This window comes from Pristiophorus japonicus, chromosome 2 (assembly GCF_044704955.1).
Source record: "Pristiophorus japonicus isolate sPriJap1 chromosome 2, sPriJap1.hap1, whole genome shotgun sequence".
Taxonomy (NCBI): Eukaryota; Metazoa; Chordata; class Chondrichthyes; family Pristiophoridae; genus Pristiophorus; species Pristiophorus japonicus.
The window spans coordinates 118,304,368-118,376,456 of NC_091978.1; positions in this window are offsets into that span (position 1 = coordinate 118,304,368).

A 72,089-nucleotide genomic window follows, 5' to 3' on the forward strand; every position below is an offset into this window, starting at 1 on the left:
AGTGAAGAGATTTGTTTTTAATTAGTGTGTCCTGTGATTCAGTTCCAGGAAAGGACACACTTGTAACACAAATCAATGTGGAATAGTGCCACACCACACGATGGAAGATGGTGATAAAGGATTTGGTTTCTACGTAAAACATTTAAATTTATTGCTTGCCAAGTGGAAAATGTTCTTATTTAATGGTGTCAAAAATGGGCATTGAGCAAAATTCTGTGAACAAAATATTTAGCTCACAAAGAAATAAGGAAAAAAGGAAGGAACTTGCATATTTAAAGATGTGGATAGGAACACTCATTTGGCTAATAGATGCAGAAGATTCTTATCACTGCCTCAAAGTAACACAATTTACTAACAGCTGATGGGTAGAACTATGTTTTCTGAATTTCATGAGGTTATGAAGCATTCAGTCTATTTTTTTTATCGTTCCTGGGATATGACCGTCACCAGCAAGGCCAGCATTTATTGCCCATCCCTATTTGCCCTCGAGAAGATGGTGGTGAGTTAAGAGTCAAGCACATTGCTGTGGGTCTGGAGTCACATATCGGCCAGACTGGGTAAGGATGGCAGATTTCCTTCCCTAAAGGACATTAGTCAATCAGATGGGTTTTTATGACAATCCGGTAGTTTTATGGTTACCATTGTTGACACTAGCTTTTTATTTCAGATTTTTTTAATAACTGAATTTCAATTCCCCAGCTGCCATGGTGGGATTTGAACTCTAGTCTCGGGATTACTAGTCCAGTAACATTACCACTATGCTACAGTACCCAATAAAATACAATATTTCCAAGCTACGCGTGCAACACTGAGCAAGTAGATGATCATTATGAGGTACAGCTAGAATCATCACCTCAGCATTGCATCAACATACTCCTCCTATCCATTCTGATTTCATCCATTGAGCTCATATCGTTCACATTTCCTTCAGCAGTACGAAGAATGGGACATCCCGGGGTAGAAATTGGACTTTGTTGCACCTGTTTTTAGGTGAGCAAAGTACCCCAAGGTCACCTGAAAAATGTCTGACACATAATTGGGTCCATCCGGGGTGGCTGCCTACTATCTTGCATGTGCTAACCAGAGGCCTAATGTCTGTTTTAGGACCCCTCTTAGAAATTGGGCAGCCCCATTGTCAGACCTGCTCCCCTCAGGTTTTATTAACGTGGACAGCAGCCTAGCCAACTCCTCCTAGTTCCACAGCAGTTCTGACAACAGTCCCACTGCTATCAGACCGCCCCCCTCCCTCCCCCCGTCCCACTATCTTCCCTCCTTCAGGACTTACCTAAGCGCTGCCGCCGGTGAAGCAGGCTGCTCGAAATTTGCTTTTGTCAGGCAAGTTACCTGTCGAGACATGACAGGCGATGGTAGCTCACTGCGAATACTTAGCTGAGGGCCATGGACCAATTTCTTGCGATCCTTGGAACTCCGTCTTTGGGTGCAGGGATCATTCCTGATACCATTTAGCGTTTGACACTTTCCCAAACTAAACTCTAGGTCCCAGTATTGGAAATCATCAATCATTAACCAGTAAATTAAACTGAGATAAGCTGACTGTGTCCTTGTTACACTTCGGTAAATATTGGCTTAAACATACGGACTCAGAATTTCTCACACAGTATTTATAACTAGATTGGCATTGTGCTTGCATCTAGCTCAAGCAAGAGTGACTAAGAATTGGGGCTAAGCTAGAAGAGAATTTCAAAGAGCTAACATAGTTGTCATTGGAAAAATTATTAAAAGGGAACATGATTCAGGTTGTTGAAATGATGGGAGGCATCAATAAAGTGAACAAATCATTTCACTTGGACAGTAAGTGCAAATTAGAGGACTTTATTTTTTCCGTTCCTGGATTGTGGGCATCACTGGCAAGGCCAACATTTATTGTCCATCCCCAATTGCCCTTGAGAAGGAGGTGGCGAACCACCCTCTTGAACCCGCTGCAGTCCGTGTAGTGAAAGTACTCCCACGGTGCTGTTAAGGAGGGAGTTCCAGGATTTTGGCCCAGCAACAATGAAGCAAAGGAGATATATTTCCAAGTCAGGATGGTGTGTAACTTGGAGGGGAACTTAGAGGGGATGATTTTCCCATGCGCCTGCTGCCCTTGTCCTTCCAGAGGTCGAGGGCTTGGGATGAGTTGTCTGCAGTAACATCTCCCTGCCCCTGTACTCAAATCCCCTCACTATGAAGGCCAACATGTCATTTGCTTTCTTAACCGCCTGCTGTACTTGCATGCCTACCCTCAGTGACTGATGTACCATGACACCCAGGTCTCGTTGCACCTCCCCTTTTCCTAATCTGTCACTATTCAGATAATAATCTGCCTTCTTGTTTTTGCCATCAAAGTGGATAACCTCACATTTATCTACATTACACCGCATCTGCCATACATTTGCCCATTCACCTAACCTGTCCAAGTCTCCCTGCAGCCTCTTAGCATCCTCCTCACAGCTCACACTGCCGCCCAGCTTAGTGTCATCTGCAAACTTGGAGGGTTTTATTTCCACTTCCCTGCCCGCAACCCATAACCCTTTACTCCCTTATCACTCAAAGCACAGAAGGAGGCTATTCGGCCCATCGTGTTCGTGCCAGCTGACAAAGAGCTATCCAGCCTAAACCCACTTTCCAGCTCTTAGTTTGTAGCCTTGTAGGTTACGGCACATCAAGTCCTTATCCAAGTATTTGTTTAATGTGGTGAGGGTTTCTGCCTCTACCACCCTTTTAGGCAATGAGTTCCAGATACTCACCACCATCTGGGTGAAAACATTTCCCCTCAAAGCCCCTCTAAACCTCCTACCAATTACTTTAAATCTATGCCCCCTGGTTGTTGATCCCTCTGCTTATGGAAATAGGTCCTTTCTATCCACTCTATCCAGGCCCCTCATAATTTTACACACCTCAATCAGATCTCCCCTTAGCCTCCTCTGTTCCAAAGAAAACAGACCCAGCATCTCCAATCTTTCCTCATAGGTAAAATTCTTCAGTCAAACAACATCCTCGTAAATCTCCTCTGTTCCCTCTCTAGTGCCATCACATCTTTCCTGTAATGTTGTGACCAGAACTGAATTAGTAGTAGTACTCTAACTAGTGTTTTATACAGTTCAAGCATAACCTCCCTGATCTTATATTCGATGGCTTGGCTAATAAAGGCAAGTATCCCGTTTGCCTTCTTAACCACCTTATCTACCTGGCCTGCTACCTTCAGGGATCTGTGAACATGCACTCCAAGGTTCCTCTGTTCCTCTACACTTCTCAGTGTCCTACCATTTATTCTATATTCCCTTGCCTTGTTATCCCTCCCCAAATGCATTACCTCACATTTCTCTGGATTGAATTCCATTTGCCATTATTCTGCCCACCTGACCAGTCTATTGATATCTCCCTGCAGTCTACAGCTTTCTTCTTCATTATCAACCACATTGATGAAGCAGCTGAAGATGGTTGGGCCTAGAACACTGCCCTAAGAAACTCCTGCAGCGATGTCTTGGATCTGAGATAACTGGTCTCCAACAGCCACAACCATCTTCCTTTCTTCTAGTTATGATCGAGCCAGTGGAGAGTTCCCTCCCTGATTCCTATTGACTTCAATTTAATAGGTTTAAAGGTTGAGCAGGTTGGGCCGGTACTCATTGGAGTTTAGAAGAATGTGAGGTGATCTTATTGAAACTTTTAAGATTCTGAGGGGGCTTGACAGGATAGATGCTTAGAGGATGTTTCCCCTCATGGGGGAATCTAGAACTAGGGAGTATAGTTTCAGAATAAGGGGTAGCCCATTTAAGATGAAATGGGGGGGTATTTCTTCTCTCAGAGGGTGATGAATCTTTGGAATTCTCTGCCCCAGAGAACTGTGGAGGCTGAATCATTGAATATATTCAAGACTGAGGTAGACAGATTCTTGAACTACAGGGGAGTCAAGGGTTATGGAGAACAGGCAGGAAAGTGAAGTTCAGGCCAAGATCAGATCAGCCATGATCTTATTGAACGATGGAGCATGATCAAGGGGCCGTATGGCCTACTCCTGCTCCTAGTTCTTATGTTCTTATGTTCTTAGTGCTGGGTCCTCAACTATTTACAATCTATATAAATAACTTGGATGAAGGGACCGAGTGTAATGTAACCAAGTTTGCTGATGATACAAAGATGGGTGGGAAAGCAAATTGTGAGGAGGACACAAAAAATCTGCAAAACGATATAGACAGGCTAAGTGAGTGGGCAAAAATTTGGCAGATGGAGTATAATGTGGGAAAATGTGAAGTTATCCACTTTGCCAGAAAAAATAGAAAAGCAAATTATAATTTAAATGCAGAAAAATTGCAAAGTGCTGCAGTACAGAGGGATCTGGGGGTCCTTGTGCATGAAACACAAAACGTTAGTATGCAGCTATAGCAAGTAATCAGGAAGGCCAATGGAATGTTGGCCTTTATTGCAAGGGGAATGGAGTATAAAAGCAGATAAGTCCTGCTACAACTGTATAGGGTATTGGTAAGGCCACATCTAGAGTACTGCGTACAGTTTTGGTCTCCATATTTTAGGAAGGATATACTTACATTGGAGGCTGTTCAGAGAAGGTTCACTAGGTTGATTCCAGAGATGAGAGGGTTGACTTATGAAGATAGGTTGAGTATGTTGGGCCTATACGCATTGGAGTTCAGAAGAATGAGAGGTGATCTTATCGGAACATATAAGATAATGAGGGGACTCGACAAGGTAAATGCAAAGAGGATATTTCCATTCATAAGGGAAACTAAATCTTGGGGACATAATCTCAGAATAAGGGGCCGCCCATTTAAAACTGAGATGAGGAGAAATTTCTTCTCTCAAAGGGTTGTAAATCTATGGAATTCTCTGCCCCAGAGAGCTGTAGAGCGTGGGTCATTGAAGATATTTAAAGTGGAAACAGACAGATTTTTGAGCAATAAGGGAATAAAGGGTTATGGGGAGCGGGCAGGGCAGTGGAGCTGAGTCCATGATCAGATCAGCCATGATCTTATTAAATGGCGGAGCAGGCTTAAGAGGCCAACTGGCCTACTCCTGCTCCCATTTCTTATGTTCTTATGTTCTAACAGAAAACAGGGAGTCGGGATAACTGGGTCATTTTCCGGTTATAATCTATATTAATGACTTGGATGAAGGGGCCGAGTGTAATATAGCCAAGTTTGCTGATGATTCAAAGATGGGTGGAAAGCAAGTTGTGAGGAGGACACAACAAATCTGCAAAGGGATATAGACAGGTTAAGTGAGTGGGCAAAAATTTGGCAGATGGAGTATAATGTGGGAAAGTGTGAGGTTATCCACTTTGGCAGGAAGAATAAAAAAGAAAATTATTATTTAAATGGAGAAAGATTACAAAATGCTGCAGTACAGAGGGACCTGGGGGTCCTTGTGCAATTTCTTACAGGGCTTGACAGGGTAGATGCAGGGAGGATGTTTCCCCCGGCTGGGGAGTCTAGAACCAGGAGTCACAGTCTCAGATTAAGGGGTCGCCCATTTAGAACTGAGATGAGGAAGAATTTCGCCTCTGAGGGTCAAGAATCTGTGGAATTCTCTGTCCCAGAGAGCTGTGGAGGCCGGGTCTTTGAATATATTCAAGGCTGAGATATATAGATTATTGAGCTATAGGGGATTGAAGGGTTATGGGGAACAGGCAGGAAAGTGGAGTTGAGGCCAAGATCAGATCAGCTGTGATCTTATTGAATGGCGGAGCATGCTCGAGGGGCCGTAAGGCCTACTCCTGCTCCTATTTCTTATGTTCTTATGTTCTTATCGGGCTCCATGATGCCACACACTGTCAAATGCTACCTTGATGTCAAGGGCAGGACTCTCATCTCACTTCTAGAATTCAGCTCTTTTGGCCATGCTTAGACCAAGGCCGTACTGAGTTCTAGAGCCGAGTGGACAGGGCATATTTGGGAATTATTCCACATTGTCAGGTGGATGCCAGTTTTGCAGCTGAATTGGAACAGCTTAGCTGGAAGAGTGGCTAGTTTTAGAGCACAAGTCTTCAGCACTACAGTTGGGTTGTTGTCGGGACCCATAGCTTTTGCTGTATCTTGTGTGCTCAGCCATTTCTTGATATCACATGGAGTGCATTGAACTGGCTGAATACTGGCTTCTGTGATGGTGGGGACCTCAGGAGAAGGACAAGTTGACACTTCTGGCTGAGGATGGTTGTGAACGCTTCAGCCTTCTCTTTTGCACCCAAAGGCTGGGCTCTGCCATCATTGAGGATGGGGATGAAGTGGAAATTGCTGTGGGTCATCAATCTGATGGGATGAGGGAGTTCCAGCCAAATTTCCTTGCATGGTTGTTCCTGCCTATACTTTAAGATTAGCTTATGTTTTTGTACTTTTGGTGAGTTCCCTTTTTCACACTGGGCTGTGTGCGAGATCTGAACAGGAATTTTAAAGTGCTGTGGCACCTATTTGGTGGGTTGCAACATCCATTTTACGTGTTTCCTTCTGACATGAACAGAAGGAAGGAAGTTAAAGCTGAAAGTTCCAGTTCACAGATAGCGACTCTGACATATTGCAGTGACTCAAAAGAAAATTGTTCTGGACCACCCTCTCCAAAAAAAAGAGTTATTCAAAGTATCTGCCAGGAGGTAGTTGACAGGGCTGGCAGGTGTCTGAAATACCTATATGACCTGCAAAAATTGAAGAAAATGGCAGACCTGAGATTAGGTGCCATGCTAATGCTACCCAGCCAATTCTTAAAGCACATATCTGTCCCTGGTATACATGCCACATAATGTTTTCTCAGAGCCTGTTACATATATCCTGCAAACCTTGAATGCTTAGCCTGCATGGCCAGAAGCAATATGACACACCTGTGTCTAAATCTTTTGTCACACTGAAATCTTAAAGGGGCTTCCCACAGCAACTCCTCCAAACACACGAGAGCTGCATGATTGATGTATGTTCAGCTACAGACACACAGGCATTGATTTTGAGTGGCCTCGCCAGGTGATAATGAATCGGTAATGGCCTCAAAATGGGGTTAGTAGCCTTACCACTCTGTTAGCACTAGCAAAGCAGACAGTGCCACTTTAATGTATTGGGGTAATGTATTGAAGTGGATAGAGAACTGGTTGGCAGACAGGAAGTAAAGAGTAGGAATAAACAGGTCCTTTTCAGAATGACAGGCAGTGACTAGTGGGGTACCGCAAGGTTCAGTGCTGGGACCTCAGCTATTTACAATATACATTAATGATTTAGACAAAGGAATTGAATGTAATATCTTCAAGTTTGCAGATGACATTAAGCTGGGTGGCAGTGTGAGCTGTGAGGAGGATGCTAAGAGGTTGCAGGGTGACTTGGACAGGTTAGGTGAGTGGGCAAATGCATGGCAGATGCAGTATAATGTGGATAAATGTGAGGTTATCCACTTTGGTGGCAAAAATAGAAAGGCAGAATATTATCTGAATGGTGACTGATTAGGAAAAGGGGAGGTGCAACGAGACCTGGGTGTCATGGTACATCAATCATTGAAAGTTGGCATGCAGGTACAGCAGGCGGTGAAGAAGGCAAATGGCATGTTGGCCTTCATAGCGAGTGGATTTGAGTATAGGAGCAGGGAAGTCTTACTACAGCTGTACAGGGCCTTGGTGAGGCCACACCTTGAATATTATGTTCAGTTTTGGTCTAATCTGAGGAAGGACATTCTTGCTATTGAGGGAGCGCAGCGAAGGTTCACCAGGCTGATTTCGGGGATGGCAGGACTGACATATGAAGAAAGACTGGATCGACTAGGCTTATATTCACTGGAATTTAGAAGAATGAGAGGGGATCTCATAGAAACATATAAAATTCTGACGGGATTGGACAGGTTAGATGCAGGAAGAATGTTCCCGACATTGGGGAAGTCCAGAACCAGGGGTCACAGTCTAAGGATAAGGGGTAAGCCATTTAGGACCGAGTTGAGGAGAAACTTCTTCACTCAGAGAATTGTGAACCTGTGGAATTCTCTACCGCAGAAAGTTGTTGAGGCTAGTTCGTTAGATATATTCAAAAGGAAGTTAGATGTGGCCCTTACGGCTAAAGTGATCAAGAGGTATGGAGAGAAAGCAGGAATGGGGTACTGAAGTTGCATGATCAGCCATGATCTTATTGAATGGTGATGCAGGCTCGAAGGGCCGAATGGCCTACTCCTGCACCTATTTTCTATGTTTCTATGTTTCTATGTCACTTTTAACATGGAAATTGGTGTCCTGTGATAGAACTCTGATGCCATTTTAGGCAGGAACTGGGCAGAGCCTGCGCAGTTCCATTTAAGTTGTTATATTCAGAATAACTCCACAAGACTGTATTGTAAGCTCAAACTGTTGTGACCTTTGTCTCTTTATTCAAACTCCAGAGTGAGGAAGCAGCATGGTAGATTACTTTTTATACCTGCTTGCCCCAGGTTGGACAGGTGACCCTTAGTCTCCCACAGGTGTTCCCCCTCGTGACAAGTCTTACATATTACATGTTGGGGAAGTTTACATACATACATAACATCACCCCCCCTGCCCCGCCAAAGTCTTATGTACAAGTTATTTACAAGTTGAGGCGATCTGGCGCTCTGCATTCCCGGGTCAATCGCCTGAGTTGAAGTCCTGGCATGGGTGAGTTGGTCGGCTCATTGCTGAACGGCCGCGCGGCTATCCTGATTGGACTGTTGGACATGGTGGGTTCATCCTCGTGGTTGACAGCGAGGTCGATTGTGTTAGTGGGTTGCCAGGGGGGCCAGGTCCTTTCACAGTGGTTCCTGGTTATCTGTAGTTCACAGTTTGCTCTGGTCCAAATGCTTTCTGCAGTTGCCCATTACATGGTTTAACAACAAACACTCCATTTTCATCACAAACACTCCATTCCTCTCTTTGGCTAATACAGTGCTAGCAGCACATCTGCGGCCCTGAACATGGTCTACATCATTTATTCTGATGTCGCGTGGAGGAGCCGTGCGAGCATGGTACATTCTCTGCTGATAACATACGGAAGGCTCAATTCTGAGTGATTCTGTCTGGTGACTGCGTAGCACCCGGGATAGCCGGGTCTGTAGGGAGTCTACCGTGACACGTGTGGTGCTCAGCTTTATGATTTGGGCTGCCCGCTCTGGACTATTGTCACTGACCCTAAGGTCTGGCAAGCCAAGGATGGCCAATATGGCCTTGAGACTTTCAGTAGTGGCGGGAGGCTGCGTGGTCCCCGTGGATCCTGGGCCATGGTATGAAGGCCCAGGACCACCGACTGTGTGTTGACTCCCTGCCTTTCTTTGCAACATTGCAGGGTTGCCCCATAGGGGGCAATCTGATGGGATGAGCATTTTGTCTTTGCGACAGATAAGCTGCAACACCTGTCTAGCGGTTCGCCGTTAGCAGGCGGTGATGTGGCTGGTCCAGGTCCTAAACTGGGGAGCCATTCCGGTTGACCCCTTGCACTTCCATAACAACGAGCAGGTCTGCGGGCTGCGCCATTTCCACCTTGGTGGTGGGCAACGGTAGCCAACTGAGGGCATCAGCGCGTTCTCAGTCCCTGGCCCGTAGCGGATCATGTTACAGTGCAGACAGTGTTAGACATATTCGAAACAAAGCATTGATAATATTGTCTCTGCTCTCCAAAAACTGTGAGATTGACAGCTTTTCTGACTCGAGCAAGTATTGGGACACACTTTGGTACGTCTCTTTTGTCCCGTGGACACAGGCTACTGCCTTGGGTAACTTATTAGTTACATGTACAACCGGTTGGGACTCGCCCGCTACTTTGGCTTGCTGTACAACACATCCGACCCTGTGTGATAACACATCACTTGCTACAAGTACTTTGTTAGATACATATATGACCGGTTGGTGTTCGCCCGCTACTTTGGCATGTTGTAAGGTACCCCCAATCCCATATGATAATACATCATTGGCCGCAAAAGAGCACTCACATGGGTTACACAGTACAAACAACTTATTGAAATGTAGTGGGTTCCTGGCCTTCTCAGCGGCCGCCCCTTTACATTTGCCCCAAGCCCAGTCGTCTTCCTTGCTGGGCAGCACATGCCTCTGTTTCGTTGCGGCGACATCCCGTGGTCTGGATGCTCTCTCGTTCCATGGTCTGGACGCTCTCTCGTCCCGTGGTCTGGACGCTCTATCGTCCCGTGGTCTGGATGCACTCTCATCCCGTGGTCTGGATGCACTCTCGTCCGTGTCCGTGATGCCGACTGCCGCGATCTTCCTCTCCAGGTATTTTGCCTCTGGCGTTGGGAAGACACATTCGGATCATTTCGGCCAGAGTCCCACTCTACTTGGTCGACCTGGAGCCTCTTCCATCATCGCGAAGAGGTCGTCGGCTTTGGGTGGTGGGTACCGCGTCTATACCGCTGCTCGGTTGATCTTTACCTCCTCGTGGTCGTGAAGAGCAGTCTGTGCCTCGGGGATCTGCACTTCGATGCCTGGTTCACTGAAGGTGGGGGCTTGCTCAGCCTTTGAGCAAGGGAGATGTCGTTCGCCGGAGAAGGTACACAGAGGTCTTCCCAGTTCCATCGAATCTTCCCCATCCACCTTCTATCAAGCAGCGTTGGCCCATCACCTGAAACAATCCACAGTGGTTAATTGTGCACTGCTTCCTCATGGGATACTCTTATGTCCGCACTACCAACAACTGGTATCAGTTCCTTGGTGTAGGTGCGCAGCTTTGCCTGAATCGGGATCAGCTTGGGTTGTTGTGCTCTGTCGCTCCACAGCCTCTCGAATGTCTTCTGGCTCATTATTGATTGACTCGCCCCCGTGCCCAATTCCATGGAGATTGGAGTGTCGTTGAGTTTAACTTTTAACATTTTCGGAGGGCTTTTGGTGGTGAAGGTGTGTATCCCATATACTTCTTCTTCATCCTCAGGTTGAGTTGCCTCTCCTGCTCGTTCAGCGTGATCCTCGCTGGATCGGTCGTCCTCTCCTGACTCTGACACGTGGTAAGTCACAGGTCGTTTGCACATTCGCTGGAGGTGCCCCATTGTTCCACAGCCCTTACACACATAGTGCTTGAATCAACTTTGATGGGCTCTATGACTGCCCCCGTAGCGCCAACATGGTGTTAATGGCTACGCATTCACGCCCCACAGCGGACTCTGAGTCACCCTAGGTCTGGCCTCTGCGGTCGTGTAGGCCTTGCCTGTAAAGTCCTTACACAATACCACAAATCCACGAGGCACATTCTATGGACAAGGGCACTCCTTGATCTGAACCTTTATTCACAGGACCAAGAAGTGATGACGCTGCGTGGGACCTCCCTTTATATACCTGGGTGACCAAGTGAGAAGTGTCTCCCACAAGTTCACCCCCTGTGGTCAAGGTGTGCATTTCTTACATATATACAGTATTGCAATATTGTTACATAAAGGTTACACACATGACATCACCTCCCCCTCAACATCTTATTGGGATCATAGGTTAAGTCTCTCAGGTGGTCTGCACTCTCTCGTGGAGCGCTGCAGTTGAGGCTCTGGTTTTTGAGCCTTGGTATGCGTGTCTGTCACCTGTGGTGATTCCGGCCTGTCCAGGCTGACCGCAGGGACTGTGCATGCTGTTGAATGTTCTTGTTGCTCGTTCACTGGCGATGATCTTCCTCAGGTACCTCAGTGTCCATGCTGAACCATTTTTTCACTTGGTCCAAATGCTAGCGGCATATCTGCCCATTGTTAAGTTTAACCACTATGAACCTATTCCCCTCTTTGTCTATTACAGTACCCTCAAGCCATTTGGGCCCCAAAGCGTGATTGAGAACAAATACGGGATCATCAATCTCTTTACATCTCCCCCTTGAATTTCGGTCATGGTACTCGTTTTGGGACTGGCGCTTTCCCTCAACAATGTTGGACAGGACTGGATGAATGAGGGACAGCTGAGTTTTGAGTGTTCGTTTCATGAGTAGCTCCGCGGCCGGGACCCCCGTGAGCGAGTGCAGTCGAGACCTATAGGCCAGCAGAAGGCGCGATAGGCAGCATTGAAGGGAGGGTCCTTGAATCCGGAGCACGCCTCGCTTTATGATTTCGACCACACGTTCCGCCTGGCTATTGGAGGCCGTCTTGAACGGTGCTGTCCTGACATGGTTAATGCCATTACTTGACATGAACTCACGGAATTTGTAGCTTGTGAAACATAGGCCATTATCGCTAACAAGGATGTCCGGCAAACCGTGGGTCGCAAAGACCGCGCGCAGACTCTCCACGGTGGTGGATGTCGTGCACGAATTCAAAATGATGCACTCGATCCATTTCGAGTATGCATCAACCACAACGAGAAACATTTTTCCCATGACCGGGCCCACGCAGTCGACGTGAATACATGACCATGGCCTGGTGGGCCAGGGCCACGGGCTGAGCGGGGCCTCCCTGGGGGAATTACCTAGCTGGGCACACATCGTGCACCTGCGAACCCAGTGTTCCAGGTCTGAATCAGTTCCCGGCCACCAAACGTGTGACCGGGCAATGGCCTTCATCAGCACGATGCCTGGGTGCTCGCTGTGCGGTTCCCTGATGAATACTTCCCTGCCCCTCTGGGGCATGACTACCCGGCTGCCCCATAGTAGGCAGTCGGCTTGGATGGAGAGTTCATCCATCCATCTGTGAAACGGTCTGACCTCCTCAGGGCAGGCTCCGTGTGCGGGCGCCCAATCCCCAGTCAGGACACATTTCTTAATCGAGGATAGGAGGGGATCTCTGTTGGCCCAGATTTTGATCTGGTGGGCTGTGATGGGGGAGCCTGCGCTGTCAAAGGCATCGACAGCCATGACCATCTCAGCGCTTTGCTCCGCTGCCCACTCGGTGGTGGCCAGTGGAAGCCTGCTGAGCGCGTCAGCGCACTTTCCGGTGCCGGGCCGGTGCCGGATGGTGTAGTATACACAGCGAGCGTGAGAGCTCATCGCTGTATGCGAGCTGACGCATTGGAATTGACAGCCTTGCTGTCTGACAGCAGGGATGTTAACGGCTTGTGGTCCGTTTCTAATTTGAACCTCCTGCCAAAAAGGTACTGATGCATCTTTTTCACCCCATAGACACATGCGAGTGCTTCCTTCTCAACCATCCAATAACCCCGTTCAGCTTGAGAGAGCGACCTGGAGGCATAAGCCACAGGTTGTAGTTGGCCCTCAGTGTTACCCTGCTGCAACACGCACCCAACCCCATAGGATGATGCATCACATGTCGGAACCAATTTCTTACGGGGATCGTACAGGGTCAACAACTTATTTGAACAAAGTAGGTTCCGCGCCCGATTGAAAGCCCGTTCCTGATAGTCCCCCCAAAACCAATCACAACCCTTACGCAGGAGCACGAGTAGCGGCTCCAACAATGTGCTTAAGTTCGGCAGAAAGTTCCTGAAATAGTTCAAGAGTCCCAGAAATGAACGCAACTCCGATGTGTTGCAAGTCTTGGGCGCTCATCGAAGCACCTCAGATTTGGATTCGGTGGGCCGAATCCCATCTGCAGCAACCCTCCTGCCCAGAAACTCAACCTCGGGAGCCAAAAACACACATTTAGACTTCTTGAGTCGCAGGCCTACCCGGTCCAGTCGGCGTAGCACCTCCTCCAGGTTTTGGAGGTGTTCCTCAGTGTCCCGACCCGTGATGAGGATGTCGTCCTGAAATACGATTGTTCCGGGAATGGATTTGAGCAGGATTTCCATGTTTCTTTGAAAAATCGCAGCCGCTGATCGAATGCCAAACGAACACCTGTTGTAAACAAACAGTCCCTTGTGCGTGGTGATGGTGGTCAGTAGTTTAGATTCGTCGGCCAGTTTTTGGGTCATGTAGGCTGTAGTGAGGTCCAACTTGGTGAACAGCTTGCCGCCTGCCAGCGTGGCAAAAAGGTCCTCTGCTCTTGGGAACGGGTATTGGTCTTGTAGGGACACCCAGTTGATAGTGGCCTTGTAGTTGCCACAGATCCTGACTGAACCATCTGCTTTTAGGACTGGAACGATGGAGCTTGCCCAGTCGCTGAATTCAAGTGGCGAGATGATGCTCTCTCTCAGCAACCGGTCCAACTCGCTCTCAATTTTCTCCCGCATCACATAAGTTACAGCTCTGGCTTTGTGGTGCACTGGTCTGGCGTCCAGGGTGATGCGTATCACTACTTTGGTACCTTTGAACGTCCTGACACCAGGTTGAAATAGTGACTCAAATTGCTGTAGGACCTGTGAGCATGAACTTCACTCCACAGATGACATGGCGTGCACATCCCCCCATTTCTAGTTCATCTCAGCTAACCAGCTCCTCCCCAACAGTGCGGGACCATTGCCTGGGACAATCCAGAGTGGCAGCCGGTTCACCGATCCAGTGTGTGTGACCGCCAACATTGCACTGCCTCACACTGGAATGATTTCTTTGGTGTACGTCCGTAATTGCGTCTCAATGCGTTTTAGTTTGGGTCTGCTGGCTTTGAGTGGCCACAGCTTTTCGAATTGTTGAACACTCATGAGTGACTGGCTGGCCCCCGTGTCCAGCTCCATGCATACATGGATGCCGTTTAATAGGACTTTCATCAGCATAGATGGCGTTTTGGTATATGAGCTGTGAATGTTTGCCACATGAACCCGCTGAACTTCAGCGTCCATTGATTTGCCCCAAGCGTCATCCTGCCTCGCAGACCCCTCATCTGGTTCATCCGCCTTGTATATTAGCCTGATTACAGGCTTTCTGCACATTCTGGCTAAATGGCCAGTGAGGTTACAATTTCTGCAGACGAACTGTTGAAACCTGCAAGTCCTGGCAGAATGTTTGCCCCCACACCTCCAGCATGAACTGAGATTCCCATTGTTGTGAACAAAAGAGCTGTTACAAGGCATTCCTCACTGATTTTCCCTTTGACTGCTCTTGAGCACCCTGTTAGTGGGTGTCAATGGCCCCATCCTGGGCCGTATTGTCCACTGGGGGTGGGTGTGAATGTCCGTTCAGCCTGCCATTGTCTCTGTTGGAGACTTACTCTTGGGTCTATTGCTGCCTGGGATGTCTCGAACTGCCCTTTCCTGCCTGCGGGGCTCTGTGTCGCATTTATGATATTGACTCCCTGATCCATCGCCATGTTGGAGGCAGAATTGCGCGCATATATTATCTTGGTTTCCTCCTCCGCCGCCATAAAAGTCTGAGCCAGCAATGCTGCCGCTTCCAAGGTCAAGTCCTTGGTCTCAATTGACTTTCTGAAAATCCCAGCATGACCGATGCCCTCAATGAAGAAATCCCTTAGCATCTCCCCCTTGCAGGCGCTGTGAACTTACTGAGGCTGGCCAAGCGCCGGAGGTTCGCAACGAAATCCGGTATGCTCTGTCCTTCCCGACGTCGGTGGGTATAGAATCTCTGTCGGGCCATGTGTACGCTGCTCGCCGGTTTGAGGTGCTCACCGATTAGTTTGCTCAGCTCTTCGAAGGTTTTGTCCGCCGGCTTCTCGGGTACTAGCAGGTCTTTCATGAGCGCGTAAGTCTTAGATCCACAGCTGGTCAGCAGATGAGCCCTTCGCTTGTTGGCCGCTGCATCTCCCAGCCAGTCCTTCGTGACAAAACTTTGCTGGAGCCTCTCAATGAAATCGTCCCAGTCCTCACCAACCCAGTACCGTTCATCTGTGCTGCCGGTGGCCATTCTCGTGGGTCGTTGATTCCTGTTTCTCGTCGCCAATGTAAAGTCCTTACACAATACCACAAATCCACATGAGGTACATTCTATGGACAAGGTCACTCCATGACCTGAACCTTTATTCACAGGACCAAGAAGTGATGACCCTGCATGGGACCTCCCTTTATATACCTGGATGACCAGATGAGGAGTGTCTCCCACAAGTTCACCCCTTGTGATCAAGGTTTGCATTTCTTACATATATACAGTATTGCAGTGTTGTTACATAAAGGTTACATACATGACACTGCCATGTACAGTTCTGCCTGCTGAAAGCATTATTTTATGCACAGTAATTGCCAGTGGGCTTCGATTCTGTGAAGATATCTGTTTTGTGTTGTCGCTCTTGGATATGACAGCCTAGGCTATCGTGATGGCCTTGCTCAGATCTAGGGATTCAGCAGACAGCAATTTGCGAAGAATGACCTTGTGGCCAATTCCAAGCATGAAAAAGTCCCGCAACATTTCCCCCAAAAATCCGGCAAATTCGCATCGTCCCGCAATGCGTCTTAAGTCGGCAACAAAGCTTGCCACGTTCTGGCCCAAGTTTCCCCAGGAGTTGCTCAGTTTTATTTTGAGCAACTAGATATTTTTGGAGTAACTTAAAAATCGCAATTCTCCCCATTTAAGTTGCTCCAGTGTAAGTGAGTTAGTTAAGTTTTTTTTAGTGCAGTTTTTTTTTTCAAAAGAGGGCATTACCAGCCACTTACACCTGTTTTGGCCATTTAAGCAAGTTTAGCCAGCTAAAACTTACTCCAAACTAAGTTAGGCCAGAGTAAGTGGCCACTTTTGTACGTTCTGAAAAACCCTGCGGTGAACTAAGAGATCAGCGCAGGCAGCCTCCAAATAACAGTGTTATGATAGGAATGCCAGTTTTGTTTTAAATCCCAAGAGCGAGACTGGACAGGGTGTAGATGCTATCAGCCTGATTAAACTGAGTATATTTTTAGTAAAGATAGCTAGATATTAAAGTACTGGAAAATCTTTTCTTCAACTCTTTTCTCCCCCGCACCCCCCCTCCCGCCACCCCCATTACCGCCGGATCAAAACTCTTCCCCCGGCACCCCCCTCGCCGGATCAAAACTCTTCCTCTCCCCACCCAAACTCTTCCCCTCCCCCCCCAAAGACTCTTTCCCTCACCCCCCCCAAAACTCTTCCCCCCACCAACCTGTCTCTTGTAGCCTTCAGCACGGGAAGGCAGCGGCCAGCCTGTGCGGCAGGGACGGCATGCATCGGCCCCTCCACCTTCTCACAATCTGGGGGCTAGGAGCTAATGCACATGCGCGCACACTCTAGCGCGCATGTGCAGAGGTCCTGGCACTGTTTTCAGCGCCAGGACCTGGCTCCGCTCCCGAAACCAGTTGCCACGCTACGCCACCATGGAAGAGTGGCTAGGGAGTGGCCAAACTCGGCCTGAAGGTTTTTGCCGCCCTTGGAGTTCTACAAAAGTAGCGCACCTCTGGTGAGTGCGCCAGAAATCTGTACTGGCCAAATTTGGGCCCACTGAAACATAGAGAATAGGAGCAGTAATAGGCCATTCGGCCCTTCGAGTCTGCATCGTCATTCAATATGATCATGGCTGATCCTCTATCTCAACACCATATTCCTCCTTTTTTCCCATATCCTTTGATGCATTTTGTTTCTAGAAATCTATCTATCTCTCTCTTAAATATATTCAGTGACTTGGCCTCCACAGCCTTCTGTGGTAGAGAATTCCACAGGTTCACCACCCTCTGAGTGAAATAATTTCTCCTCATCTCAGTCCTAAATTTCCGACCCTGTACGCTGTACCCTGAGACTGTGACCCTTGTGACCCCTTGTTCTAGACTTCCCAGCCAGGGGAAATTTCCTCCCCACATTAAGTCTATCCAACCCAGTCAGAATTTTATACGTTTCAATGAGATCCCCTCTCATTCTTCTAAACTCTAGTGAATACAGGACTAGTCGACCCAATCTTTCCTCATACGACAGTCCTGCCATCCCAGGAATCAGTCTGGTGAACCTTCGCTGCACTCCCAATGGCAAGTATATCCTTTCTTAGGTAAGGAGACCAAAACAGCACACAATACTCTAATCCAGTTCCCGCTGGTGCAAACACTTCCCTCATGAGTCCAAAGTCTCTAGCAAGATTAGAGATTAAAAACATCCCAGAGTATTGAATATATTGAGTAGACTGCCAGAAAAGACATTTACTTCTATGTTGATAGTTTATATTCATCCTGACAGGAGGATTCCACCCAGGTCCTCAACACAGCAATAATGTTTTCACTGTTTTCACACAAAACATCTGTTTATAAAATTGAACAAAAGTAATGATTAACTATTCCAGCCAGAAGCCAATGCTTCAACTAAAATCTGCAACAACTATTTGCTGTTTCCACATTTGCGGTTTGTCTGAGCAAACAGGATACAGAGTGTCCACAGATTCGGTTGCTGAAAAACAAGAGCTCACAAAACTTTGTAAAACTCGTTAGGAATAAAACCGCCAGCCATTGAAGCACGTTTCCCAAAGGAACTTCAATATTGCTTCACCCCATTATTTATGTCTGTGCCATTTCTCTCAGAATAATCTTGATCAAATTCATGTCAAAAACATTGTAAATTATACAACGTTGTAGAACAGAAATAGTTTGGCCAATCAAGTCTGCACCAGCGATTTCTCTATTTTCTCTTTCAATTTGTTCTCAGGATATGGGCATCACTGGTAAAGCTACCATTTATTGCCCATTTCTAGCTGCCCTTGAGAAGGTGATGGTGAACCTTCTTGAATCGTTTTAATCCTACTTCCACCTCTGTAACATCGCCCGTCTCTGCCTGTGCCTCAGCTCATCTGCTACTGAACCCTCATCCATGCCTTGTTACCTGTAGACTTGACTATTCCAGTGCTCTCCTGGCCGGCCTCCCATCATCTCCCCATGTAAACTTGTGCTCATCCAAATCTCTTCTGCCCGTATCTTAACTCACTCCAAGTCTTGTTCACCCATCACCTCTGTGCTTGCTGACTTACACTGGCTCCCAGTCCAACAACGCCTCAATCCAAAAATCTTCATCCTTGTTTTCAAATCCCTCTATGGCCTCACCCCTCCCTATCAGTGTAACCTCCTCCAGTCCTACAAGTCTTCGAGATCTCTGCACTCCTCCAATTCTGATCACTTAAGATTCCTCATTTTAATCGTTCAACCAATGGTGGCCGTGCTTTCAGCTGCCTTGGCCTTAAACTCTGGAATTCCTTCCCTAAACCTCTCCACCTCTTTACCTCTCTCTCCTCCTTTAAAATGCTTCTTAAAACTTACCTCTTTGACCTGTCCTGATATCTCGTTCTGTGGCTCGGTGTCAAAATTGGCCTAGAAATTGCAGTGGAGGCGTAACTCTGGAGGATGCCTCTGACCCACGAAACAATTCCAAAAGTATCTCCTGGGGTCCAGGCTGCAAAGAGTTGTGGTCTCGGACCTCCAGGTGGATGGCAGCGTAAAAGCCCACAGATCCCAGGAACACAGGAGGTTTGGAAGCGTCCCTGGGATCACGTGGGCCTGATCCTCCAATGACAAAGGAGGATTCCATTGCAATGATTTGTGAAGGGAATCCCCTAATAATATGCAATGAAATCACCAAATAATTATTCATGTTCCTTCATTGCACCAACCTCAATAAAAATTACATTTTTTGATAGATCATTTTAAACATCTTAATCTGGGTCAATATTTGCATAAACTCATTTAAAGTGCATGTGGATAATTTTGGATTTTTAAATGTTTTATTTAAGCCCCTTTTGTCGAACCTTACTCTGATGAAAGCAGGTCGTATGCCTGCTTTTACCATCCGTAAGAGTTGAGTGGGCAATTGCTGGGTAGTCGTTGGGCAAATAGCCCAACTCTGCGCCAGCAATACTAATTTTTCAGTTGGTTCGGATGACCTGTCAGGGCATACCTTGACAGATCGCAAGTTCTGGAGTTTGCGCATATGGAAATTGAGGAGTTGCAGGGCCTTTCAAATGGATTGTGGTGTCATACTCTGAGAGTACACCATCACGGAGACCGCCATTTGAGGGCCAATGTTTTTATTGATATCGCTCTTGTTAAGCGCCTGGGGACGTTTTGCTACGTTAAATGCACTATGTAAATGTAAGTTGTTGTTGTGATGAAGGTGCTCCTACAACGCTGTTAGGTAGGGAGTTCCAGGATTTTGATCCAGAGACAATGAAGGCTATAGCCCATTTATTCGAATTCCACTCTCTACTCATTCCCCAAACCCTTAATATTCCTCTTTCTCAAGCAACTAATTCACTTTTAATAGAATTTATGGACTCAACAAGGTTGTGGCAGAGAATTCCACATTCTAACTGTTATATATGTGAACTTGTATTAACTCTGTACAGCCAACAGACGGCTCATCCCCTTGAGTCCCAAGGGTTCCCATAATCCCTTGGGAGCACAAATATTTAAGGAGGCTTCACAGGTTGGAGAGGCACTCTGGAGACCTGCAATAAAAGACTAAGGTCACACTTTACTTTGAACTCACAGTGTTCAGTCTGACTCTTTCTCCATAAACAACAACTGGCGATGAGATACAGATAGCGAACCCAAAGATGCAGAGAACAATGGGCATCCTGGAGAAATTTTCAGAGGGAGATGATTGGGAAACTTTTGTGGAGCGACTCGACCAATACTTCATGGCCAATGAGCTAGATGAGGAAGAGAGCACTGCCAAACGAAGGGCGATCCTCCTCACCATGAATGGCCTCATGAAGAATCTGCTCACTCCAATGAAACACACGGAGAAATCCTGCGACGATTCGTGCACACTGGTCCGAGAGCATTTGAACCCGAAGAAAAGTGTTCTGATGGTGAGGCACCGGTTCTACGCCTACAAAAGGTCTGAAGGCCAGGAAGTGCCGAGTTATGTCGCTGAGCTGAGACGCCTTGTAGGATATTGCAAATTTCAAGGACATTTGGAGCACATGCTCAGAGACTTTTTCGTACTTGGCATTGGCCACGAAACCATACTTCGCAAACTTTTGACTGTAGAGACCCCAACCTTGAGTAAGGCCACAGTGATAGCCCAGACGTTCATTGCCACCAGTGACAATACGAAGCAAATCTCTCAGCGCACAAGTGCTGCTATAAGTACTGTGAACAAAGTGATGTTGTTTTTGAATCGTAACGTACAGGGAAGGTCAAACATAACTGCAGCAGCACGTCCGCAGAAGACTCAGAGTCCACCATCAAAGATGATGAAAGCAAGGCCATTAACACCTTGTTGGCACTGCAGGGGTGATCATCATTTCCATTCATGCCGATTCAAAGAGTATGCTTGCAACGGCTGTGGAACATTGGGACACCTCCAACGAGTGTGCAGGCAAGCTGCTAAGCCAGTTAAACCTGCAAACCACCATGTTGCAGAGGAGGACAGATCCACGGAGGATCACGACGAAGTAGAGCCTCAGATAGGGGAGGCAGAGGTACATGGGGTGCACACATTCACCACGAATTGTCCCCCGATAATGGTGAATGTTGAACTAAATGGACACCTGGTGTCAATAGAGCTGGACACGGGTGCGAGCCAGTCCATCATGGGCAAAAAGACTTTTGAAAGGTTGTGGTGCAACAAGGCCTCAAGGCCAAACTTAATTCCAGTTTTCATGAAACTAAGAACTTACATGAAAGGACTGATTCCTGTAATCGGCAATGCTACCGTAAAGGTCTCCAATGTTGGAGTGGTGCACAAGCTACCACTCTGGGTGGTACCGGGCGATGGTCCCAAGCTGCTCGGCAGGAGCTGGCTGGGAAAGATACGCTGGAACTGGGACGACGTCCGAGCGCTATATCCCGCTGATGACAATTCGTGTGCCCAGGTCTTAAACAAATTTCCTTCGCTGTTCAAACCAGGCATCGGGAAATTCCAAGGAGCAAAAGTGCAGATCCACCTAATTCCGGGGGCACGACCCATCCATCACAAGGCGAGAGCAGTACCGTACATGATGAGAGAAATGGTAGAGATCGAGCTAGACCGGCTGCAAAGAGAGGGCATCATTTCACCAATCAAATTCAGCGAGTGGGCCAGTCCTATTGTCCCAGTCCTCAAGGGAGATGGCACCGTCAGAATCTGTGGCGATTACAAAGTAACTTTCAATCATTTCTCCCTGCAGGACCAATACCCACTACCAAAGGCCGACGACCTCTTTGCAATGCTGGCGGGAGGAAAGACGTTCACGAAGCTGGATCTGAGTTCAGCCTTCATGACGCAGGAACTGGAGGAATCATCGAAGGCTCTCACCTGCATCAACACGCACAAGGGCCTTTTTGTTTATAACAGATGTCTGTTTGGAATCCGATCAGCGGCGGCGATATTCCAGAGAAACATGGAAAGTTTACTGAAGTCGATCCCAGGATGACATCTTGGTCACAGGTCAGAACACAGTCGAGCACCTGCAGAACCTGGAGGAGGTTCTTAGTCGACTCAGCCGCGTGGGGCTCAGGTTAAAACGCTCAAAGTGTGTTTTCCTGGCACCTGAAGTGGAGTTCCTGGGAAGGAGGATTGCGGCGGACGGCATCAGGCCCACCACTGCGAAGACGGAGGCAATCGAGAATGCACCAAGGCCACAGAACGTGACGGAACTGCGGTCGTTTCTGGGACTCTTGAACTACTTTGGTAACTTCTTACCGGGTCTCAGCACACTGTTAGAACCACTGCATGTCTTACTATGAAAAGGGGGCAAATGAGTTTGGGGCAAAAGCCAAGAAAATGCCTTTGTAAAAGCAAGAAAATTGTTATGCTCAAACAAATTGCTTGTGTTGTATGATCCATGTAAGCGTTTGGTACCAGCATGTGATGTGTCGTCATATGGCATCGGGTGTGTATTGCAACAATGATTTTGGGAAACTGCAACCGGTTGCTTATGCATCCAGGAGTCTGTCTAAGGCTGAGAGAGCCTACAGTATGATTGAAAAAGAAGCGTTAGTGTGTGTCTATGAGGTAAAGTAAATGCATCAATAGCTGTTTGGGCTAAAATTCGAATTGGAAACTGACCATAAGCCACTTATATCCCTGTTTTCCGAGAGTAAAGGGATAAGTACCAACACATCGGCCCGCATCCAGAGATAGGTGCTCATGTTGTCCGCATACAACTACACCATCCGCCACAGGCTAGGCACAGAAAACAGCGCCGATGCTCTCAGTAGGCTGCCATTGCCCACCACGGGGGTGGAAATGGCACAGCCCGCAGATCTAACCATGGTTATGGAAGCATTTGAGAGTGAGCAATCACCTGTCACTGCCTGGCAGATCAAAACCTGGACAAGCCAGGACCCCTTACTATCTCTAGTCAAAAGCTGTGTGCTTCACAGGAGCTGGTCCAGTGTCCCAGTGGAAATGCAGGAAGAGATAAAGCCGTTCCAGCGGCGCAAAGGTGAAATGTCTATACAGGCAGACTGCCTTCTGTGGGGCAATCGAGAAGTGGTCCCCAAGAAGGGCAGAGACACCTTCATCAATGACCTCCACAGTACCCCCCAGGCATCGTAATGATGAAAGCGATAGTCAGATCCCACGTGTGGTGGCCCGGTATCAATGCAGACTTAGAGTCCTGCGTTCACAGATGCAATACATGCTCGCAGTTAAGCAATGTACCTAGGGAGGCACCGCTAAGTTTATGGTCTTGGCCCTCCAAACCGTGTTCTCGGGTACATGGCGACAATGCAGGCCCGTTCTTGGATAAAATGTTCCTTGTCGTTGTAGACGCGTACTCCAAGTGGATTGAATGTGAGATAATGTCGGTTAGCACGTCCGCTGCCACTACTGAAAGCCTGCGGGCCATGTTTGCCACACACGGCTTACCCGATGTCCTGGTGAGCGACAACGGGCCATGTTTTACCAGTGCTGAGTTCAAAGAATTCATGACCCGTAACGGGATCAAACATGTCACATCTGCACCGTTTAAACCAGCGTCCAATGGTCAGGCAGAGAGAGCAGTGCAAACCATCAAGAAAGGCTTGAAGAGGGTAACTGAAGGCTCACTGCAGACTCGCCTATCCCGAATCCTGCTTAACTACTGCACGAGACCCCACTCACTCACTGAGATCCCACCTGCTGAACTGCTCATGAAAAGAGCACTTAAGACAAGACTCTCATTACTTCACCCTGAACTACATGAACAGGTAGAGAGCAGGCGGCTTCAACAAAGTGCATACCATGATAGCGCAAATGTGTCACGCGAGATTGAAGTCAATGATCCTGTATTTGTATTAAATTATGGACAAGGTCCCAAGTGGCTTCCCGGTACTGTTGTGGCTAAAGAGGGGAGCAGGGTGTTTTGGGTCAAACATTCAAATGGACTCATTCACCAGAAACACTTGGACCAAATCAAACTCAGATTCACGGGCTATCCTGATCAACCCACCTTGGATTCTACCTTTTTTGATCCCCCAACATACACACCAGTGGCAACCGACACCACGGTTGACCACAAAGCAGAACCCATCATCCACAGCAGCCCTGCAGGGCCCAACATACCAGGCAGCCTAGCAAGGCCAGCTGCACAGCAGCCCAGCGAGGGCCCAACAAATGATTCAACAACACCAGCTTTCACACCAAGACGATCAACAAGGACAAGGGCCCCAGATCGACTCACATTGTAAATAGTTATACTATTGACTTTGGGGGGGGGAGTGTTGTTATATATGTGGACTTGTATTTACTCTGTACAGCCACCAGAGGGCTCATCCCCTGGAGTCCCAAAGGATCCCATAATCCCTTGGGAGCACAGGTATTTAAGGAGGCTTCACAGGTTCGAGAGGCACTCTGGAGACCTGCAATAAAAGACTCAGGTCACACTTTACTTTGAGCTCACAGTGTTCAGTCTGATTCTTTCTCCATACACATTAACCACCCTCTATGTAAATCAAAAAAAAAACTAACTTAACCTTTTTGTGATTATTTTAATTTAAATAGAAGGGAAATCATACAATTTCCTTTAGCTGCCATAAACCACAAGTTGCTATTGGACAAGTGTACAGCCATCATGTATTACTCTCCCAGGATTCCATCTCATTGGTTTCAGTCACCTGCCACAGGTACAGGGGTAGCTCCTTTTCCAATTGCTTTCAATTTCTACCCATCCCTCATCTCCAATTCCCTCTTCCCATTTCTCTTTCTCTATTGCCACAGGTGGACTTTCCATTGACATCTATTACAAGCCCATCAACTACCACAACTATCTGTTGTATGCTTCTTTCCACCACACATCCTGCAAAGAATTCATCCGTTTTCCCAGTATTTCCATCTCCACTAAATCTACCTTCCACACTAGAGCTTCTGAAATACCCTCCCATTTCCACATCCAAGGATACCTCTGCAGTATTTAACAGGACCCTTGTGACTGGGTATCTCCCATGTACCATGCTTCTGCCATGACCCACTCCACCTCCTCTCATAATCATAGAATCATAGAATAGTACAGCACAGAAGGAGGCCAACATGTCAGAGTCTTTCTGGTCCGCACCTTCTGTCCCACCAGCCTTTGTATTCGCCAGATCATCTTCTGCCATTTCTGCTACCTACAACACAAAAAGTAACACAAATTCAATCCGGGCCATTATTGCCTACTTTCAATCAAATTGGAAGAAATCATCAACAATGCTATTAAATAGCACTTACTCCCTAATAACCTGCTCACCGATACTCAGTTTGGGTTCTACCAGGATTGCTTGGCTCCAAAGCTCATCACAGCCTTGATCCAAATATATATACAAGAGCTGAATTATTCCAGAGGTGAGGTGACAGTGACTGGCTTTGGCATCAAGGCAGCATTCTCAAGGCTACGGGGGATGGGCAATAAATGCTGGCCTTGCCAGCAACACCCACATCCCGGGAATGAAGAAAAAAAAATTGAGTGTGACACCAAGATGCCCCAGTAAAATTGAAGTCAGTGGGGATCAGGGGATAAAATCTCCAGTAGTTGGGTCATACCTGGAACAAAGGAAGATAGTTGTAGCTATTGGAGGCCAATCATCTCAGCCCCAGGATATTGCTGCAGGAGTTCCTCAGGACAGCATCCTAGGATCATCTATATTCAACTGCTTCGTTAATGTCCTTCCCTCCAACGTAAGGTCAGAAGTGGGGATGTTCGCTGATGATTGCAGTATCCAATCCATTCATAGTTCCTCAGATAATGAAGCAGTCCATGCTTACTTGCAGCAAGTCCTGAAAAATATCCAGATTTGGGCTGATGAGTGGCAAGTAACATTCACACCACACAAGTGACAGGCAATGACCACCTGCAACAAGACAAGACATTCATTGGCATTACCATGGCCACGTCCACCTCCATCATAATTCTGCAGTCACCTTCACCAGAAACACAGCTAGACTAGCCACATAAATGGCATAGCCTCTAGAGCAGGTCAAACATGGATATTTTGCAGTCAGCAGCTCACCTCCTGACTCCACAAAGCCTCTACTACCTGCAAGGCCCAAGTCAGGAGTGTGATGGAATACTCTTCACTTGTCTGGATGGGTACAGCTACAACAACACTCAAGAAGCTTGACAATATAGAGGACAAAGCAGTCCACTTGATCAGCACTCCATCCACTAGTCTAAACCTCCACTCCTTCCACCACCAGTGTATTGTGGCTGCAGTGTGTACTAGCTACACATTGTACTGCAGCAGCTCACCAAGGCCTCTTCAATAGCTCCTCCCAAACCCACAGCCTCTACTACCTAGAAGGACAAGAGCAGCAGGTGTATGGGAACACCATCACCTCCAAGTTCCCCTCGAAGTTAAACATTATCTTGCCTTGAGCATATATCACTTTTCCTTGATTGCCGCAGGGTCAAAGCCTGGAACTCGCTACCCAACAGCATTGTGGGAGTACTTTCACTACATGGACTGCAGTGGTTGAAGAAAAGTTTCACCACCGTCTTCTGAAGGGCATTAAGGTGTAGTCAATAAATGTCAGCTTTGCCAATAATGGCCACATCCGAAGAATGATTAAAAAAACATGTTCCCATCACCAAACATGCCTTCCCCTCCTCTGTTTACGGGAGCAACATTTCCCTCCATGACACATTGGTTTCCTCTTCTACTGCCCCTAGATCCAGCTGCCCTTCCTCTTCAAACTCAGCTTCCATTACAAATGCAGGAGAGGCAAAACCTGCCCATTCACCTGCACCCACATCATAGACCTGGGCCCCAAACACTTTTTCTGTGTAAACTACAAATTTACATGTACTTCCTGTAATCTGGTCTCCAAGATCCACTGCTCAAATTGCAGTGGCTTCTACATTGGAGATACCAAATGCAGAGTAGGTGATCTCACCTCTGTTCTCTTTCAAGTTACCTGTGGCTTGCTCACACATTCCCACTCTGACCCCTCCATCACTGACCTTGCACACTGTTTAATGAAGTTCATCGCAAGCTTTAAGAACAATGGGGTAGAAATGCGTTTGTTTTACCAAGTTTTGGGGCATGAAATTGACGTTCCAATTACCAATTTTGCATTGGGATGTCTTGCGCACAAAAAGCAGCCATTGCCATATTGGTTAAGGCTTCATTAAAGTATTTAAATAGGGGTCCACGCATGAATTAGGATCCTTTCAGGAAATTGGAGTCTGGGTGCTTTTGATTCATTCAGTCATATGCCTGCCCAGAAAAACATGGCACAGACACTCAGGAAGCAGGCTGAAACAACAATATTTAAAAAGATCGCCAACTTCATTCGGGTATGTCTCTGGATAATTGTTTTTGGCTGCAGAGGATTTTTGGTGCTATTTTGTAGCTGCTTTGGCAGAGTTTTAGCAGTTTATGATACTACAGAGCTGTAGAAGAGCTGACTTTTTGCTGCAGCTGCACTTGTTTACTTCATTGACTACCGAAGAAAATGGGAATAATGCCACCACACAGCACTGCCCCCCAGTCATCAAGATCGACAGTGCAGCCCTGGATAACCTGGACCACTTTCCATACCTCGGGAGCCTATTATCAGCAAAGGCAGACATCAACGACGAGGTTCAACACCGCCTCCAGTGCGCCAGCGCAGCCTTCAACCGCCTGAGGAAGAGAGTGTTTGAAGATCAGGCCCTCAAAGCTGCCACCAACCTCATGGTCTACAGGGCTGTGGTGATACACACCCTCCTGTATGGCTCAGAGACGTGGACCACATACAGTAGACATTCAAATCACTGGAGAAATACCACCAACGATGTCTCCGCAAGATCTTGCAAATCCCCTGGGAGGACAGACGCACCAACGTTACCGTCCTTGATCAGGCCAACATCACCAGCATCGAAGCACTGACCACACTTGACTAGCTCCATTGGGCGGGCCACAATATTCGCATGCCTAACCCAAGACTCTCAAAGCAAGCGCTCCACTCGGAACTCCTACACGGCAAGCGAGCCCCAGGTGGGCAGAAGAAATGTTTCAAGGACACCCTCAAAGTCTCCTTGATAAAATGCAACATCCCCACCGACACCTGGGAGTCCCTGGCCAAAGACTGCCCTAAGTGGAGGAAGATCACCCAGGAGGGCGCTGAGCACCTTGAGTCTCGTCGCCGAGAGCATGCAGAAAACAAGTGCAGGCAGCGGCGAACCAGTCCCACCCACCCTTTCCCTCAACGACTGTCTGTCCCACCTGTGACAGAGACTGTAATTCCTGTATTGGACTGTACAGTCACCTAAGAACTCACTTTCAGAGTGGAAGCAAGTCTTCCTCGATTTCGAGGGACTGCCTATGATGATGACCATTGAGGCTACCACAAGAGTGGCAACAGCAGCAGCAGCAAGCACGACAGCACAGACCTGTGGAGGCTCAAAGAAAACGATGAAGGAGGCAAAGTTCAAGTAGGTCTTATAGCGTGTGAGTGTTTCGCCACAGGATGTTGTACTTCAACATGACAGAGGAGCAGTGTATGAGAATGCAGCAGGCAGATGGTCACTGACCTATGTCTCTTGTTGCAGCAGGAATAGGAGACAAACACCAGAGCACACACAGAGCTGCCTGTGGCTGTGAAAGTTGCAACATTTGACATAAGCTGTGGTTTGCAGTCCATACAGCTATTATGGTGATGGATGCCCTCTTTGCAATAAGACAACAATATATCACCGTCCTAGCTGCTGATCAGGGGCAGGGAGCTCTCAGATTTGTCTGCATCGCTGGACTTTCCCATTGACTGCACACACATTGCCCTGCGTTTTACCCTGCCATGTTTTATAACAGAGCAGAGGAATTCTCGACATAAAGCCAGGGTCTGACATATGCTGGGCTCGGCCTAATTGACAGCCCTGCCAGCATTCTTGTGCCACAGATTTTCAACCCGCTGTTCTTCAAATTTTCTCTAATTTGGAATTTTTCACTGTTTATACACTGATCAAACATTGGACAGGGTAAATAAATTACAATTTACTTTTCTAGTCTTTGCTTTTTATTTGGCTTCACAAATAGTGGAAAAGCAAAGACTGATATGGAAAACCGAGGCCAATACCCTCAGCTACTGGGAAAGGGGTGCAATATTGAAGTACAGGTGGCCTTCACCAATTACATCAACATGCCAAATATTAATGGCCAAAACAAAGTAAGCACGGTATTTTTAAGGTACCGCTACCATTTTTTATAATGATCTGCTTTGTCCTATTACTATTGTAAGATTAAAGTGCTCTTCAGTAATTTCTCCTTACGTTGTCTCATCTTATACTCACCTACCAATGTGCCATCTCCAGAGAAATCTCTAATATTTCTTGCATATTTAAGGCATTTTAACATGATGATATTATTCAGCTTTGTGCTCACATTTCCCACCACTTCTTGTTCAAGTCCCTTGGCTCCCATCACACCACCGAGACGGTCCTTGTGGAAGTTATCAACAACGGCCTTTGTAACTATGACCATAGTATTGTTGTGTATCTGTAAAGCATGCACTCCCATGTTCCGCCACCAGGGAGCTCATCCCCTGAAGTCCCAAGGGATCCCAGCATCCCTTGGGAGGACTGTATATAAGCCGGCCCCTGAGGCCTGTTCCGCACTCTGGAGTGTCTTCTTAAACACTGAGGTCACTGTTACTTTAGCCTCCCTGTGTGCAGCCTTATCTGTGTTAGGAACACAATAACTGGTGACGAGAATACGAATCCAACGCCAAGATGCAGCAAACTGTGGGCATCCTGGAGAAGTTCTCGGAGGGTGAGGACTGGGAAGCCTATGTCGAATGGCTAGACCAGTACTTTGTAGCCAACGAGCTGGACGGAGAAGGAAGCGCTGCAAAAAGGAGAGCAGTCCTCCTCACAGTCTGCGGGGTACCGACCTACAGCCTCATGAAGAATCTTCTGGCTCCAGTGAAACCCACAGATAAGTCGTATGAGAAGCTGTGTACACTAGTTCGGGAGCATCTTAACCCGAGGGAGAGTGTGCTGATGGTGGGGTATCGGTTCGGCACGTGCCAGCGATCTGAAGGTCAGGAAGTGGCGAGCTACGTCGCCGAGCTAAGGCGACTTGCAGGACAATGTGAGTTTGATAGCTATCTGGAGAAAATGCTCAGAGACTTTTTTGTACTGGGCATTGGCCACGAGACTATCCTACGAAAACTTTTGACTGGAGAGACACCGACCCTCAGTAAGGCCATTACGAACGCATCGGCATTTATGTCCACCAGTGATAACACCAAACAAATCTCTCAGCACACAAGTGCAAGCAATGTTCATAAATTAACTGGAACTGTGTTAGCGAGCAGAAATGTACAGGGCAGAACCCACGAGTCTGCAACTGCCAGCAAGCCTCAGGTGACCCAGATGACTTAGAGTCCCCAACAAAGGATGAATGCAAAGCAATTCACACATTGTTGGTGTTGTGGAGGCTTCCATTCAGCCTATTCCTGTCGCTTCAAAGGGTATGTGTGCAAGAGCTGTGGAACAATGGGGCATCTCCAACGAGCTTGCAAACAAGCTGCAAGCTCTGTAAAACCTGCAAACCACCACGTGGCAGAGAAAGATCGGTCCATGGTGGATCAAAGCAATTTCGAGTCTCAGAGAGAGGAGGCAGATGCTGAAGTACGCGGGTGCACACATTTTCGACAAAATGTCCACCTATAATGCTAAACGTAAAATTGAATGGCTTACCCGTAACCAATTGAACTGGACACTGGCTGGGCAAAATCCGCTGAAACTGGGATGACTGGGAGCATTATCACATGTCGATGAGGCCTCATGTACCCAGGTTCTTAACAAATTTCCTTCCCTTTTTGAGCCAGGCATTGGAAACTTTTCTGGGGCGAAGGTACGGGTCCACTTGGTCCCAGAGGCATGACCCATTCACCACAAGGCGCGAGCAGTACCTCACATGATGAGGGAGAGAGTGGAAATCGAGCTGGACAGGCTGCAACGCGAGGGCATCATTTCCCCAGTGGAATTCAGCGAGTGGGCCAGCCCGATTGTTCCAGTACTCAAAAGTGATGGCACGGTCAGGATTTGCGGCGATTATAAAGTAACTATTAATCGTTTCTCGCTACAGGACCAATACCCATGACCTAAGGCAGACGACCTATTTGCAACGCTGGCAGGAGGCAAGATGTTCACCAACTTCGACCTGACTTCGGCCTACATGACGCAGGAGCTGGAGGAGTGTTCGAAGGGCCACACCTGCATCAACATGCACAAGGGACTGATCACCTACAACAGGTGCCCGTTTGGAATTCGGTCGGCTGCAGCGATCTTCTAGAGAAACATGGAGAGCCTACTCAAGTCGGTACCACGCACAGTGGTTTTTCAGGACGACATATTAGTCATGGGTCGGGACACCGCCAAGCACCTACAAAACCTGGAGGAGGTCCTCCAGTGACTGGATCGCGTAGGGTTGCGGCTGAAGAGGTCGAAATGCGTCTTCATGGCAACAGAAGTGGAGTTTTTGGGGAGAAAGATCGTGGCGGACGGCATTCAGCCCACAGACGCCAAGACAGAGGCTATCAGGAATGCGCCCAGGCCACAGAACGTCACAGAGCTGCGGTCGTTCCTGGGACTCCTCAACTATTTTGGTAACTTCCTACCAGGAACTTTTAGAGCCCCTACATGTGTTATTGCGCAAAGGTGAGAACTGGGTATGGGGAAAAAAAACAAGTAATTGCTTTTGAGAAAGCCAGAAACATTTTATGCTCCAACAAGCTGCTTGTATTATATAATCCGTGGAAAAGACTTGTGCTAGCATGTAATGCATTGTCTGTACGGAGTTGGGTGTGTATTACAACAAGCTAACTTTGTGGGGAAGTTGCAACCTGTCGCCTATGCTTCCAGGAGCTTGTCTAAGGCCGAGAGGGCGTACAGCATGATTGAGAAAGAGGCATTAGCGTGTGTGTTCGGGGTAAAGAAAATCCATCAGTATCTGTTTGGCCTCAAATTTGAGCTGGAAACCGATCACCAGCCCCTCATATTCCTGTTCGCTGAAAACACGGGGATATATACTAATGCCTCAGCCTGCATACAAAGGTGGGCACTCATGCTATCAGCGTATAACTATACCATCCGCCACAGGCCAGACACCGAGAACTGTGCAGATGCTCTCAGTCGGCTACCATTGCCCAACACGGGGGTGGAAATAGCGCAGCCTGCAAACTTGTTGATGGTGGCGCAGCCCGCAGACTTGTTGATGGTCATGGAAGCGTTTGAAAATTATAAATCACTTGTCACGAACCACCAGATTAGGACTTGGACCAGCCAAGATCCTCTGCTGTCCCTAGTAAAAAACTGTGTACTGCATGGGAGCTGGGCCAGCATCCCCATTGAAATGCAAGAGCTAATCAAGCCGTTCCAGCGGTGAAAGGACGAGCTGTCCATTCAGGCAGACTGCCTGTTGTGGGGTAACCGCGTAGTGCTACTCAAAAAGGGCATAGAGATGTTTATCTCGATCTCCACAGCACACACCCGGGTATAGTAATGATGAAAGCGATAGCCAGATCCCACATGTGGTGGCCCGGTATCGACTCTGACTTAGTCCTGTGCACGGCAATGCAGCGTATGTGTTCAGTTGAGCAACTTGCCCAGAGAGGCACCCCTAAGTCTGTGGTCCTGGCCCTCCTGTGGTCGAGGATCCATGTCGACTATGCGGGCCCGTTTCTCGGTAAAATGTTCCTGGTGGTGGTGGATGCTTTTTCAAAATGGATTGAATGTGAAATAATGTCGGGAAGCACCGCCCCCGCCACCATTAAAAACCTGAGGGCCATATTTGTTACCCACGGCCTGCCTGACATACTGGTCAGTGACAACGGGCCATGTTTCACCAGTGCCGAATTTAAAGAATGCATGACCCGTAATGGGATCAAACATGTCACCTCGGCCCCGTTTAAACCAGCCTCTAATGGGCAGGCAGAGCGGGCAGTACAAACCATCAAACGGAGCCTTAAACGAGTCACAGAAGGCTCACTCCAAACCCGCCTGTCCCGAGTACTGCTCAGCTACCGCATGAGACCCCACTCACTCACAGGGGTGCCCCCAGCTGAGCTACTCATGAAAAGGACACTTAAAACCAGACCCTCGCTAGTTCACTCCAACCTGCATGATCAGGTAGAGAGCAGGCGGCAGCAACAAAATGTAAACGATGGTCGCGCCACTGTGTCATGGGAAATTGATCTGAATGAACCTGTGTATGTGCTAAACTATGGACACGGTCCCAAGTGGATCGCGGGCATGGTGATAGCTAAAGAAGGGAATAGGGTGTTTGTAGTCAAACTAGACAATGGACAAATTGGCAGAAAGCACCTGGACCAAACGAGGCTGTGGTTCACAGACTGCCCTGAACAACCCACAGCAGACACAACCCTTTTCGAGCCCATAACACACACCCAAAGGATCAACGACACCATGCTGGACCAGGAAATTGAACCCATCACGCCCAACAGCCCAGCAAGGCCAGTCTCACCCAGCAGCCCTGCAGGGCCAACAACACGCCAGCCCAGCGAGGGCACAGCCAACACACCAGAACAGACATTTGTACCGAGGTGGTCCACCGGGGAAAGAAAGACTCCCGACCGCCTCACCTGGTAAGTAGTTTTCACTTTGACTTTGCAGGGGGGAGTGATGTTGTGTATCTGTAAAGCATGCGCTCCCGTGTTCCGCCACCAGGGAGCTTATCCCCTGAAGTCCCAAGGGATCCCAGCATCCCTTGGGGGCACTGTATATAAGCCAGCTCCTAAGGCCTGTTCCTCATTCTGGAGTATCTTAATAAAGACTGAGGTCACTGTTACTTTAACCTCCCTGTGTGCAGCTTCATCTGTGTAAGGAACACAATAACCCCCACCCCAGTGTTTGGACTCATTGGAAAGGAAATTTAATTTCAAAATATCTACCAGAAAGTTTGAAATCCTAAAGTACACATGGAAGAAACTAAGAACTTTAATCAAATTTGGGATTTTACGAGACAAATTTAGTCTGTGTGGGCAGGGCTAGAGAACTAAAGGACGGCTATCCTACAAAGAAACCAGTTTGAGTATTGAAGCTGTCTGGAGCATTGAAACTAATATGTCCTTACTATACAGTACAAATGCACACGAGGCCCATACTAGAGAGAAGGTCACTCTGTGACCAGTAACCTTTATTAGCCAGCACTGAAGTGGAGAAGATGGGTGGAGCTTTCCCTTTTATACCTGAAAGTCCAGGTTAGGATTGTCTCCCACAAGTTCACCACCTAGTGGTCAGTGTTCTCATGGTGTACAACTTAGGTCAGTTTATATATGGATTACAATGACAGTTGAATACATGACAGAAACTAAAGTAAATTGCCTGGAGAATTGTGGATATTCAAAAACCTTTCTCCACAGGAGACATTAACATAGCAACAATTAACCCAGAGATAGCTAACCATCCCTGAATCTGGAAAGCCATTTCAGCACTAGCATAACAAACAAAGGCCCATCCAGCCCGCATGAAAAAACCCAAGCACAGACAGACCTTGCAAATACCAAGCTAATATTTCCATCAAGAAATAGATTTAGAAGATCGACACACCCGAGACAGGTTAACATTTTAATGAGCCCGCCAAAATATGACAAAGAAATATCAAGCCCACCAAAAATTAAATAAAAATCCAAGCTGATTTGGCTCAAAGATTAGAACAGCTCCAACAGTATAACTGGGCCTTGTTTTAACAAAGGGTATGCTACTGCCTCAGAAGACACTGCTAGAGACGCTTAGCATCAAGAAGGGAGAGAGACCACCGCAGCAGTTGTAACTAACTTCTCCAGCCTCGACATCCTGAAATTGGAAAAGGAAGGAAGAACATCACCATCGCGGCAGCAACCGACCACAGCCAACGTGGTACCACCAAAACCACCGCGATCGACCAACTTCGAAGCAAGGCTCCACAAGGAAGAAACGGAAGAATCGAAAGTTTCCACGCTACAATCTAAGTCCTGACTACCAACAGGTGAAAACATTACCTAAAGAGACTTTAAACCTATTTCTAACGAAAGAAAACAGGTACTTACCCCATAAGTCCAAAATGCACCCTATCGCATCAGCAGACACCACCCAACTGAAGATTGCGTCGTAAGAAGTCTTCTCTGATGTTCGGGGTACGCCAAGCAGAACCTACAGAATCCAGCGAACCCTAAAATCGCAAACTACCGCCAACTAACCATAAAGGATTGGTAAGCATAGTCCCTGTTTGCCCTGGAGTCTAATCTAGTCAGTGTTAGGTATGGGGAGGTGGGAGGTGTATTATTCACTGTCACCCCTTTGAATGTGTGATGTACTGTTCTTTATTAGAGTAATTATAAGTTTGACATTGTATTTCCTTGTCTGTAATGAAACCAAAGTTCTTTTGCACCAAACCAGTTGTCTCTTGCACTTTATCACATCCCCCAAATAAATCCAGAGTCCAGAACCCAAGGGAGTGGGAGCGATTCGAACCGCTCAGAAGGTCAGAGGTGAACCTGACCCCCGAGACCACCCCTCACAGGGTGTATAGTGCAGCCGTCACCTGCCGAATACAGATATGTGTTGCATGTTAAGAAATGGTGCACACATCCCCAGTTGTGGCCTGGCATGATCCAGATGCATAAAATGAAAGTGCAGCTGTAACCTTCACTTCAACTGACAAAACAGTCCTCCTGATGCTTCTAGGTTGCAGGTTCGCTTTTACTAACTCACAAATCTTGGTTACAACTTCTTTGCCTTCTCACACAGTCTGCATCACCCAGGGGCAGGTAGAACGCCTGTCTCGATATACCCGATGTGGGTAAGGCCTCCTGCCCATCATCCTACATGCTCTGAAGTTCCTCATGCGATGACGTCGAATCAATCTCCTCCACAGCACCATCATGCGAAAGGCTTGCACGAGTCATGGCATTGTCAGTATTGCCCCCATAATTAAATTGTAGTTTTACAAGAAGCTCAAAACAGCAGGACAAGAACTTAAAGCTTCTTTCTTCTCTCTCTCCCCATGGTCGATGCCCTAGTATGGACCACACCCTGGTCTGTGCATGCGCAATAAGCTTGCTTAGAACGGGAAGCTAGGCATTCAAAGAAGACATTTGGAGCAATGAAGTCTAATGTAATTCTTTAATTTGTGACCACCCCACCACCGACCGAACGTCTCACCGGGCTCGAGGATTGGCTGGCAGAATCGCTCCCTTGCTCAGAGACAGGGGCTCAGCATCCACCCTCTGGGCTTCTTTTGAAGTTGCTGTATAGTGTAAGGGTTCTCCTCTTTTCAGTTTGGCTTCCACCTGCCCCGGGCGTCTTTTGAAGCCAAACCCATGCCTATGGTCAGGCGAGGGAGTGATTCTGCCGGCCGGCGCTCCGATTCCTCGAGCCCGGTGAGGAGACGTTCGGTGATGGCGTGGCACCTTGAATAAAATCAAAAATTAAAGAATTGCATTTGACTTCCATTTTCTCCCTTTGAGTTTGAAAAAATTAAGCTTCATGACGCATATTCTTTGTCCTGTTGACTCCCTCCAAAACTTTGCAAAAAATCAATGGCATCTTTCTGTGCCGATTTTTTAATGTGTGCTGGTTTTTCTTAAGTGCCCAGAAGGTTTTTTGGGAGTGGTCATATATGCCATCCTAGGAAAAATGTAATTTGGCCAAACTTGCTTAAATGTGAAAAACTAGCGCAGACATCAGGCCCCCTATGACGCAAAAAAACCTAACCTAAAAAAATCATAACTAACTGATTTGTGCTGGTGCAAAAACTTTGGGGAAATTTGGATATTTTAATTTACGCCAAAAAAAGCAGCGCGCGCCAAAAACGGCGCAGATAACTGGGGAAAACTGAGTCCAGTATTTCTTACTGTAGGACTCCACTAAAAACAATCAAAAAGCTTCCTGTTCATAAATTTTCCATAATTTTGAATCACATAGGCAAATGGAAAAAGGTCATCAAAATCTCCATAAGGCTTGATGAATAGCAATTTTAATATAAAATTACATATTTTACAGGATTTTACTGCACAGTGGCTCAGAATTAAGATTTCTCTGAGGAGAACTGTGTGATATCCTCTTACTGTTATTCACCTGTGTCATATCCTCTTTCTGCAAACTGAAGTGATACAAAATAGTGCACTCTTCGGCATTAAATCTCCATCTAGAATTTACAGTACGATTAGTGACTGTGTACATCATTGCCACGGTTGGAGCTGTGGATTGTATATTCTTTGTTAGAATATTCTGTGCTAATTCAGGCATGGTTGGTTTTGCATTACACAATCTGCACTTTACCAATTAAACTTTTTAGAAGGAGAGTGGGGGGGCGTGGGAAGGGAAGAGGCTTTCACTGTTTGTCTTCTTTACTTTATCTTTGTAATAAAGTATTTAATGGCTGAAATAGTTTCGTGATACTGTATTGAAATGGTGTTAGAAATGGCTATGGCAATAAATTCAAGAAATGTTAGAAAATTTACGAAAGCCTTGGTCTAACATCAACAGATAATTTCACACAAGCAAAATCCAGAAAAATAGTGATTAGCAATAACAATATCCATTTCACAGCTTTTGGTTGCATCACACATACAAGGTTGCAAATTGCAAAAGAGTGTCATATTGAGATTCATGTGTTGCAAGGTTAACCTCAAGAGATTTACAAATGGAAAGAAATTTTTTTTTTAAACCCGTGAAGAAACTTCTACTCTGTGGAGTGGCTGTGGCACTGAGCAGCATGAACCACGAATTCAAATAAATAAGCAGAGTTAAGGGAACATTGAAGCAAAACACAGAAAAAACATAACAGGAAGGAAGGATGTGCAGAAGAGATTATTAATAAAATGTTGCTATAAAAGAAGATGCTATGAAAACATTATTTATGACCTTATATAATGAACTGAATAAATTATATGGGGTCTGACTGAAACTGTTTTTGAATAAAAGGATCAGTTTAGCAAAATAAATATTGTTTTCTCATTATGTGATTTTGCCAGAAAACATCACATCATACATTACAATATTAGGCTTCAAGAATTTCAGACAAATCAAATGTACACAGAATAGCAAGGGAAATTATTAAACAGCCCAATTACCTACTGTATTTACATATTACTTTAAAATATTTTAGGAGATTAAAGTAAGATCAATAGTAACAAAGTCATAAAACCAATCATTTTAAAATATTGGAAAGTTTTTTTAAAAACATGCTCAATGTCATCCTACAAGTACTTGCTATTCAGCAGAGTTCATGTAAATAGATGGATTGAGAAGTAAATAGGAAGGATTGCAGAAGGCATGGAGCTCTGACTTCACATAGATTATGGAAAAATATGCACTCACTTTCCTGGAGGAAAGTGGCTGTCAGAAGGCTGTCCATTGCAGTGAAGGACACGGTTCCACTCACCTTCTATGCCTCCGGCTCCTTCCAGGCTGCATCAGGGGCCATATGCAGTGTCTCACAATTCGCAGCATATCGCTGTATCTGCGACATCACACAGGCTCTCTACAGCCGTCAAATGGACTTCATTACCTTCCCGGTGACCAAGGAGAAATAGGATGAGCGAGCATGTGGGTTTGCCAGGATAGCGGGCTTCCCGAGGGTGCAAGGAGCAATTGACCTCACGCACGTGGCCTTTCGAGCACCATTCCAGAATGCAGAGGTCTTCAGAAACAGAAAGGGATACCACTCCCTAAATGCGCAGCTGGTATGCGACCAAACGCAGCGCATCCTCGCAGTCAATGCTTGCTATCCTGGACACATATGACATCTTTATCCTGCAGGAGAGCACTGTGCCTCGACTGTTTCAGCCACCACAGCAAGGCCGAGGCTGGCTTCTCGGAGACATGAGATACATCCTGGCCACCTGGCTAATGACCCCCCTCCGCAACCCCACCACAGAACCGAAAGAACGCTATAATGAGAGCCATGCTGCCACCCGCAACATCATCGAGCTGATTATAGGGGTGCTGAAGCGGAGATTCCAATATCTGGATCGCTCTGGGGGCAGCCTTCGATACTCCCCTCAACAGGTCTCACTATTCACTGTGGTGTTCTGCATGCTGCACAACTTGGCCATCATGAGGACCCAGGCCTCGCCAGTGGGGATTGCAGGCCCACCTCAAGGGGAAATGGAGGAGGGGGAGGACGAGCAGGAGGAGGAAGAGGAAGCTGGCGACGCCCCAAATGCCGAGCAACACAGTGACGACCAGCAACAACCACGGAGGAGGCAGCGTGCCAATGTTGTCGGAGGCACGGCCATTTGGCGGCAGATCATAACGGACCGCTTCACTTAAATGGAGTGTGCTGAGGGATGTAGCTAATAATGAGCAGGTACTGAGGCAAGATGATGCCACCTCTCCATTACAAGTCAACAGTTATACACCAGAGGCTGCAGGAAACGTTCAACATAATATTCTATTGCAAAGGAGTCTCTCCAAAAATCCAGACAACCCCACCCCCTGAAACAATAGAAAATGGTGCACCCGCCCCTTCAAATCATATAACATATAACATATAACATATAACATATGAGTGACTTATGCACCATTATTGACATAGCACCCCTGGGGATTCCTTCAATTGAATTGTTTTAATTAGGCATTTGCCATCCCTCTGCCTCACTCCCCTCCCTCGCCGACTGCTCTACCTCAATGGTTCCTCAGTGGCTGCAGCAAGGCTGCTTGAGGGCTGCTGTGTCTCTGAGGAATGCAGGTCTGATGGCCTAGGGGGACGCCCTCGATCAGCTACGGGCATGGAGCGGCCGACTGCTGACTGCCCCACCTCAGGATGGGCGGCAGCAGTGTGGGATGGCTGGGGTGTAGGCCATGTCAGGTGCAACGGCGGACTGGCAGTGGTGGGAGCTGGAATGCCGTCATCATGAGCAGCGACAGCATCTTCTATTTCCAATGGCACACTGCCACTCCTCCAGGGCAGCGCCAGAGCATCAGGAGCAATATGTGCTCCCACAGATTGCTGACCTCCTGCAGCACCGTCTGTTCTCTGTCTGACTGTGGGGAACAGAGAGAAGATAGCAGCAGACAAAGTTTGCATGGCATCACTCTGAGATTAAAGGAACGCTGTGAACTCCTGAACTGCTGCAGTCTGAGAGTGGATGCTAGCAACCAGTGTCTGCATGAGATGATGATAGAAACATAGAAACATAGAAATTAGGTGCAGGAGTAAGCCATCCGGCCCTTTGAGCCTGCACCACCATTCAATAGATCAAGGCTGATCATTCCTTCAGTACCCCGTTCCTGCTTTCTCTCCATACCCCTTGATCCCTTTAGCCGCAAGGGCCATATCTAATTCCCTCTTGAATATAGCCAATGAACTGGCATCAACAACTCTCTGCGGCAGGGAATTCCACAGGTTAACAACTCTCTGAGTGAAGAAGTTTCTCCTCATCTCAGTCCTAAATGGCCTGCCCCTTATCCTAAGATTGTGTCCCCTGGTTCTGGACATCCCCAAAATTGGGAACATTCTTCCCACATCTAACCTGTCCAGTCCAGTCAGAATCTTATATGTTTCTATTAGATCCCCTCTCATCCTTCTAAACTCCAGTGTATAAAGGCCCAGTTGATCCAGTCTCTCCTCATATGTCAGTCCTGTTATCCCTGGAATTAGTCTGGTGAACCTTCGCTGCACTCCCTCAATAGCAAGAACGTCCTTCTTCAGATTAGGAGATCAAAACTGAACACAATATTCCAGCTGGGGCCTCACCAAGGCCCTGTACAACTGCAGTAAGACTTCCCTGCTCCAATACTCAAATCCCCTTGCTGTGAAGGCCAACATGCCATTTGCCTTCTTCACAGCCTGCTGTACCTGCATGCTAACCTTCAATGACTGATGAACCATAACACCCAGGTCTCGCTGCACCTCCCCTTTTCCTAATCTGCCGCCATTTAGATAATCTGCCTTCATGTTTTTGCCCCCAAAGTGGATAACCTCACATTTATCCACATTATACTGCATCTGCCATGCATTTGCCCACTCACCTAACCTGTCCAAGTCACCTTGCGGCCTCTTAGCGTCCTCCTCACAGCTCACACCGCCACGCAGTTTAGTGTCATCTGCAAACTTGGAGATATTACACTCAATTCCATCATCTAAATCATTGATGTATATTGTAAAGAGCTGGGGTCCCAGCACTGAGCCCTGCGGCACTCCACGAGTCACTGCCTGCCATTCTGAAAAGGACCCGTTTATCCGGACTCTCTGCTTCCTGTCTGCCAACCAGTTCTCTATCCATGTCAGTACATTACCCCCAATACCATGTGCTTTGATTTTGCACACTAATCTCTTGTGTCCGACCTTGTCAAAAGCCTTTTGAAAGTCCAAATATACCACATCCACTGGTTCTTCCCTATCCACTCTATGAGTTACATCCTCAAAAAATTCCAGAAGATTTGTCAAGCATGATTTCCCTTTCTTAAATCCATGCTGACTTGGACCAATCCTATCACTGCTTTCCAAATGCCCTGCTATTTCATTCTTAATGATTGATTCCAACATTTTCCCCACTACTGATGTCAGGCTAACCGGTCTATAATTACCCGTTTTCTCTCTCCCTCCTTTTTAAAAAAGTGATGTTACATTAGCATCCCTCCAGTCCATAGGAACTGATCCAGAGTTGATAAACTGTTGGAAAATTATCACCAATGCATCCACTATTTCTAGGGCCACTTCCTTAAGTACTCTGGGATGTAGACTATCAGGCCCTGGGGATTTATCGGCCTTCAATCCCGTCAATTTCCCTAACACAATTTCCCGCCTAATAAGGATATCCTTCAGTTCCTCCTTCTCACTAGACCCTCGGCCCCCTAGTACATCCGGAAGGTTATTTGTGTTTTCCTTTGTGAAGACAGAACCAAAGTACTTGTTCAATTGGTCTGTCATTTCTTTGATCCCCATTATAAATTCACCCGAATCCGACTGCAAGAGACCTACGTTTGTCTTCAGCCTACGTTTGTCTTCGATCTGTGGCTTCGATCTGTGATGTCACGGCTGCTGCCATGTCAATGATGGCACGCGCTATGACCTCTGGGACACCACTGTCGCTCGCTGAGGCCGGTTGCCGGTCTAGAGAGGCAACGATGGTCTCAGTGGACTATTGAGAGGCACGGTCCATGCTGGAGGCGGCCTCTGCCATACTCACACCAAGTGCAGCCACGCTCTGCGGCACAGTCCCCAATGCAGACATTTGTACCGAGGCGGTCCACCAGGGAAAGAAAGGCTCCCGACCTCCTCACCTTGTAAATAGTTTTCACTTTGACTTTGTGGGGAGGAGTGATGTTGTGTATCTGTAAAGCGGGCACTCCCATGTTCCGCCACCAGGGGGCTCATCCCCTGAAGTCCCAAGGGATCCCAGCATCCCTTGGGAGCACTGTATATAAGCCAGCCCCTAAGGCCTGTTCCTCACTCTAGAGTGTCTTATTAAAGACTGAGGTCACTGTTACTTTAACCTCCCTGTGTGCAGCCTCATCTGTGTTAGGAACACAATACTTGCCACTTATCAGCCCAAGCTTGAATGTTTTCCAGGTCTTGCTGCGTGTCGGCATGGACTATTTCATTATCTGAGGAGTTGCTAATGGAACTGAACACTGTGCAACCATCAACGAACATCCCTAACTCTGACCTTGTGATGGAGGGAAGGTCATTGATGAAGCAACTGAAGATGGTTGGGCCTAGAACACTGCCCTGAGGAACTCCTGCAGTGATGTCCTGGTGCTGAGATGATTGACCTCCAACAACCACAACCATCTACCTTTGTGCTAGGTATGACTCGGAGAGTTTTTCCCCTGATTCCCATTGACTTCAGTTTTACTAGAGTTCCTTGATGCCACACTCGGTCAAGTGCTGCCTTGATGTCAAGGGCAGTCACTCGCGCCGCAAGTCTGGAATTAACTATTTTGTCCATGTTTGGACAGTGTTTCATTTGAGAGGCTGGGAACGAGATGTACAATGGAGCCGAGTGGTCCTGGCGGAACCCAAACTGAACATCGGTGAGCAGGTTATTGGTGAGCAAGTGCTGCTTGATAGCACTGTTGACAAAACTTTCCATCACTTTGCTGATATTTGGGAGTAGATTGATGGGGCAGTAATTGGCTGGATTGGATTTGTCCTGCTTTTTGTGGACAGGGCAGACCTGGGCAATTTTCCACATTGTCGGATAGATGTCAGTTTTGTAGCTGTACTGGAACAGCTTGGCTAGAGGTGCGGCTAGTTCTGGAGAACAAGCCTTCAGCACGACAGCCGGGATGTTGTCGGGGCCCATAGCCTATGCTGTATCCAGTTGCTCAGTCATTTCTGGATATCATGAGGATTGAATCAAATTGGCTGAAGACTGGCTTCTGTGATGGTGGGAACCTCTGGAGGAGGCCGATATGGATCATCCACTCGGCACTTCTGGCTGAAGATAGTTGCAAACGCTTTTGCCTTGTCTTTTGCACTCACTTGCTGGGCTCTGCCATCATTGAGGATGGGGATAGTCATTGAGTCTCGTCCTTAAGCTGATTAATTGTCCACCACCATTCATGACTCAATGTGGCAGGATTGCAGAGCTTTGATCTGACCGTTGTTTGTGGGATCGCTTAGCCCTGTCAATAGCATGTTGCTTCCACTGTTTAGCATGCATGTAGTCCTGTGTTTCAGCTTCTCCAGGATATCACCTCATTATTAGGTACATCTGGTGCTGCTCCGGGCATGCTCTTCTATATTCCTCATTGAACCAGGCTTGATAGTAATGGTAGAGTGAGGGATATGCTGGGTCATTAGGTTACAGATTGTGGTGGAATACAATTCTGCTGGTGCTGATGGCCCACAGCACCTTGTGGATGCTCAGTTTTGAGCTACTAGAGCTGTTCTGAATCTATGCCATTTAGCATGGTGGTCATGCCACTCACCACGATGGAGGGTGTCCTCAGTGTGAAGATGGGACTTCATCTCCACAATGATTGTGCGGTGGTCACTCCTAGCAATATTGTCATGGACAGAAACATCTGCGACAGGTAGATTGGTGAGGATGAGGTCAAGTAGGTTTTTCCCTCATTTTGGTTCTCTCACCACCTGCCGCAGGCCTAGTCTGTCAGCTATGTCCTTCAGGACTTGGCCAGCTCGGTCAGTAGTGGTGCTGCCGAGCTACTCTTGGTGATGGACTTTGTAGTCCTCCACCGAGAGTACATTCTGTGCCCTTGCTACTCTCAATGCTTCGTCAAAGTGGTTCTCAACGTGGAGGAGTACTGATTCATCACCGAGGGAGGACGGTGGGTGGTAAAAAGCAGGAGGTTTCTTTGCCCATGCTTGACCTGAAGCCATGAGACTTCATGGGGTTAGAGTCAATATTGAAGACTGCCAGGGCCACTCCCTCCCGACTGTATACACTGTGTCGCCACCTCAGGTCTGTCCTGCCGATGGGTCAGGACATATCCAGGGATGGTGAAGGAGGAGTCTGGGACATTGGCTGAAAGGTATTGATTCTGTGAATATGACTATGTCAGGCTGTTGTTTAGCTGGTCTGTGGGACAGCTCTCCCAATTTTGACACAATTCACCAGATGATGGTGAGAAGGACTTTGCAGGGTCGACTGGGCTGAGTGTGCTATTGTTGTGTCCGCAGCTGGTGCCTAGGTCGAGCCCAGGTGATTTGGCCAGTTTTATTCTTATTATTTTTTTCTGTAGCTGTTTGTTACAACTGAGTGTCTTGCTAGGCCATTTCAAAGGGCAGTTAAGAGTTAACCACATTGCTGTGGTTCTAGAGTCACGTATAGGCCAGACCAGGTAAGGATAGCAGATTTCCTTCCCTAAAGGACATTGATCACTGGGCAGGAGGTTTCTGGTCCTCTTTGTCCGTCTCCAGCTGCTGCTGCTGCTCATTTCATAGAAATTTGCATAGAAATTGACGGCACAGAAGGAGGCCTTTTGGGCACATTGTGTTTGTGTTTGTGCTCTGCGATCCACCAAGCATGCTGTCCTAAAATTGACGCTCTAAATCCCCGGGATAGGAAAGCCTCTGCCACTACTTTGCAGAGTGTGATTGAATGCTGGGATGCCAGGTAAGGAGCTCGAAGACGCCAATTCAGAAGCCTCATTGACGCAAGGGCTACTTTAACTTGGTACGTGGAAACATATGGGCTCAATTTTGCCCAAGTCCGTTTTCTGGCATATTGCCAGTGTTACACTCATTTTTCTAGGCCAGAAATGCGGCAGAAATATTTTGCCAAAGTTTCCCTGATGTATAATTCATGGCTAACTAAAGAAATAAAGGAGGGTATCCAATTAAAAACAAGGGCATACAAAGTGGCCAAAACTAGAGGGAGGACAGAAGATTGGGAAGCTTTTAAAAGTCAGCAAAGAATGACTAAAAAAAAAGGGAAGATAAACTAGCACGAAATACAAAAACAGATAGCAAGTGTTTCTATAGGTATATAAAAAGGAAAAGAGTGGTTAAAGTAAATGCTGGTCCCTTTGAGGACCAGACCGGGGAATTAGTAATGGGGAATATGCAGATGGCAGAAACTCTGAAGAAATATTTTGTATCAGTCTTTACGGTAGAGGACAAAAACAATAGCCCAACAGTGGACAGTCGAGGGGCTATGGGGGGGGAGGAACTTAACACAATCACAATCACTAAGGAGGTGGTACTCAGTAAGATAATGGGACTAAAGATGGATAAATCCCCTGGACCTGATGGCTTGCATCCTAGGGTCTTAAGAAAAGTAGCGGCAGGGATAGTGGATGCATTGGTTGTAATTTACCAAAATCCAATGGATTCTGGGGAGGGCCCAGCAGATTGGAAAACTGTAAATGTCACACCCCTATTTAAAAAAGGAGACAGACAAAAAGCAGGAAACTATAGACCAGTTAGCCTAACATCAGTGGTTGGGAAAATGTTGGAGTCCATTATTAAAGAAGCAGTAGCAGGACATTTGGAAAAGTATAATTCGGATAGGCATGGATTTATGAAGGTGAAGTCATGTTTGACAAATTTGCTGCAATTCTTTGAGGATGTAATAAACAGGGTGGATAAAGGGGAACCTGTAAAGTCCTGTCGCTGTAGTACAGACTCACACGAGGCACATGCTGAAGTCAAGGTCACTCTGCACCTGCACCTTTATTACACAGCTCTCGAATGCCACACTTGCCTGAGACCTGTCCTTATATACCTGTCTGGGACAGGTATCCAGTGTCTCCTGCAAATGCACCCCTGGTGGTAAGGTAAGCTTGTGGTTACAATCATGTATAGCATGGTAAGATACAGTTATATACAGTAGTGTGAGATACATGACATCACCCGCCCCCAAGGTCTTATTGTCTTTATAGGTTCAGCCTCTCAGGTGGTCTATGCTCTCGTGTGGAGCGTCTTAGTTGTGGTTCAGTTGTTTGCCTTGGTGCCTGTTTTTCTTTCGGTGTGATTGCTGGTATCTCGCCTGGGCTGTCTGTTTCATTCAGTATGATTGTTGGAGTCTCGCCTGGGCTGTTTATTGGGATTGCCTTTTCCTCAGGTTGTTCCCTCTGTCTGTCCACCAGGTGTGGTGTGAGTTCCATATTGTAGTCTGCCTCTGGTTCAGCAGTGTTGTTGGTAAATCTACTTTTGACTTCGTCTACATGCCTCCGGCAGGTTTGGCCATTGTCCATTTGTACCACCAGTAGCCTGTTTCTTTCCTTGCCTGTTACTGTCCCTGCAAGCCATTTGGGACCCCTGCCATAGTTTAGCACAAACACTTTGTCCTCTATATCATTCCACCTCCCCCTCGAATTTCGGTCATGGTACTCAGTTAGCTTACGGCGCTTTGCCTCAACGATTTCATGCATGTCTGGGAGGATTAATGAAAGCCTTGTCTTTAAGGTCCATTTCATCAATAGTTGCGCAGGGGGAGCTCCAGTCAATGAATGCGGACAAGATCTGTATGCCAGCAGCAGTCGCGACAGGTGGCCCTGCAGCGTAGGACCTTGGATTTTGAGCATGCCTTGTTTAATGATCTGCACTGCTCGCTCCACCTGGCCGTTGGAGGCCGGTTTGAACGGTGCCGCCCTAACGTGATTTATACCGTGGTCACTCATAAAATCTTGGAATTCTGCGCTGGTGAAGCACGGACCATTATCACTGACCAATATGTCAGGAATGCCGTGCATTGCGAACATGGTTCCAAGGCTCTCCACAGTGGTGGAGGTGGTGCTCGAGTTTAAAATGGTGCATTCGATCCACTTTGAAAATGCATCTACAACTACGAGGAACATTTTGCCCATGAATGGGCCCGCATAGTCTACGTGCACCTGCGACCACGGTTTGGTGGGCCAGGGCCAGGGGCGCAGGGGGGCCTCCCTGGGGACATTGCTGAGTTGGGCACAAATGGTGCACTGTCAGACGCAGAGCTCTAAGTCCGCATCAATGCCAGGCCACCAGTCGTGGGATCTGGCTATGGCCTTCATGAGAACGATCCCCGGGTGCTTGCGGTGGAGCTCCCGGATAAATGCCTCTCTGCCTCGCAGAGGCATAACTACTCGGCTGCCCCACATCAGGCAGTCTGCTTGTAGTGACAAATCATGCATGCGCCTATGGAAAGGTTTGATCTCCTCGGGGCAGGCCTCTGCCCAGTCACCAGTTAAGACACATCTTTTTACTAGGGGTCGCTGGTCGTCCAGGCTCTGATTTGGCGAGCCGTCATGGGCGAACCTGTGGAGTCAAAGGCTCCACAGCCATTGATTGCCATGACTATCTCACAGTCCTGTTCGTCAGACTCTTCCGTGGTCGCCAGGGGTAGCCTGCTAAGCACATCGGCACAGTTGTCTGTGCCTGGTCTGTGCCTTATGGTGTAATCGTAAGAGGCCAGCATGAGTGCCCACAGTTGAATGCGCGCCGAGGCGTTGGCGTTTATTGCCTTACTCTTGGATAGTAGGGACGTGAGGGGCTTGTGGTCGGTTTCTAATGCGAACTTGGCCCTGACACCGTACATACACACGATCGCCTCCTTCTCCACCATTCCGTACCCGCGCTCCACCCGCGAAAGTGACCTGGAGACATAAGCTATGGGTTGTAATTTACCCGCACTATTAACATGTTGTAAAACGCACCTGACCCCGTACGCTGACGTATCACATGTAAGAACTAGCTTCTTACCTGGATCAAAGAAAACCAAAACACTGTTGGAACACAGAAGGTTGCGTGCTTTATTGAAGGCGCGTTCCTGGGCGTACCCCCAAAACCAATCGCACCCCTTCCTGAGTAGCAAGTGGAGAGGCTCCAGCAGCGTGCTTAAGTTCTGCATAAAGTTCCCAAAGTAATTGAGTAGCCCGAGAAAGGCGCGCAGTTCTGAGATATTCCAGGGCCTGGGTGCCAGGCGAATTGCTTCAGTTTTGGACTCTGTTAGGCGCATTCCATCAGCGGCAATCCTTCTGCCCAAAAATTCAACCTCGGGCGCGAGAAACAGGCACTTGGATTTCTTAACTCTTAGGCCTACCCGATCCAACCGCTTTAGTACTTCCTCCAAATTGCGGAGATGGGAGTCAGTGTTCCTCCCGTGATAAGTATGTCGTCTTGAAATACAACCGTCCCCGGGATGGACTTGAGCAGACTCTCCATGTTGCGCTGGAATATAGCAGCTGCCGACCTGATGCCGAATGGGCATCGATTGTACATGAAAAGGCCTCGATGTGTATTGATGGTGGTGAGTAGCTTAGACTTGTCAGTCAGTTCTTGCGTCATATACGCAGATGTGAGATCTAGTTTTGAGAAAAGTTTTCCTCCAGCCAATGTGGCAAATAAGTCCTCCGCTCTGGGCAGCGGGTATTGGTCCTGTAGGGAGACTCTGTTTATGGTAAATTTGTAGTCCCCACAGATTCGTACGGATCCATCAGGCTTCATGACTAGGACGATGGGACTCGCCCAGTTGCTAAATTCTATGGGTGAGATAATGCCTTCCCGCAGAAGCCTGTCCAGTTCATGTTCAATCTTCTCCCTTATCACATAGGGCACAGCTCTAGCCTTGTGATGGACCGGTCTAGCATCCTGTGTGATGCAGATTTTGACTTTAGCCCCTTTGAAGGTGCCCACACCTGGCTGAAAGAGATGTCCAAATCGACTTAGAACTGTTGAGCAGGAGGTCCATTCCTCTGACGACATGGCGTGAACATCATCCCATTTCCAGTTTAGTTTTGCCAGCCAGCTTCTCCCCAGCATTGATGGGAGATCTCCGGGGACAATCCACAGGGGAAGTCGGTTCACTATCCCTTTGTGTGTGACTGAGAGCATGGCGCTGCCAAGGACTGGGACGATTTCTTTGGTATAGGTCCTTAGTTTCGCGTCGACCCTTGTGAGTTTTGGTCTGTCTCTTTTGTGCAGCCACAGCTGTTCAAATTGTTGAGCGCTCATGAGAGATTGACTCGCTCCCGTATCCAGCTCCATGTTGACCGGTATCCCTTTGAATAGGACCTTCATCATTATTGGAGGCGTCTTGTTGTAAGAGCAGTGGCCATTGATCGTGTTGACCCGCTGTACCTCGGTGTCCCGGATACTGTCCCCACCGTCTTCTGGTCCGCTTTCTGACCCTTCTGATTTGTATACCAGCCAAGCTGCCGTTTTTCTGCACATGCGAGCCAGATGCTCTGTATAGTCGCAGTTTCTGAAAACAGCATGCTGAAATCGACACCCCCTTGATGAGTGCCTTCCCCCACATCTCCAGCACAGACCGCTTCCATTGTTTCCAAAGGATGAGCTGCGTCTGGCTGATCTTTCTTGAGCTTCTCTCAGTTTGTAGTTGATTGCTCGCATTGTGGGTTGATGAGGTGTGAACAGCCATTCATGTGGCCCTTGATGGCTTCTGGCACCACTGCCTGCTGTTGAGGGCCTGCTCTCCTGTCTTTGTCTGTATGTGGGGGTAGCGGCTTGTTTCACGCTGTGAACCCTTGTTCTGATGTTTCGTTAGTTGTCATACCCGCAGTATAGATCAACCTCGTTTCTTCTTCTCCTGCCAAGAATGTCTGTGCGACGAGTGCTGCTGCCTCTAGGGTCAAGGTCTTGGTCTCTATGAGCTTTCGGAATATGCCTGCGTGACCTATTCCTTCAATAAAAAAATCTCTCAGTACTTCTCTCCTTAGTTCATCGGAGAACTCACATAAGCTAGCCAACCTCCGGAGTTCCACCACGAAGTCGGGTATGCTCTGGCCCACACAGCGTCTGTAGTTGTAGTACCTGTGTCTGGCCATGTGTAGGCTGCTCGCTGGCTTCAGGTGGTCTCTTACTAGTGTGCGCAACTCTTCAAACTACTTGCTTGCTGGTTTCTCAGGTGCCAGCAGGTCCTTCATTAAGGAGTATGTTTTCGAGCCACAGCTGGTAAAGAGATGGGCTCTTCGCTTGTCTGCCTTATCGTCGCCTAACCAGTCTTTGGTTACGAAGGTTTGCTGGAGCCTTTCTATAAAGTCCTCCCAATTATCTCCAGCATTGTATTTTTCATCTGAGCCGTTGGTCGCCATTCTGTGGATTCTGTAATCCCGTAACTCGTCGCCACTGTAAAGTCCTGTCCCTGCAGTACAGACTCACACGAGGCACATGCTGAAGTCAAGGTCACTCAGGACCTGCACCTTTATTGCACAGCTCTCGACTGCCACACTTGCCTGAGACCTGTCCTTATATACCTGTCTGGGACAGGTATCCAGTGTCTCCTGCAAGTGCACCCCTGGTGGTAAGGTAAGCTTGTGGTTACAGCTCATCTCTAGTTACAATCATGTATAGATACAGTTATGTACAGTAGTGTGAGATACATGACAGAACCAGTGGATGTGGTGTATTTGGACTTTCAGAAGGCATTTGACAAGGTGCCACATAAAAGATTTCTGCACAAGATAAAAGTTCACAGGGTTGGGGGTAATATATTAGCATGGATAGATGATTGGCTAACTAACAGAAAACAGAGAGTCGGGATAAATGGTTCATTTTCGTGTTGGCAATCAGTAACTAGTGGTTTGCCGTAGGGATCAGTGCTGGGACCCCAACTATTTACAATCTATATTAATGATTTAGGAAGAAGGAACTGAGTGTAATGTAGCCAATTTTGCTGATGATACAAAGATGGAAGGAAAAGCAATGTGTGAGGAGGACACAAAAAATCTGCAAAAGGACATAGACAGGCTAAGTGAGTGGGCAAAAATTTGGCAAGTGGAGTATAATGTTAGAAAATGTGAGGTAATTATTTTGGCAGAAATAAATCAAAGAGCAAATTATTATTAAAATGGAGAAAAATTGCAAAGTGCTGCAGTACAGCGGGACCTGGGGGTAGTTGTGCATGAAACACAAAAGTTTAGAATGCAGGTACAGCAAGTGATCAGGAAGACCAATGGAATCTTGGCCTTTATTGCAAAGGGGATGGAGTATAAAAGCAAGCAAGTCTTGCTACAGTTATGTAGGGTATTGGTGAGGCCACACCTGGAATACTGCATACAGTTTTGGTTTCCATATTTAAGAAAGGATATACTTGCTTTGGAGGCAGTTCATGTTATGTATGCAACCCTAGGTAACCTGTGTCATACCGCCATCAGAGGGCATACCTGTTGGAGCCGCAAGGGATCCCAGCATCCCTTGGGAGCACTGTATATAAGCAGGCTTCCCATGCTGTACCAACACTCTGGAGTTTAAATAAAGGAGCTAAGGCCACATTTACTTATGTCTACAGTATTCAGTTACATTACTTTATTATGAGTATAACAACTGATGACGAGATAACGAACAATCATGCGAAAATGCAGAGAACTTTTGGTATCCTGGAGAATTCTCAGAAGGGGATGATTGGGAGGCCTTCGTGGCGCGACTCGACCAATATTTCGTGGCCAATGAGCTGGAAGGGGATAAGAACGCTGCCAAACGAAAGGCGATCCTCCTCACCGTCTGTGGGGCAACAACCTATGGCCTCATGAAGAATCTTTTAGCTCCGGTGAAACCAACAACCAAATCATATGAGGAACTGTGTACGCTGGTCTGGGAGCACCTAAATCCGAAGGAAAGCGTTCGGATGGCAAGGTATCGATTTTGCACATGTCAACGGTTTGAAGTGGCGAGCTACGTCGCCGAACTAAGGCGCCTTGCAGGACATTGCGAATTCGATGGATTCCTTGAGCAAATGTTAAGAGACTTCTTTGTGCTTGGCATTGGCCATGAGGTTATCCTCCGCAAACTATTGACTGTTGAAACACCGAACCTGAGCAAAGCCATAACGATAGCCAAGGCATTTATATCCACCAGCGATAACACCAAATAAATTTCGCAGCATAAAGAGGTTTCGGCAAGTACTGTACACAAAGTAACGTCGTTTCAGGCAAGAATGCATATGGCAGAACGTATATGCCTGCAGCTGCACGACCTCAGATGACCCAGAGTTCGCCATCAAACATTAATGCGAGGCAGTTAACACCTTGTTGGCGCTGATCATTGAGCACATCAATGCCGCTTCAAACACTATGTGTGTAAAGGCTGTGGAACAATGGGACACCTTCAGCGAATGTGCAGACAAGCTGCAAAACCTGAAAACCACCACGTTGCAGAGGAGGATCGATCCATGGTGGATCAGGCTGAACTAGAATCTTGAACCGAGGAGGCAGAAGTACACAGGGTACACACAGTCACCATGAAATATCCACCAATCATGCTAAAAGTCGAACTGGATGGAAATCCAGTATCCATGGAACTCGACACGGGTGCGAGTCAGTCTATCATGAGCAAAAAGGCCTTCGACAGGCTGTGGTGCAACAAGGCACACAGGCCCAAGCTTAGACCCATTTATACCAAGTTAAGAACTTACACCAAAGAGCTGATCCCTGAAATTGGCAGTGCAGCAGTAAAACTCTCCTATGATGGAGCAGTGCATGAACTCCCACTATGAATTGTATCAGGACATGGCCCCACACTGTTCAGCAGAAGCTGGCTGGGGAAAATCCGCTGGAACTGGGACGACATCCAAGCATTTTCGTCCGTCGACGACGCCTCATGTGCCCAGGTTCTGAGCAAGTTCCTGTCGTTGTTTGAGCCAGGCATCGGAAGTTTCTCGGGGGCGAAGGTGCGGATCCACTTGGTTCCCGGTACACGACCCATCCACCACAAGGCACGGGCGGTGCAATATATGATGTGTGAAAAAGTGGTAATTGAGCTGGACAGGCTGCAGCGGGAAGGCATCATCAAGCCGGTGGAATTCAACGAGTGGGCCAGTCTGATTGTTCTGGTTCTCAAAGGCAATGGCACGGTCAGAATTTGTGGGGACTATAAAGTAACAATTAACCGTTTTTTGCTACAGGACCAGTACCCACGACCCAAGGCAGACAACCTATTTGCAAATCTGGAAGAGGTTCTAAGTCGGCTGGATCACGTGGAACTCAGGTTGAAACGCTCGAAGTGTGTTTTCCTGGCACCAGAGGTTGAGTTCTTAGGGAGAAGAATCGCGGCAGATGGCATCAGACCCACTGACGCCAAGACGGAGGCAATAAAGAACGCGCCGAGGCCACAGAACGTGACGGAGCTGCGGTCGTTCATGGGACTCCTCAACTATTTTGGTAATTTCCTACCCGGGTTAAGCATCCTGCTCGAACCACTACATGTGTTGCTACGCAAGGGAGATGACTGGGTATGGGGGAAATCACAAGAGGCTGCTTTTGAGAAAACCAGAAATCTGTTATGTTCCAACAAACTGCTTGTTCTGTATAACCCATGTAAACGTTTAGTGCTAGCTTGCAATGCGTCTTCGTATGGGGTCGGGTGTGTGTTACAACAAGCAAACGAATCGGGAACATTGCAACCGGTTGCCTATGTGTCCAGGAGTTTGTCCAAGGCCGAAAGGGCCTACAGCATGATTGAAAAAGAAGCTCTGGCATGCATTTACGGAGTGAAAAAAATGCACTGGCATCTGTTTGGTCTCAAGTTTGAGTTAGAAACTGACCATAAGCCACTCATATTGCTATTCTCAGAGAGCAAAGGGATTAACACCAATGCCTCTGCCCGTATTCAAAGATGGGCGCTTACGTTGTCTGCATATAACTATGTAATCCACCACAGGCCAGGCACAGAGAACTGCGCTGATGCTCTCAGTCGGCTACCATTGTCTACCACCGGGGTGGAAATGGCACAGCCTGCAGACTTGCTCTTGGCGATGGATGCATTTGAAAATGAAAAATCACCAGTTATGGCCCGCCGGATCAGGATCTGGACCAGCCAGGATCCTTTACTGTCCCTTGTAAAAAACTGTGTCCTCCATGGGAGCTAGTCCAGCATCCCAGCAGAGATGCATGAAGAGACCAAGCCGATCCAGCGGTGCAAAGACGAAATGTCTTTTGTGGGGCAATCGCGTGGTTTTACCTAAGAAAGGCAGGGAATCGTTCATACGTGACCTACACAGTACCCACCCAGGCATAGTAATGATGAAAGCTATAGCCAGATCCCATGTGTGGTGGCCCGGCATCGACTTAGATTTGGAGTCATGCGTGCACCAATGCAACATTTGCTCTCAACTGAGCATTGCACCGCTAAGTCTGTGGTCATGGCCATCCAAACCGTGGTCTAGGATCCTCGTTGACTTTGCGGCCCCGTTTCTAGGCAAAATGTTTTTGGTTGTGGTGGATGCTTATTCAAAATGGACTGAGTGTGTAATAATGTCTGTAAGCACGTCCACTGCCACCATCGAAAGCCTACGAGCCATGTTCGGCACGCACGGCCTGCCTGATGTCCTTGTCAGTGACAATGGGCCGTGCTTCACCACTGCTGAATTCAAGGAATTAATGACCCGCAATGGGATCAAGCATGTCACATCTGCCCCGTTCAAGCCCGCATCCAACGGCCAAACAGAACGAGCAGTCCAAACCATCAAGCAAAGCTTGAAACATATGTCGGAAAGCTCCCTGCAGACCCGTCTGTCCCGAGTCCTGCTTAGCTACCGCACCAGACCCCACTCGCTCACCGGGGTTCCCCCAGTCGAGCTGCTCATGAAAAAGGCGCTCAAAACAAGACTCTCTTTTGTCCAACCTGATCTCCATGATCACGTGGAGGGCAGGCAGCATCAACAAAGCATGTACCATGATCGTGGAAACTTGTCACGCGATATTGAAGTCAATGACCCTGTATTTTTACTCAACTATGGACATGGTCCCAAATGGTTTGCTGGCATGGGCACAGCCAAAGAGTGGAGTAGGGTGTTTCAGTTCAAGCTTGCTAATGGACTAACTTGCAGAAAGCATTTGGACCAAACCAAACTGCGATTCACAAACAGCCACGAGATACCTCAAGAGGACATCACCAACTTCGACCCTCCAACACACACACAAGTGGCAACCAACATCACAGTCGACCACGAAGCTGAACTCACCATCCCCAGAAGCCCGGCAAGGCCAGCTGCCCAGCAGCCCAGCGAAGAACCAACCAACTCACCCACACCTGCATTTGTACCGAGACGATTGACAAGGGAGCGAAAAGCCTCAGATCGTTTCACCCTGTAAATAAGTGTACTATTGACTTTGGGAGGGAGTGATCAGGAAGACCAATGGAATCTTGGCCTTTATTGCAATGGGGATGGAGTATAAAAGCAAGCAAGTCTTGCTACAGTTATGTAGGGTATTGGTGAGGCCACACCTGGAATACTGCATACAGTTTTGGTTTCCATATTTAAGAAAGGATATACTTGCTTTGGAGGCAGTTCACGTTATGTATGCAACCCAAGGTAACCTGTATCATACCGCCACCAGAGGGCATACCTGTTGAAGCCCCAAGGGATCCCAGCATCCCTTGGGAGCACTGTATATAAGCAGGCCTCCCATGCTGTACCAACACTCTGGAGTTTGAATAAAGGAGCTAAGGTCACACTTACTCATGTCCACAGAATTCAGTTACATTACTTTATTATGAGCTTAACAGTTCAGAGAAGGTTCACTAGGTTAATTCTGGAGATGAGGGGATTGACATAGGGAAAGGTTGAGTAGGTTGGAATTCAGAATAATGAGAGGTGATCTTATCGAAACGTATAAGATTATGAGGGGGCTTGACAAGGTGGATGCAGAGAGGATGTTTCCATTGATAGGGGAGACTAGAACTAGAGGGCATGATCTTAGAATAAGGGGCCGTCCATTTAAAACTGACATGAGGAGAAATTTCTTCTCTCAGAGGGTTGTAAATCTGTGGAATTCCCTGTCTCAGAGAGCTGTGGAAGCTGGGTCATTGAATAAATTTAAGACAGAGATAGACAGTTTCTTAACCGATAAGGGAATAAGGGGTTATGGGGAGCGGGCAGGGAAGTGGACCCGAGTCCATGATCGGATCAGCCATGATCGGATTAAATGACAGAGCCGGCTCGAGGGCCCGCATGGCCTACTCCTGCTCCTATTTCTTATGTTCTTATGTAATTCAAATTTGGTGCCGCGCAGTGTATTGAGTTGCCTCGGGGGCCTGTTGTCTGCGCTGAAAAAACGTTGCTGCACCTTCTGGGCATGCGCTACAAAAAAAGTGACGTTTTTGACATTATTTCAATGGCTGCACATGCGCAGTACAGATCCAGATTGGCAATCGGCCATTTTTAAAGAGCTAGTTGTTTGAGAAGGAATGCTGTGTGAGCGCATTGGAAAAATCGGATCTGCAGCAATGCAACATAATGCAAGGACCAAGAATTTCTTACAGGATGAAGTGGAGGCACTAGTTACTGTGATTGAGAACAGCTGGCAGGAGCTGGACACCAGCAAAGGTCACATAAAAGTTCCACCCAAAGAAATCAAAGAAATGAAGAAATGCTGGAACCAAGTTGCAGAAGATTATTGCGCAATGGTGACCACCATGAGACCTGGAAGCCAGTGTAAAAAGAAATGGCAGGACCTTGGCAAAGTAATTAGTGTAAGTAATATTTTAATTTATTCAATTGAATTGCAATTGTAAATGTGACCAGCTGCATATGTTCCACCTAGCAGAAAGACACCCTCTCTAAAAAGTTGCATTTTCATCTTTGCAGAGGAAGGTGGTACATAATAAAAGGGAAAGAACTCGATCAGGAGGAGTCCTGGCAAATCTACAGCCACTGACACCCTTGGAAGAGAGGGTCGCTGCTTTGATGGGTCCTGCCTGGAGAAAAGAAACCACCACTGCACAAGCTGGGCCCACACTCGAGGGAGAGGGTAAGTCCTGCAAATTCCACAGTCTGGCTTTGCTAAATGTTAAGTACTGCGCGGGCTAGTCATGCTTCGGTTCATGGGGATGTCTCCGTCAGCTACGCTTTGGTTGATGCAATGTGCTATCATTCATCGTGGTACTTCAGATCAGCCTGCTGCCTGCGCTGTGTGAGCCTACTCATGCCACCCACCCTGCCCCCTCCTCTGCTGCTAACCATTTGTCTGTGTTCTGTTCTACTTTGCAGAACTTGAGGCCAACCCTGATGATGCAGAAGAAGATTCAGATGAAGACGAGCCTGGAGAGGAGAACATCTTCCAATCCCACCCTCCAGACCAGGGTTATGGGGTTGAGGGGGAGGGGTAGGGGATGGAGATGGAGGAAGCCCCCACTGTTTTACTGACTTTGGTGGAAGAATAGTTCCGTTCATTGAGGTGCCAGCCCCTTCCGTGACTAGTAGTTTGAGTGTTAGTGGGACATTCCATGGTTTCCTAACGTCTGAGGCTACGTGTCCCAATGGTGGGGTGCAGCGATGCACACCCAGGGCCCCAGCTCTCTGGGACAGAGAATTCCATAGATTTACAACTCTCTGAAAGAAGAAATTCCTCCTCATCTCAGTTTTAAATGCGATGCCCCTTATTCTGAGACTATGTTCGCTAGTTTTAGTTTTCCCTATGAGTGGAAATATCCTCCCTGCATCCACCTTGTCGAGCCCCCTCATTATCTTATGTGTTTTGATAAGATCACTTCTCATTCTTCTGAACTCCAATGCGTATAGGCCCAACCTACTCAACCTATCTTCATAAGTCAACCCCCTCATCTCTGGAATCAACCTAGTGAACCTGCTCTGAACAGCCTCCAATGTAAGTATATCCTTCCTTAAATACGGAGACCAAAACTGTACGTAGTACTCTAGATGTGGCCTCGCCAATACCCTGTACAGTTGTAGCAGGACTTCTTTGCTTTTATACTTTATCCCCCTTGCAATAAAAACCAACATTCCATTTGCCTTCCTGATTAATTGCTGTACCCGCATACTAACTTTTTGTGTTTCATGCACAAGGACCCCCAGGTCACTCTGTATTGCAGCACTTTGCAATTTTTCTCCATTTAAATTATAATTTGCTTTTCTATTTTTTCTGCCAAAGTGGATAACCTCACATTTTCCCACATTATACTCCATCTGCCAAATTTTTGCTCGCTCACTTAGCCTGTCTATATCCCTTTGCAGATTTTTTGTGTCCTCCTCACTGTTATGTATAATGCTTGAGGATCACCGGACACCAGAGGGCACTGCAGTCGGAGGTCATCGGGCTGTACGTATGTGGCATGTGTGCTTGGTCACCTGTATATCAGCTGGGTGTCTTTGTCACGCCGACACTCTTGGGCTGGAATAAAGATGGATCAGGTGGCACCTGAGTGAGCTTACAGTAACCAGACTCTTGAGTCATTACAATTGACGACAAGGTAATTTAAGAACCTTTGCATGCACAATGGGCACTGTTGGAATTCTGGAGAGATTTGTTGAGGGTGAGGATTGGGCGGATTTTGTCAACCACCTGGATCAGTATTTTATGGCCAACGGCATGGAGGCAGAGGTCTACGCAATTAAGCGCAGGGCAGTTCTCTTCACCGTTTGTGGTCCGAAAATTTACGGCCTCATGAAGAATCTTCTCTCACTTGTATGGCCGGCAGAAAAAGGGTATGAGAAATTGTGTACGTTGGTGGGTAACCATCTGAAGCCAAGAGAGGGGATCATCATATCATGCTATTGGATCTACATGCATGTTCGTGCTGAGGGCTTTGTCGCCGACCTACGACGTCTTGCTGAGCCGTATAAGTTCTGGAACATGCTGGAAGACATGCTGCATGATGTCTTCGTGATAGGCATCAGTCATGATGCGATCCTCAGGAAACTGTTGGCTGCAGGGATGCTGGATTTGAAAAAGGCCATCATGACTGCCCAGGCATGCATGACGATGGATGATAATTTGAGGCAGATATCATCGACAAGTACTGTAAACAAGATGGCGTCATCTTTGGGCAGAGCTGCTTATGCGAAACCTGTTGCTGCTCAGAGCCCGACAACTGTTTCGATCCAGATTTCACTCTGTTGGCGTTGTGGGGGCAATCATCGGCCTCATCAGTGTCGGTTTAGACAATATTCATGCAATGGATGTTTGAAAGTGGGGCATCTTCACAGGATATGTCCACAACAGAGCAAGCGTGGTGCGGCTCACCACCTGATTGATGAGGACCAGTTCAGTGATGGCCCGGATACGTAACCTGAGGAGGAAGTGAATGGACTGTATTCGTTCCTGAGCAAGAGCCAGCCGATAGTCGTTAATGTGAAGCTAAATCTTCTCAAATTTTTTGAGGATGTAACTAGTGGTGTATTTGGACTTTCAAAAGGCTTTTGACAAGGTCCCATACAAGAGATTAGTGTGAAAAATTAAGGCACATGGTATTGGGGCTAATGTATTGACGTGGATAGAGAACTGTTTGGCAGACAGGAAGCAAAGAGTTGGAATATATGGGTCCTTTTCAGAATGGCAGGCAGTGACTAATGGGGTACTGCAAGGTTCGGTGCTGGGACCCCAGCTATTTACAATATATATTAATGATGTAGACGAAGGAATTGAATGTAATATCTCCAAGTTTTCAGATGACACTAAGCTGGGTGGCAGTGTGACCTGTGAGGAGGATGCTAAGAGGCTGCAAGGTGACTTGGACAGGTTAGGTGAGTGGGCAAATGCATGGCAGATGCAGTATAATGTGGATAAATGTGAGGTTATTCACTTAGGTGGCAAAAAAAGGAAGGCAGATTATTATCTGAATGGTGACAGATTAGGAAAAGGGGAAGTGCAACGAGACCTGAGTGTCATGGTACATCAATCATTGAAAGTAGGCACGCAAGTACAGCAGGCAGCAAAAAAAGCCTTCATAGCGAGAGGATTTGTGTATAGGAGCAGAGAGGTCTTACTGCAGTTGTACAGAGCCTTGGTGAGACCACACCTATTGTGTGCAGTTTTGGTCTCCTAATCTGAGGAAGGACATTCTTGCTATTGAGGGAGTGCACCAGACTGATTCCCGGGATGGCAGGACTGACATATGAAGAAAGACTGGATCGACTAGGCTTATATTCACTGGAATTTAGAAGAATGAGAGGGGATCTCATAGAAATATATAAAATTCTGACGGGACTGGACAGGTTAGATGCAGGAAGAATGTTCCCAATGTTGGGGAAGTCCAGAACCAGGGGTCATAGTCTAAAGGATAAGGGGTAAGCCATTTAGGATTGAGATGAGGAGAAACTTCTTCACTCAGAGAGTTGTGATCCTGTGGAATTCTCTACCACAGAAAGTTGTTGAAAGTGGTCATGACCACTCCCATCAGATTGGCTACTCAGCCCTCAGTCTCAATGGTCTCAGAACGCTCACCCAGAGCCAAAGTTGAACTGAGACGATCAACTTGTGAGAGGAAAGCCCCAGACCGTCTTAATTTGTAAAAAGACTGTTGTTAAGATTTTAAAAGAGGGATGCTGTTATGTAATAATACTTGGGGGGTCACCAGACACCAGAGGGCGCCGCGGTCGGAGGTCAGCTGGCTGTATACATGTGGCATGTGTGCTTGGTCACCTATATATAAGCTGGATGTCTTTGTCAGGCTGGCAGTCTTGGGCTGGAATAAAGATGAATCAGGTTGCACCTAAGTGAGTTTACAGTAACCAGACTCTTGAGTCATTACACTCACAATTTTCCCACCCTCATAAAAGATTTGTCAATCATTGCTAGGAATTGCTGCAGCACTTTGCTGTGGCAGCACGGTTTACCCACTTACTGAAACTGGTAACGTGCCTTACACAATCCAGTTGTGTCCTTAAGATTGAAAATAAATAAAATGTGTTTCAACAATCTGCTCATTTATATTCCACATCCCGTGCCATCAACTACTTTTAATAACTTTTGGTGTTATGCCCACAATATCACTATCTATTAGAGCAGGTCAAGTTCGGGATCCTCAACTGCTTTTGATTTCCATTTTCAAATTAAAAAGCTTTCCTCATAATCATCTAATTCAGCTGGCTCAGGTTGCTAACCACTGCTATCCTGTGTGAGCTAGGTTCTGTACCATTGAGCCTCAGCTAGCTCAGCAAAATTTAGTCTGCCAAACTGGATTGTATCCTGTGAGATATCATTCAGGGATCCCTCTGCTCCTTGTGCTTCCATGAGTTATAGTATCATTTCAGCTTTGGCTTCATTCTCACCACAATGAACTTGTCCTCATTGTAACTGATATTTGCTTCTGTTTAACACAGCTAACACATGGGCGGGATTTTCCGGGGGTCAGTGGGCAGGATCGGTTAAGGGTTGGCTGGGAAATGTGATTTTTTTCACAGGGGATCGGGAACTCGCTGTCAACTCGCCACAACGCACCTTTCCCAATGCCAGGTTTGTCAGAACTCCCGCCTCAGGTTGACAGCCATGGTCCCCAAACAGCGTGGTTCCCGTGGTCAGGAAGTTAAGGTGAAAAGATAAGTTAAAAAAGCCTATTAACGATCTGTCAGCTAGATGTTAATGAGTTTAATTGAGTCGCCCGCTGCTGCCGGGCAGGTCTGTTCTGCCACAAGCTGTTTCTCAGTCTATTTCAGCACAGATTCTGCCGGCTTTCCACTTTCCACTCTCCATCCACTTTCACCTCATTGGAAGAACTCCCTCACTATTGACAGATTGCTTCTGTCATCTGTACTTCACTGCCCTCGTCCTCAGAATCTGACCATGATCAGTCCTAACACCAGCAGCACCAATAACAACCCTCGCCTTCACTGCAATCACCTGATGCTGCACAGGACAGAGGGCATAGCACCCGAGAACATTTGCTGCCTGGGAGGCCAGGAATGGCCTCACAATGGCCAGATTGACTTCACTTCACTTGATGTTGTACACCCTGGCTGCCACATTGTGTGGGGTGATGCCAACACCATAAAGCATCCCCACAATGTCCAAGCCATTCCTTTCACAGTCACCACCATTGCAGGTGGTACCGTTATGTCTCACCATTCACTGAAACTCACTAAGCCACTTCCAAAGGTGCACACAAATCTGTCCAAGAACACAAAGTGTTGAAAAGAAATATTTCAATTTTTGACACCACATTAACAAGAACTTTACATAAATATTGGATAAAACACCCAAGTGCCTACCCTTGTGTGTTGTTAGTTTGGTATGATTGCACTCGGATGAGTTGAGTGTATGGGGTGGCTAGTGAGATGGGGATGTGATAGAGAGAGAGGGATAGGTGGAGGTGCGAGGTAAGTTGGTGTGAAAAAGGATGTGCAGGAGTAGGGTAGGGAAGGCAGAGTGATGGGGATGTGATGAGATGCACAACAGGATGAATGCGAGTGTGGCTTTGTACTAATGTTTCCTGATCTAATGAGATCATTGGAATGTTTGCGCCACTGCAGTCAGGTCCTCCTGACCACATCCCTGCTTGTGCCTTCCTCTGCAATGTGCAACTAGGCTGTGCTGGTCTCCTGGGGAGTTATAGTCCGTCCCGGGAAGAGAAGAGGATCTCTCTGCATGCTCTGACTCCTTCTATAGCTTATGGAGGGAGTCATGGGAGAATCTGGTGTAGCCCTGCACCTCTGTGCGGTCATTGTCAGTGTTTGCAGCACCTCAATGCTGTAGGACAGCACAAATGTCAAAATAAAGTTGGCTATGGTCCCTTTAAGAAAACTGGCTGATGATGCGTCATGGATGATGTCACCAGACCCGTTTCCTCTAATTGGCCCAAGAAACGCATTGGGTGGGCTTAACAACCCCTATCAATGGAAAATCAATCTCCAGAGCAGGATGGAGGCAGCAGCAGGGTCAGGACCTGCCACTGATGTCACCCACCACGGATCCGCCAAGGTGAGCAAAATCCAGCCCATAGAACTTCTACTACATCGCACATCACCTCAGAAGATAATTAGGGGCCGAAAACCCATGGGCCAAGATCCCAACACTTAGGCTGGAATTGTGCCCATCAATGCCCTCCAACAATTATGCTGGCAGAGTTTGTGGACTCGGTGGGAAGACACCCCATTTGCCTGGGGCCAGTAATAGCCCGCCCCACTGCAAGTGTATTTCTACCAACCTTTGGAATTCAAAAATGTTTTATTTCTACCACTACACTTGCCATGTTTGACAATAAGTAACTTCTGTTGAACATTGAAGCTAAAAGTAGCACAGATTTATCAGTGAATTTACTAGAATGATACCTGGACATCAAGGGTTAAGTTACGAGAAGAGATTACACAAATTAGGGTTGTACTCCCTAGAATTCAGAGGGTTAAGGAGTGATCTTATCAAAGTTTTCAAGATATTAAAGGAAGCAGATAGGGTAGATAAGAGAGAAACTATTTCTGCTAGTTGGGGAGTTGAGGACTAGGGGGCATAGTCTAAAAATTAGATCCAGATCTTTCAGGAATGAAATTAGGAAACACTTCTACACACAAAGGGTGGTAGAGGTTTGGAACTCTCTTCCACAAATGACAATTGATGCTAGATCAATTGTTAATTTTAAAATCTGAGATTGATAGCTTTTTGTTAGCCAAAGGTATTAAGGGATACGGGCCAAAGGCAGGTATATGGAGTTAGGTAGCAGATCAGCCATAATCTCATTGAATGGTGCAACAGGTTCGAGGGGCTGAATGGCCTACTCCTGTTCCTGTGTTCCTATGAATAAAAATGTGTAATTGGCTGATAGAAGGTGAGCTACATGTGTAAATTTTACCCTCCCCCAAGAAAGAGTGTTGTAGCGAGCATGGCCGAGAATAGATTCATTCTCAAGCAGTGGCAGACAAGCTTAGACACTCATGGGACTTGAGCTTGTGTTTACTCAATTGGGGAGCAGGTGTTGCACTGCCTGTGGTATTTGGCCACCTTCCAAAAGAAGTGACAGATTTTCAAAAATTACATTATGTAATTACAATTGTGATTATATCATTCTTGTGAATTTGTTTTTAAAAATTGCATTGACCAGCATTCCTTTGTTGATTGTAAAATTTCCTATTCAACCCTGAGCCATGTTTCCAACCCCATTTTGTATTAATTTATTCTCGGGATGTGGGTATTGCTGGGAAGATCGGCATTTATTCATTTATTGCCCATCCCTAATTGCCCTGGAGAAGGTGGAGGTGGGCCTTCTTCTTGAATTGCATCATTTTGTGTGGTGAAGGTGCTCTTACTGTGCTTTAGGTAGGGGTTTCCAGCATTTTGACCCAGCAACAATGAAGGAATGGCAATATATGTCCAAGCCAGAATGGTGTGAGACTTGGAGGGGTTCTTTGAGGCACCATGCACCTGCTGCCCTTGTGCTTCTGGCTGCGGGAGATCTTGGTGGAGGTAGAAGCCTTGCCGACATGTTTCAGTGCATCCTATAGTTAGTACACACTGCAGTCATAGTACATGGTGATGGAGGGGGTGGAAGTTTAGGCTACTGGATGAAGTGCCGATCAAATGGACTGCTTTCTCCTTGCTGGTGTGGAGCTTCTTCATTATTGTTGCGTTCAGGCATATATCCTCTCTATCACAAGACCACCTGCCCCCACCACCTCATTAACATCGCTTGTCTCTGCCTCACAATTATTCCAATGCTCGCCCATCCTTCACCTCCCATAAACTTCAGTTCATCCAAAATTCTGTTCCCATATCCTGTCTCACAATAAGTCATCTTACACGTTACCTCATCCTCGATGAGCTACATTGGATTTTAGATTCCAAATGCCTCAAATTTAAAATTCTTGCCGTTTGGTTTAAATTCATCCATATTCTTGTCTCGGCCAGTTCCTCCAGTCCTAAGAGGCATATAAATTGGCCAGAAAAAGCAGCAAACTTGAGGACTGGGAGAAATTTAGAATTCAGCAGAGGAGGACCAAGAGTTTAATTAGGAGGGGGAAAATAAAGTATGAGAGGAAGCTTGCTGGGAACACATAAACTGACTGCAAAAGCTTCTATAGATATGTGAAGAGAAAAAGATTAGTGAAGACAAATGTAGGTCCCTTGCAGTCAGAATCAGGTGAATTTATAATGGGGAACAAAGAAATGGCAGACCAGTTGAACAAATACTTTGGTTCTGGCTTCACGAAGGAAGACACAAATAACCTTCTGGAGATACTAGGGGACCGAGGGTCTAGCAAGAAGGAGGAACTGAAGGAAATCCTTATTAGTCAGGAAATTGTGTTAGGGAAATTGATGGGATTGAAGGCCGATAAATCCCCAGGGCCTGATAGTCTGCATCCCAGAGGACTTAAGGAAGTGGCCCTACAAATAGTGGATGCATTGGTGATCATTTTCCAACAGTCTACCGACTCTGGATCAGTTCCTATGGACTGGAGGGTAGCTAATGTAACACCGCTTTTTTAAAAAGGAGGGAGAGAGAAAATGAGGAATTATAGACCGGTTAGCCTGACATCAGTAGTGGAGAAAATGTTGGAATCAATTATTAAATATGAAATAGCAGCGCATTTGGAAAGCAGTGCCAGGATCGGTTCAAGTCAGTATGGATTTATGAAAGGGAAATCATGCTTGACAAATCTTCTAGAATTTTTTGAGAATGCAACTAGTAGAGTGGACAAGGGACAACCAGTGGATGTGCTGTATTTGGACTTTCAAAAGGCTTTTGACAAGGACCCACACAAGAGATTGGTGTGCAAAATTAAAGCACATGGCATTGGGGGTAATATATTGACGTAGATAGAGAACTGGTTGGCAGACAGGAAGCAGAGAGTCGGGATGAATGGGTCCTTTTCAGAATGGCAGGCAGTGACTAGTGGGGTGCCGTAGGGCTCAGTGCTGGGACCCCAGCTATTTACAATATACATCAATGATTTGGATGAGGGAATTGAGTGTAATATCTCCAAGTTTGCAGATGACACTAAACTGGGTGGTGGTGTGAGCTGTGAGGAGGATGCTAAGAGGCTGCAGGGTGACTTGGACAGGTTAAGTGAGTGGGAAAATGCATGGCAGATACAGTATAATGTGGATAAATGTGAGGTTATCCACTTTGGTGGCAAAAATATGAAAGCAGATTATTATCTGAATGGTGGCAGATTAGGAAAAGGGGAGGTGCAACAAGACCTGGGTGTCATGGTACAGCAGTCATTGAGGGTTGGCATGCAGGTACAGCAGGCGGTGAAGAAGGCAAATGGCATGTTGGCCTTCATAGCAAGGGTATGTGAGTATAGGAACAGGGAGGTCTTACTGCAGTTGTACAGGGCCTTGGTGAGGTCTCACCTGGAATATTGTGTTCAGTTTTGGTCTCCTAATCTGAGGAAGGACGTTCTTGCTATTGAGGGAGTGCAGCGAAGGTTCACCAGACTGTTTCCCGGGATGGATTGACTGACTTATGAGGAGGGACTGGATCGACTGGGCCTGTATTCACTGGAGTTTAGAAGACTGAGAGGGGATCTCATAGAAACATATAAATTCTGACGGGTCTGGACAGGTTAGATGCAGGAAGAATGTTCCCGATGTTGGGGAAGTTCAGAACCAGGGGTCACAGTCTAAGGATAAGGGGTAAGCCATTTAAGACCAAGATGAGGAGAAACTTCTTCACTGTGAGTTGTTAACCTGTGGAATTCTCTACCACAGAGAGTTGCTGATGCCAGTTCGTTAGATATATTCAAGAGGGAGTTAGATATGGCCCTTATGGCTAAAGGGATCAAGGGGTATGGAGAGAAAGCAGGAAAGGGGTACTGAGGTGAATGATCAGCCATGATCTTATTGAATGGGCTCGAAGGGCCGAATGGCCTACTCTTACACCTATTTTCTATGTTTCTATGTTTCTAAAACCACCCCCACCCCTCCTGAGTTCTCTGACTTTGCCCCACCATTGGCAGCTGGGCTTTCAGCCTTCGAGGCTCCACGCATTGGAATTCCCTCCTTAAACCTTCTGCCTCTCCACTTCCCGCTAAGACCCTCCCTGAAATGCACCTCTTTGAACATACTTTTGATCAATCTTCCTTCTTTGGCTCAGCAACTTTTTTTTCCTTATGCCTCTGTGAAGCGCCTTGGGATGTTTGTCTACATTAATGTTGCAATAATTGCATGTTGTTGTTGTCATTATAAACCATTGTTTCATGAAATCGTTGACATATTTGCATGCTATTCCTACTACCAATGGAATTTTTTTTAAATGGTATCATGCTGGAGAGCTTGTGGTATGATACAATCTTTAAAAAGTTATCTGGCCGTGGCAGTGCTGATAAAGTGACGACAAATATAATTACATAAAAGGAAAAGCTATTAGACATTTTTCATTGCAAGTAAAAACTGCCTTGTGACGTTTTACTACGTTAAAGGCACTATGTAAATAAAAGTTGTTGTTATTATTTAAATGGTGCCAGACGGATACCCATGGGTTCTAAGATTTGTAGAAGTAACTTATCTGTCCAGACATAAGCTCAATCAGGAAACAAAAATATAATTCAAAAATGTTACATGGTACGTAATTGTACAGAGCTATCTCTTTCTCCCATGAAACAAAATTGGCCCCGAAATGTTTTTGTTGTAACTCTCCCCTTTCAGCTCCTTTGCAACCCATTTTCTGTGGTTGAAAGAATGGGCTACAAATTTATTCTTGGCCTTTGCCAATGCTGCTTATGGATTTTTATTCTTGTTATGTATGTAACTATGCAATACATGCCACCAGATAGCGCGACTGTTAGAATCCCAAGGGATCCCAGCATCCCTTGGGAGCTCGGTTATAAGCAGGCCACCCATGAGGTACCTGCACTCTGGAGTCTTATTAAAGGAGCTAAGGTCACACTTGCTCATTATATGCAGTACTCAGTTTCAACCTTTATTATGAACGTATCAATTGGCGAGGAGGTAGCGAACAACCGCGCGAAAATGCAAAGAACAGTTGGTATCCTGGGGAAGTTCTCAGAAGGGGACGATTGGGAGGCCTTCATGGAGAGACTTGACCAATACTTTGTGGCCAATGAGCTGGAAGGGGACAAGAACGCTGCCAAACGAAGGGTGATCCCCCTATCTGTCTGTGGGGCAACAACCTATGGCCTCATGAAGAATCTCCTCGGTCCGGTAAAACCAACAGCTACGTCCTAAGAAGAATTATATACGTTGGTCCGGGAGTACCTAAATTCTAAGGAAAGCATTTTGATGGCAAGATATCGGTTCTACATGTGTCAACGGTCGGAGGGCCAGGAAGTGGCGAGCTATGTCGCTGAACTAAGGCGCCTCACAGGACATTGCGAATTTGAGGGATTCCTAGAACAAATGCTTGGAGACTTTTTTGTACTGGGCATTGGCCATGAGGTAATCCTTCGCAAACTGTTAACTGTTGAGATTTTGAATCTAAGTAAAGCCATAACGATAGCCGAGGCATTAATGTCCACCAGCGACAACACCAAGCAGATTTCGCAGAGTAAAGAAGTTTCGGCCAGTACTGTGCACAAAAATAACATAGTTTTCGACCAGGAATATACATGGCAGAACGTTCACGCCGGCTGCTGCACGACCTCAGATGTCCCAGATTCCACCATCAATCGTTAATGCGAGACAGTTAACACCTTGTTGGCATTGTGGAGGTGATCATTGGGCCCATCAATGCCGCTTTAAGCACTATGAGTGCAACGGTTGCAGAACAATGGGACACCACCAGCGAATGTGCAGAGGAGCTGCAAACCCTGCAAACCCTGCAAACCACCACGTTACCGAGGAAGATCGATCCACTGTGGATCAGGCTGAATTGGAAACTCGTACCGAGGAGGCAGAAGTGTACGGGGTACATACCTTCACCACGAAATGTCCACCAATAATGTTGAAAGTTGAACTGAACGGAATTCCAGTATTTATGGAACTGGACACAGGTGCGAGTCAGTCCATAATGAGTAAAAAAGCCTTCGACAGGCTGTGGAGCAACAAGGCACACAGGCCCAAGCTCAGTCCCATTCATACCAAACTAAGGACTTACACCAAGGAACTAATCCCTGTAATTGACAGTGCAGAAGTCAAAGTCTCCTATGATGGAGCAGTACACGAACTCCCGCAGTGGATTGTGCCAGGGGATGGCCCACATTTTTGGCAGAAGCTGGCTGGAAAAAATCCGCTGGAACTGGGACGACATCCGATTGCTTTCGTCCATCAACGACGCCTCATGTACCCAGGTTCTGGGCAGGTTTCCATCGTTGTTCGAGCCAGGCATTGGAAGCTTCTCGGGGGTGAAAGTGTAGATTCATTTGGTCCCCTTGTCCATGGGTGGTACCACATATGATGCGTGAGAAAGTGGAAATTGAGCTGGACAGGCTGCAGCGAGAAAGCATCATCGCGCCGTTAGAATTCAAAGAGTGGGCCAGTCTGATTGTCCCGGTATTTAAAGAGGACAGCACGGTCAGAATTTGTGGGGATTATATAGTAACGATTAACTGTTTTTCGCTACAGGACCAGTACCCGCTACCCAAGGCAGACGACCTATTTGCGACTCTGGCTGGAGGGAAGACGTTCACCAAGCTGACCTCAGCCTACATGACGCAGGAGCTGGAGGAGTCTTTGAAAGGCCTCACCTGCATCAACACGCACAAAGGTCTGTTCATCTATAACAGATGCCCTTGGGATTTGGTCGGCCGCGGCAATCTTCCAACGGAACATGGAGAGCCTACTAAAGTCGGTTCCTCGCACTGTGGTTTTCCAGGACGACATACTGGTTACAGGTCGGGACACCATTGAGCACTTGAAGAATCTGGAAGAGGTTTTTAGTCGGTTGGATCGCTTGAGACTCAGGTTGAAACGCTCGAAGTGTATTTTCCTGGCGCAGGAGGTCGAATTCTTGGGAAGAAGAATCACAGCAGATGGCATCAGACCCACCGACGCCAAGACGGAGGCCATCAAGAATGCGCCGAGACCACAGAATGTGACGGAGCTGCGGTCGTTCCTGGGACTCCTTAACTATTTTGGTAATTTCCTGCCTGGGTTAAGCACCCTGATAGAACCTCTACATGCGAGGGGAGACGACTGGGTATGGGGGAATTCACAAGAGGCTGCCTTTATACAGCCAGAAATCTGTTGTGTTCTAACAAACTGCTTGTCCTGTATAATCCTTGTAAACGATTAGTGCTAACTTGCGATACGTTGTCATACGGGGTTGGGTGTGTGTTACAGCAGGCTAACGAATCGGGGATTTTGCAACCGGTCGGTTATGCGTCCAGGAGTTTGTCCAAGACCGAAAGGGCCTACAGCATGATTGAAAAAGAGGCTCTGGCATGCGTTTACGGGGTAAAGAAAATGCACCAGTACTTACTTGGCCTCAAGTTTGAGCTTGAAACTGACCACAAGCCGTTCATATCGCTGTTCTCTGAGAGCAAAGGGATTAATACCAATGCCTCTGTCCACATCCAAAGATGGGCGCTCATGCTGTCGGCATACAATTATGTAATCCGCCACAGATCGGGCACAGAGAACTGCACAGATGCTCTCAGTCGGTTGCCATTGCCCGCCACCGGGGTGGAAATGACACAGCCTGCAGGCTTGCTCATGGTAATGGATGTATTCGAAAACGAAAAGTCCCCCGTTACGGCCCGCCAGACCAGGACCTGGACCAGCCAGGATCCTTTACTGTCCTTGGTAAAAAAACTGTGTCCTCCATGGGAGCTGGTCCAGCGTCCCAGCAGAGATGCAGGAGGCAATCAAGCCGTTCCACAGGCGCAAAGACGAAATGTCCCTGCAGGTGGACTGTCTATTGTGGAGCAATCGCATGGTCTTGCCCAAGAAAGGCAGAGATACGTTCATTTGTGAACTGCACAGCACCCACCCAGGCATTGTAATGATGAAAGCCATAGCCAGATCCCACGTGTGGTGGCCCAGCATCGACTCAGATTTAGAGTCATGTGTGCGCCAGTGCAACACTTGCTCTCAGCTAAGCAATGCACCCAGAGAGGCACCGCTAAGTTTGTGGTCGTGGCCCTCCAAACCATGGTCGAGGATCCACGTGGACTATGCGGGCCCATTTCTAGGCAAAATGTTCTTGGTTGTCATGGATGCTTACTCAAAATGGATTGAATGTAAGCACGTCCACAGCCACTATTGCAAGCCTACGAGCCATGTTTGCCATGCACCGCCTGCCTGATGTCTTAGTCAGCTACAATGGGCCATGTTTCACCAGTGCTGAATTCAAGGAATTTATAACCCGCAATGGGATCAAGCACGTCACATCTACCCCGTTCAAGCCCGCATCCAACAGCCAGGCAGAACAGGCAGTTCAGACCATCAAGCAAAGTTTGAAACGCGTGTCGGAAGGCTCCCTGCAGACCCGACTATCCCGAGTGATGCTCAGCTACCACACCAGACCCCACTCATTCACCGGGGTTCCCCCAGCCGAGCTGCTCATGAAAAGGGCGCTCATGACAAGGCTCTCTCTTGTCCACCCTGATCCACATAATCACGTGGAGGGCAGGCGGCATCAACAAAGTGTGTATTATGACCGCGCAAATTTGTCACGCGATATTGAGGTCAAGGACTCTGTGTTTCATTCAATTATGGACATGGTCCCAAATGGCTCACTGGCACGGTCATAGCAAAAGAGGGGAGTAGGGTGTTTCAGGTCAAATTGGCCAATGGACTAACATGCAGAAAAGATTTGGACCAAATCAAATTGCGGTTCACCAACAGCAACGAACAACCTGAAGAATACACCACCAACTTTGACCCTCCAACACACACACAAGTGGCAACCGACATCATGGTTGACCACGAAGCCGAACTCACCATCCCCAGCAGCCCGGCAAGGCCGGCTGCCCAGCAGCCCAGTGAAGAACCAACCAACTCACACACAATCTTTGAATTACCTGCATTTGTACCGAGTCGATCGACAAGGGAGCGAAAAGCCCCAGCTCGTCTCATCTTGTAAATAAGTGTACTATTGGCTTTACGGGGGAGTGATGTTATGTATTTAACCCCTTGCAAACTGTATTACA